General features: G+C 44.4%; 1 protein-coding gene across 1 annotated transcript; it reads right to left on the bottom strand.

The window, feature by feature from the left end:
- Positions 1-17,124: 17,124 nt before the first annotated feature.
- LOC144817911 (oxalate decarboxylase OxdC-like) lies at positions 17,125-53,869 on the bottom strand. The gene is made up of 9 exons (XM_078674820.1): positions 53,638-53,869; positions 49,953-50,183; positions 47,138-47,344; positions 44,985-45,218; positions 27,674-27,827; positions 22,241-22,350; positions 20,909-21,022; positions 20,097-20,243; positions 17,125-18,654 (listed from the first exon to the last, which is right to left on the bottom strand). The coding sequence occupies exons 1-9, from the start codon at positions 53,734-53,736 to the stop codon at positions 18,520-18,522; spliced, it is 1,431 nt and encodes a 476-aa protein (XP_078530946.1). The 5' UTR covers positions 53,737-53,869; the 3' UTR covers positions 17,125-18,519.
- Between the last annotated feature and the right edge of the window lie 18,220 nt (positions 53,870-72,089).

Here is a 72,089-nt window from a genome sequence, read left to right as displayed (position 1 = left end):
GCGCCATTGGTAAACTGGACTCGATTAAGGCTACAAATCATGCTTGGCATGCGCTGGTACGGGCACAGAACTGTGAACTTCTGTACTCCCCACTAATGCAGATAGACTGGGTGATATGGCTTGCCCCACTGAAGGAGAAGAGGGTCACGAAAGCGTTGCGGGAACTGGGTATTACAAAGATGGAGGACTTATTCAAGGATGGGGTGGTAAAGACCTGGGAGCAGGTCCTGCCATTGCAGGTAGACGCTTCGCTTCTGCAACGCTTTCAGTTCCATAGGGTCAGGAGTGCGTTGCTAAACCTCTTGGATCCGGATCTGGCAGAGCCCTCCGAAGTCCCGGAGCTCACATACGTGATCAAAACGGTGCCGTCCTGCAAACTAGTCACTAATCTCTATAAACTAGGAGCCCAACACAAGCAGTACCAATATTCTAAGGCTAGAGCTGAATGGCAGCGGGATCTGCAAGTGCAAATTGACGACGAGATGTGGAAATATTGCTGCACCAGCACTAGGTGACTGTCTTTAAATGGCAGGCACAGACTGATTCATTTCAAGTATATACAACGAGTTTACTATACCCCAGAGAGACTACATCGATACGGACTTAGGCAGTCAGCGGAGTGTGAACGCTGTCGTGCACAGATTGCAGACTTTATGCATGTGGCATGGTATTGTCCTGGTGTTGCTAAATTCTGGCTGGAGGTTTTCTCGGAACTGAGTCTGATCTTGGACTCGGAGATTCCAGCGAGCGCAGCACAGGCGCTGCTGGGGTATTCCAAATCACTCCCGCTGGCATTGCGACGCTTGGCAGATATGGCCTTGCTCATTGCCAGGCGAGTTGTGGCTGTTTGTTGGATGAGGGGACCGTTACCAACTAAGAAGAGATGGGCCAGGGACATGCTATACTGCTGTACACAATCTGAACTATACAGTGAACTTCTCCCACCCAAGAGCCACCCCAAAAATTTCTGGGCCCTATATAAGACGTACCGGAGTGCAGGGGATGGTGAGGAGGCAGAACAGAGGGAGGTCCTTGATACACTTGACACACTTGAGGAACACGCTGTCCTTGATTAACAGGGGGTCTCCACTGCAGGACCAGGAAGTGCTTAGCAGGGGGGGTCGGGAGGAGAACTGTGTGCCCCTAATGGGTTAATGGGAGCGGGGGGTGCCATCCATCATAGTACCACTAATGAAGGGGAGGTAAACGGGGGGAGTACTGTGAGGCAAAGTACTAAAAGTGTCAAAGGCTAGGCACCGGTCGCGGTGGGGATCCGCACGCGATAGGCGAGAGAAGCAGTCGACTGATGGACTATTTCCAGGTATTAAATCAGGGGGGCAACTGTTGACGTGTTGAGGGTGGGGGGGGTAGTTGGGGTAGGAACTCAGGAGCTGGGTTTTATAGGGAGTCTACTCTTGGATGACTATGCACGGGGCTTGGCGTGCTCACGATTTCACTGTAGAACAATACTTAGGTGCGGGGCACTGGTGATGAGTAGAATGCACTAGAACTGATGATATGTACGAAGACCATGGCATAACACTTCTATTGCACGCCGCCGGGCCCCCGGGATGTCGGCTGATTGGCTGTGTAAGCGATGACCATTTGCGCTAGCATCCTGCTTATGACTTGCTGCCGGCCCCAGGGTTGTAGGCTGCACGCTGTGTAAGCTGCTTTGCGAGTGAATAAAGGTTTTCAAAATCGAAAAAAAAAAGAAATGAATTTCTCTGCCTCACTGACCAATCCCTTCCACACTATAAAAAGGTCGTCAATGAACCTATGCCATGATACTATGTTGTTAGTCATTATTTCCGCATAGGCGATTCCTAGGACCTGCTCCTCCCACAGCCCCATGTGCAAGCACGGGTAGCTAGGGGAGAAGCAGGCCCCCATCGCAACTCCCCTTAACTGCTGGAACACTTGATTTTGAAATAAAAAGAAATTACTAGTGAGGCAAATCTCTATAATTTCACTGAGCATAATATTGTGTACAAACATGCAAATTGGTCTATTACGCAAGAAATGTCTTACAGCCCGCAGACCATTCCCGTGGTTGATACTGGTGTAGAGGGCTGTCACATCTAATGTGATCAGTAAATAATTTTCATGCCACATTATCGTTTTGATTTTCTCCAAAAACTCACCAGTATCTCTCAAATAGGACGGCAATGTCCTTACATGTTCCTGGAGGAAATGATCTATGTACCTGGAAGTGTTTTCAAATGTCCCCTGTCTGGCCGAAATAATTGGCCTCCCTGGTGGCTTGATCAGGTCTTTATGAACTTTAGGGATCATATAAAATACTGGAATGACAGGATAATTAGTTTTCAAAAACTTGAGTTCATCTCCACTCAAAAGCCCTTTACTCTTCCAGGTATATAGTTTAGAGTTGAAATCATTCCATGCTGTCTTAGCGGTCTGCCAATCACTCCTACAATAACATTGTCTGTCATTGAGCTGTTTTAAAGCTTCTTCCAAGTAAAGGTGCCTAGGCCAAAGGACAATATTCCCCCCCTTGTCCGATTGTTTAATGATTATTTTGTTGTCACTCTGTAATTTTTTCATCAGACTCCCATAAGCACTATTGCGTTTCCGGTTTTTGTTATCTTTGATCACTGATGCCTTATGTAGATCTTTAATTTCTGCAGTTACCAGTTCATTAAAAACATCAATGTTGTCATGAATTAATACCGGATTGAATGTTGACTTAGGTCTGAAGTGTGTCTGCCCCGGAGTATTAGTTCGTAATGGGCTAGCATCATCTGAATTGTCTTCTGTGGTACCCTCCCTGTGTAATTCTTATAGATCACAATGTAGCTCATAGTCTCCAGCTGAAATTGATATTGCATCTACTCCTCCTGTGCCACTGCTGGAAGGTGTTTTACGCAGTTTGTTATATATATATATAATTCACTTTACTAAAGCAAAGGTTAAAGTAACTTTATAGTTAGGTGAATCTGTAAGTTATAGTATTGAACTAAAAACACAGAAATTCACCAGTTATAGATTTGCGCTCCCGCCAAGCACTGCTTTTGACCTCACTTAATAAATCACTCATGGCATGTTCTTTGACATCATTTATGAAATCACTGATGACATTCAAATGACACCATTGATTACATCACTAATGACATAATCTACTGAGTGTGTTAGTTTGTTTTATAGTTTACACAGTCTTGGGCAACTACCTTATTACTTTTCTACCTGATTTTGTGCAGCATGTGCCCAGCTAATGGGTGTAAGTGTTTACAAAACACATGTGCTCCTAATGCGTCTTGGGTGTTTTGCGGTATTGAACACGTTATCAATCTTTGCGTTGAAGAATAACTTTGTGTACAGGTGACAGTTGGCGATGTGTGTTCAGCATGTTCCTCAGATGTTTCATACTACATACTAAGTATTGTAAGCTGCTTTAAGTTATTAGACAGAGTCATCACAGTATTACAATTTTTACATAACATAGAAGACTGTGTGCACCAGGTACTAACCTGTGTACATGTGCTTCTTGTGCTTCAGAAGATGGGCTATTTGCAAAGTTTCAACATAGTATGAAGACTGCAGGTAGTGTAATCTGTAGCATCTTCAGATCCTGGTTGGTTTAAGCGAATGGTGTCTTTTTTGACAAGTGTTGCATAGAGTGTAGTAGATACTTTTAAGTACTCTGGAGAGTTTCACTGCCTGCAAGCAGTGTGGTGCAGAGTTAACTACAGTAAACAGTGTTTACAGTACCCACTTTTCTACTCATATTAAATTCCTTTCTCAATGTAGGTTTGGTAACTGGGAAGGGTTTGATACAGATAAAAGCTGTCCATAGTACGGTATTCATTTTGGAACAGATGTTGAGTATCTTGAGTAACTTGGCTTTCTCTGAACAGTTGTTTACATACAGAACACCGTGTGTAATGAGGGTTTCCAATACATCTGTGGTTAATTGTTAATGTGATAGACCTGTTGTGTTTTTTCAGTGAATTGCTAGGGTTCTTTAAACGTAAAATAATATTTAATTATTGGCAACAGAGCCTGACTCCCCAGAAGCAGCTAACCTCACACTGTGCACAGCCTTTTGCCGCATGCCATTGGGGTTGGCCGCAGGCCCAAATTCAGAGGCAGCCATCTCCACAGTGCACAAAGCCTTTGCTACTGCTTGGCGTGGGGTTAGCCCCAGGGCCTGTGTTGTTGCCGCAAGGCCCCTCTCTCCAGCCCTCAAAGGCCCTGGGGACTCCATCTCCCCGGGCTATATATTTTTTTTAAAGGGGGGGATGACGGATCCCTCCCTGAGCCTCATCAGAACCTGGGAACCTCATACTCCAGGGCCTTATTTATTTTAAAGGGGAGAGGGGATGCATAGCCCCCATCTCCAAGCCTCATTAGGCCCTGGTTACCCTATTCCCCAGGGCTTAACGTATTTTAAAGTGGAGGTGGCTGTGTTCTCCCCTCCCCGAGCCTCATTAGGCAGTCGAGACCCTATCCCCCAAAGCCTTATGTATGTTAAAGGGGAAGTTGGTCGCAAGGCCACTGTCCCCGAGCTTCATTATGCCCTTGGGACACCACCCCAGGACTGTGTTTTTTAAAGGGGAGGGGACCCCTCCTCAAACCAATTATGGCCATGGTGACTCCATCCCTGGGGCCGTCATTATTATAAATATGTACCCTGGTGCCCACCCGTGGCACCCACAACCAGCAGAATGGGGGCTACAGGGGGAGCCCCAGGCCCCCCACAGCTCCAGCCTGGTCCCAGCATGCTGTAGGAGCCGGCATTGCACCCACCTACAGGGAGCAGGTATTTAGGCTGCTCCCTCTGGATGCTGCTCCCTTTGGGCGGCAGTAATCTGTTGATCTTTCACTGCCCACATCAGTGCGGACAGGGAAACAGATCTCAAGTCTGCTCCCAACTAGTGGGTGCATTTTTAAAGCTCCCACCTGCTGGGAGCAGACTTTGTATTTGCTCCCATTTGGCAGTAGTTTTCAAAATGCTCACGCCAGGCACACGTTTTCCTGCCTGCACTCGTGTGGGCAGGGAAACTATGCTGTCCCAGGGGTGAGCTCCCAGGGACACAGTATGGGAGCTTGCCCCAGGGGATGGGATCCACAGGCCATAGAAGGATGTATGATGATACATCGCCAACTGTTACATTGCAAGCAATTACCACGCTGTTTTAAAATCGTTAAAGGCATTACATCGCAGGCATTTACTACGCATGCTGTTGCCACGCGATTGTGGTGTCTCTGCTGCTTTGGGGCATTACAACGCAGTGTACTTAATCGCCTGCTGTTACATCGTTTTTTTCAAAGAGTAAATTCAGTTTCTGGGCCGTGTTGCTTTTCATTCCGGCGTTCCAATAAAATGTTTGAAACGTGCATATGCATTTCATTGTATTTAAGAAACAGTTCAGCGCATTACTTAAAAAGTATATTTCATAAAAGAAAGCAGATGTAAGTTTAGAATTCAATGTTCACACTGAAATCAGGTGCTGTAGCGTATACCAGTGTCTGTCATCTTGTGCAGGTTAGGTTGGGACCTGATTTCCATGTGCTATGAAACCGGTACAGTAGTCAGCAGGTTCACCATAATCCGTCATCTTTCACCTGTCATCTGTGCACGCATCTGTCATCTTGTGCACGCCCCTGTCATGCTATCATCTTTTTGCATCTGTCATAACCCGTCATCTTGTGTTTAAAAAAGTACCGTCATCTTGCACCGCATTTGTGTTTTAAAACGTGCACCGCATCGGCGGGACAGTAATAACTTGGCTTACCAATCGGACGCATTATTCAGAAGTCTATATGTTAGTAGAACTTAATGAGAAACATTCCAGAAGGAGGTTAAAGTACTAATTAACACCTCTAACAGAATGTGTCTCACAATCAGAATCAGGTGCATAAGCAAACAAAGTACAACTAAACATTTAAAAAAATATAGGAGTAGTAGTAAACTTATTGGAGATATTTACATAAAAAGCTGAAGGACCCACAATCGGTCTTCAAAGACCAGGAAATTCGAATGAAGTTCATATAACCTCTCTATATAGGGTAATCAGCAATTAAGAATAGAATGTTCCACCCTTGAAACCCATGGAGGAATTCATTCAGTCAGTCATGAGTCTCTTAACTTCAGTTTTCGCCAAAAAGCCTCAAAGGCCCGGTTTCAAATAGTCCCAGTAGAAACGCTGAAACATAATCCCAATAGAGTGGGCCACAGTATTAATACCATTAAACAGAAATATGTTTTACTCATGCTAGTTTACCTCCTCCTGGAAAGGCTCAATCACCCATCTGATCTTCAACGAGGAAATACACAGGATCCTGGTAATTACCCTAGCAGATTTACATCCAGCTGTTCCACGCTTAACAGCATATTCACGTTACCTTCAGTGCCCAGTAAAGTCTTGTTTATTTTCAAAAATAAAAACTTTGCATGCTTTATGGACTATTGCACAACATTCAATCCGGTCGATTGCGGGTGATGGTGGATTAAACTTTAGTACTGGGGCCTCAAAAGTGCTTTATTGGAAATGAGGATGAACCACCATGGGCGCGTGAATGTGATAAATCAAGGTAGCAGGCTTTTTCAGGTGGTTCCTCACCCCTCAGCTATCACGACCAATGAGGAGAGGGAGAAGTGACGGGATGAAGCGAAATTCCCCCCCCCCCTGAGGGCCCCACAGAACATTTGCACCGAGGCCATCAGGAGACTGGTTGCGGCCGCAGAGAGGCCTGTAAGGGAGGCTGGGACACAATGCGCTCCGTTACGAAGGGTCTGTGTCACACCATCTGGACTGCAGACGACAAGGGTAGCCTCATAAGAAGACTGCCCCAGATTAAAGGTTGACATCTCGCCATCAAGCAACAACACTACAATACCAGAACCCGCACTATCTGAAACTCTACACAAGCCCACTATGAGGCTTGACAGGCACGGGATGATTAGATGAGGCCCAAAGGGATCTCCCTGCCAGGTGAGCATCTAAAAGCAGAAAGGAGCAATTAACCAGCCAGGCCAGAGGTGAGTGCCGGTAATATCCCCATTGACTCAAGGACTTTACACAACCTGGGATCCATGTGGACCGGCACCCATCCAGTCACCCAGTCATCCATCCATCCACCCAACCACCCATCATGCACCCATCCACACTTTTGCGGGCCACCCATCCATCATGCATCCACCACCAATTGTCACCACCCACCCACCCATTCATCCATCCATCCACCCAAGCACCCATCATGCACCCATCCACACTTTGAGCCATCCACCCACCCATCATGCACCACCACTAATTGTCGCCACCCACCCATTCATCCATCCATCCACCCAAGCACCCATCATGCACCCATGCACACTTTGAGTCATCCATCCACCTACCCATCATGCATCCATCATGCAGCCACCTATCCACACTTTTTTGCGGTCCACCCACCCACCATGCATCCACCACCAATTGTCGCCACCCACTCACCCATTCATCCATCCACCCACCCAAGCACCCATCATGCACCCATCCACACTTCCCGCCATCCACCCACCCATCATGCATCCTCCACCAATTGTCGCCACCCACCCATTCATCCATCCATCCACCCAAGCACTGATCATGCACCCAGCCACACTTTGAGCAATCCATCCACCCACCCATCATGCATCCATCATGCAGCCACCCATCCACACTTTTCGCGTTTCATATTTGAGGTATATACAATCATCTTTATTTAACTTGGCCGTCTTGCTCAGAAGAATGATGAAAAGACCCCTCAAGGAGCAGTGCCTGCTCACCTGACAGTCACGGGCCAAAGTACTGTCTAACATGATCAAGCAGAAGCGGAAGGAAAAAGATGGCAAGAGTTTTAAGAGTTATCCGTACGGGACAGAGAAAGAAAAAGGCACGGGTTTGCGGTTCAAGAAGGGTCACATATCACACCCTGAACTTAAAGCTGCAACATAAATGCAGTTTTGCTTTTCTGAACATCACACAATAACTGCTTGTTGTCTAAGACTTACAAAGACTGCACATTCTTGGTGTGTTCTACTAGAATCGGAAGCATTTCTGACAAACCCACACTAAGAATTGAGGCTCTTGAGTCACCGCTGAAGTCGCAGAAAAGAAATCATCTTTATTTAACTTGGCCGTCTTGCTTTTTTCCCGCGTTGTCATCACTTGGCCGTCCTGCCTATAGGTGCTTTTTTCCCGCATTGTCATAGTTAGCGATGTATATGTGACTGCGCTGTTGTAGCATGCGTCCTGGAAGCATGCGTTGTAAAGCCGGGCATGATGTAAAAGTCGCTTTCGTTGTAACGGGTGTTTCCCCCATAGAAGGTTCAGGTGACAGCCCTGGGGCATGGGATCCCCAGAGCCTTTTAAAGGTTCTAAGAGGGTGGTGATGAAGCTCGCTCCCATTAAATGATGCATTGGGCCCCGGGGGGTGAAGTCCCCAGACCACAATTCAGCTTGCGGAGGGGAGTCACATGCCCCCTCACCATATTTACTAAATCAAACCAGGCCGATCGGTTTCCTAGGGCTGAATCCAGCTCAGGATCGGGGACTGCATGCCCCCCTCCCCATATTTATAAATTGGGCCTAGGGAATGGGGTGCCCAGGACAAAATTCACGAAAGAGGTCCGTACGCAACCCTCCTTATATTTATAAATCAGGTCCCAGGGGATGGAGTCCCTAGGGCCGAAAACAGCTCTTGGAGCAGGACCACATGCTCCCTCCCCTTAATAAACAATGCAGCCCCAGGTCACCATTTATTTTTCAGCAGCAGCAGTCTTGCAGGAGTGCCGTTATTTTTCTAATTTTGCCCATGGGGGGCCCATTGGCCCCCCCTTAATGGGGCCTAGAGGAGCAGGATATGCCCACCCGCCCCACTATATTAGTTTTTAATTTGAGTCCAGGACAGGGTACTAAGTCCCAGAGTCCTTTAATGGCTGCTGCAATATTTTTCTCATGTTGCTTGCAGACAATCAGAGTGCTCACTCCTGCAAGAGCCTGACACCTGGGGGAGTGAGATGGCACAAGGGAAAAAAAGCTCCCTGGGCCAATCGGAATGCTCTATTTATTTTATTGGATTCGAGGGACTCTCCAACCATCCAGATATACAAATGTTTTTGAACCTTAATTTCTCAAACACTACAGAACTGATTTATACCAAATAACAAAAAGCACAATCTGCAGACTGAGATCTAGCTTCCTGACATGACAAATTTGGTGTAAGTCCGTTCAGCAGTTTTTGCGGTAGCAGTCTGTGGAAAATGCTTGGGCACTGTTCGCTTTGGAACCCCGCCCCCCTTTTTGCCTGTCCCCTGCTTCACAGATCGCTCCGAAACGTACAAACTAGGCAAAAAGAGCACTTTTTCTGGAAGGTTTCGTGGAAATTCATCAAACAGTGACAATGTTATTAGCAACACAATAAATGCATTTCCTGTGGAAACTCTGACCTAACTATAACTGCCCAGTGTCAACTGGGTTTGGAGCTGGAGAGATGGGTTTACATTAATAAAACAAATATTTGAGTACATATGAACAGAGTGCACCATCCTTTCTATTTGAACTAAATTGTATATGAATATTCCAATTCTATTCTCTTCTGAAATGCTTTTGGCTTTTATAACATATGCATTTGATCAAAGTTATTAAAGATTTGAGGACTACAAAATGTCTTTTTGAATGGCCCCTATGCCCCCTTAGTGGCCAACCTCCTGGGTGATAGGGGTTTCCAATCTTGCATGCATTTTATGGACAATATCTCCTCTAATTATTATTACCTAGGTAAATTGACCTCCCACTGTTCCTTATTTCTCAAAACCCTTTAATACATCTTGCCCCTTCTCTCTGTATGCTGCAGATCTGTTACCCAGACAGTAGTCGGCTCCCATCTAGATTAAATGAATTTATTGTAGCTGGGGCTGCCTAAATACCACATAACTCAGTTCCTACAGATCATTCATAGGCTGGATGCAAAGCTCACATTGGCCTATCTCATATTGGCTCAGTTCATTGTCATCTTTCTAAGTGGTACTGGTTAATGTTCTAATGTTTATAAGAAGAATCCACTTCCAAGGTATTTGTATATGCTACCATGCCATCCAGGGTAAGTAAAATATCTTCTTGCAACCCCATTATGTCAGTTATAAGACACCTTCTTCACTCATCTTCTATTGCTGCACCCCAAATACCTTTTATTATCTTGCCTGTCCTTTTCTTGTCAAATGACCAACCATGCCACCTTTTGTAAACACATGGAGGAGAGGATATTTACTACATCTATGACACTCTTTGATCCCCTTTGCTATTGGATATCTTTCTAGGTCACTGGAGTCACTGTTGCGCCCTTCATGTCCTCATTTCATTCTTTCAGTTACCCAGCCTAGTTCCAGCCACCTCATTCCGTGTCATCACAAATATAGCTTCCATTCCAGTGTTTTAATTAGGCACCTAAATGCATTCTGGGTGTTGTATTCTCAGTTTACTTCCATTAAATTAATTAGACAAACAAACCTTATATGCATGATTACTTGGTTTAACTACCAGAACTAGAAAAAATGTCCATGATGACATAGAGTGAGGTAATCTCTTTTAGGCCTGACACACTTGGGTGGTATCCCCCAAACATATTTACTTTACCTCTTCCATTTATGCTGTATTTGTTTTTGGTGGCTTTGGGCCTGCTAACCAGTGGCAAAGTGCTCTCTCCCTAAAACTTGGTATAATTGTTATTTACCCAATTGGTACTTTTCATTTACTTGTTATTCGCCAGTAAATGGCACTACATGTACCCAGGGTCTGTATATTAAGTGCTACTAGTGAGCCTGCAGCACCATGGTGCCACCCTGGGGTCGCAGGCAGGCGTTCCTGGAGTTTTGCGTTGGGAGTCCCCGTGGTGGTCAATGCTATGTAGCGAAAAGTTGGTCAGATGGAGCTTCACTCAACCAGTGAAGTCTTGTGTGAACAGGCCCATTTGTCACTGTAAAGATCCCAAAAGCTTGTTTGCAGCTCATTGAGCCACATTAAGGGTCAAGGACCTGAGGGGCGGGCGCACCTTGGGGGTCAGAAACTCAATTTTGCTGAGTCCAGGGGTTTGTGCTGGATGTTTGGGAGTCTTTTATGTCCTTGAGGCTCAGATCAGGAGGCCAGTAAACTAGCCCTTGGAGTCACTCTGGTGTCCTACGTTCAATATGAGGTTGCATGCCCTGTTCTTCCTCCCAAGGCAAGAGTGCAGCAGGCAGTAGGTTAGCATAGCAGGGCATCAGTTCCTTCAGAGCAGCAGTCCAGCAGAGTGGCAGTCCTTTCAGCAGTACAGCAGTCTATCTTCCTAGCAGAGTATCCACAGGCCCATAAGTGTACTGAAGAGTTGGTATCTGAGGTCCTACCTTTATACCCTGGTGCCATGGTCCTGGAAGGTTGGAGAAGCTACTAGACAGCGGCTTTGTAGTGCATGAAACTCCCTACTTCCAGTGCTCTGGCTCCAAGCTGGCTGTAGTGACAGTGTGGGGTTGTTAGGGCCTTTGTGGAATTCACAAAGTCCAAGTGTCAGTTACACCTAGTCATGTGACCCACAGCAGGCTACAGGCACAAAAAGGCTAAGTGTAGAAAAAATACAACTTTCTAAAAGTGCCATTTTCAAAATTGCAAAGAATAATCTGGGCTGTCCACGGCCCACCCTAGTGGTGACTTACATGTATTAAAATAGAAAGGTTTAGGCGGGCCAAAAAGGTTTATTTTGCCATGTTGACTTGGCAGTTTAAAACTGCACACACGGGCTGTGCAATGGTAGGCCTAAAACATGTTTACCAGCCTACTTAAGTGGGTGGCACAACCATTGCTGCAGGCCCACTATTAGCATTCAATTTAATTTACAGACCCTGGGCCTAGGTAGGGCCACTTAACTAGGGGCTTACAAGTAAATTTGGTTTACACCAAATCTATCATGGTTCGAGGGAAGAGCACAAGCACTTTAGCATTGGTTAGCAGTGGTAAAGTGCACAGAGTCCTGAGGCCAACGAAAAGCAATTTAGCAAAAAGTGAAGGAGGAAGGCAAACAATTCTGGGGACGAACCTGCAAAAAGGGTCCAACCCAGCAAAATCCAAGTGATGCTTACTGATCTATGCAATTCCTAGCTGCATTCCAGCACTTCGTGAATAGAGTGTTTTAATAATTTATCAAAATATTAGTCAGCATTTATATAGACAGTATCCTGAGATTTCCCATCTAGCAAGACAGAAAATAGTATTCACATTCCGATGGTCCTACTAGCCCTGAGAAAAACTGTACTATACAGTAGACTAAAAAACATGAGATTTATGTTACTTCTATCCACTTCCTGAGTTTTGTCATACCAGCAGCAGGTTTGTCTATGAAAATGACAAAAGTAAAAACAGTCCTTCAATGGCAAACTCATCCCCTGTGAAGTAGTTGCATAGTTCCAGCTAGACAATGAATAAATCATTCAAACTGTTTTCTTTAAAGTGTTGAGATTGTGATAAAGTGACTCTTTTTGTGTGGTAACCTCCATTGTGTGTGGACAGATGGTGCTGGTTCTTTTGCATCTATACACTGGGACACTTCTAACCAGGCCTCAGTTAATGTGCTCTGACCCCTAAAACACATTGAAATTGACTAAATCCTAATTTGCATATTTAACTTTCCAATAAAGCCATAGCAGATAGTGTCCCAAAACACCCATGGCTTGGAAAGTTAAATTTCACCTATGGACTACAGTCCAATTGTAACATCCAATAGACAAGCATGACTCCAGCCCTGCCACTGTAGCCTGGCTGCAGCAGTTTAAAACTGCAGCCTGACCCGTTAAAATTACAATTTTTAACAGGGAAATATCTCCCTTTTAAATATTGCTAAGACACCTCTATGCCCAAAAGGCCGAGTGCATGGTATTTAAAAGTAGGACATGTATAAATATTAACATGACCTTACAGTAACTTATATCCAAACATTATTTTAACTGTAGGATGTCTGGCTGCCCCACAGAGGGACCCTTGGAAGTAGTACTACATATTAATTCTGCTATCTCAGGCTAGGGACCAGCTAGAAACTGTTTTAAAAACATATTTCATATTTATTAGAAGAGCAACCTAATGGCAAAGTCCTCTTGCTACTCTGTGTTTAAAAAGCTCTTAAAGATCTGGCTTTCAGGCAAGCAAAAGTGTAATGGTCAGTTGCAGTCTATGTTTCAGTCACCGTAGAATCATGAAAACGTTTGTTGAACGTGTGCTCTAGAAATGCATATAACATAACACAACAAGTCAGAGTTTTTATAAACTTTTAGACAGTTACTTTTTCTCTGCCTGATCCTCCTGGAGGCTATCCACATTAGTCCTTCAAATGTCACCCAGCAGGTGAATATACCCTGATGAAGTTGTAAAACTGTTCCCAGAGCAAAGACAGTGGCCTGGATGTGCGGGGTGTTTTTGTTCCCCTGAAAGGAAGACCTATTGGATTGTGCCCAGGAGCTCAGTTTACTTCAAGGATGCCTCCTCTTTAGCAAGCAGCTATCAGGTGACACCTGAACAAACCACTTCCTGTGGCTTCCGAGCCAAGCAAGCACTCATAACAGGGGTTAAAGCTGCCCTTAGAACTGGTTTGGAGTGACCACAAGAGAGGGACTGATCATTAACCTGCCCACACCTCTGGTTGGACACACATGCTCTGTACGGGCAAAGAAGTCTTTCTCGAATTTTGATTTTGTTTAGTATGGGTAAATGTGGGATTGTTTACAATAGGGAAGACAGGAACTGCTGCAGAAGTGGATCGGGTTACCCCTTAATGGTTAGGGAGGAATCAGGAGTTGCTCTAATTCACAAGGGAGTACCAAGCATAAAGGTGGTACCCCAAGACGCCTACATCAAACCACTCTGGACATGTGAAAGAACAATAGAATGATTGATTCTGCTGTTTGGGACCTGTGGGCCTAGACCTGCTCCTATTTGTACCTAGTACAAAGATGTAGACTCCAAAGGGCAGCTGTCAAGCTTCCTATGTAGTTACAATAACACAACATGCTACCAAAGGCTTTTTTTCTGAAGAACCCAGCTGACCAGTGCCAACAAGACCCAACATGAACAATACTGGTGGCCTCTGCTGGAAAGCGTCTTGACCCCCCAAGTGATGCACCTGAGGTTTTTTAACCGTTCGCTGTGTCTACCTAGACTGCTTATATCACTTCCGAAAACCTAGGAACTCAAATATATTTGAACTTCAAGTCTCTAGGAGGACTAGGACAAATATGCTAAGCCAATACACCAAAGGCATAACATCACTGGGCTGAAGAAGCAAATTTCCCATACTAGGAGCTTCTCTGCAACAGCAAATCTGTTTCAGCAGAACCTTGGACCCCTCGTCAAACACTGCCCTTAACCTTTCCCCACTGAGGATTTTGACCTCTGTAAAAGAGACTAAGGGGCTCATTAGGATGTTGGTTGAAAAGCCTCGGACCACAGGTCAGAGGCTTTCCAACCGACATCCATGGTTTAATGTCCGACCGCCTATTTAAAATGTAGGCGGTCAGAGTTTAAACCAGACAGTCCTTCCAGCAGGCTTTCATTGGGCTCAAGGAGCCCGTCAGCCTTTCAGAAATCACCACATAATCCCTTACGTACGGTGTTTACGCCATAGAGATTATGATATTGGTTGCCGACAAGCTTTCCATTTTGGACTTTTTCACATGGAAAGCCTGTCCGAAAGCGACTTAGGGTCCCCTACCGTAGCCACATCCATCCGCGGCCCATGGTTGCGGGCCTGGGGGCACCTATGGTGCCCCCTTGTAAATCCCTGCATCGTGTGTCGAGCACTGAGAGGTGCCTGCCATACGGTGCAGAGATCAAACAAACTTCCATTTTTCTATGGGAGCTTATGCTGCAGTCAAAAACCGCCCGCAGCACAAGATCCGATAGAGAAATGGGAGTTTGCAACCGCATCATGTATGGTCGCAGCATAATACGATGTTCGGAACCGCCAACCTACGGTTGGTCGGTTCCCACACCGAAACGGTGCCAGGCGGACTCAAGTCTGCCGGACATCATAATTTGTGCTTTAGTCTGAAGGTGAAAATCTTAATCTGATGCATGAGTTGAAACCTTCCCTGGGTTCAAAATTAAGTTTTTCTGTGCAGAGATTTTCCTGCCAAAAACAACAGCTTCACTGGAACCTTCTCCAAGGCCTATGTAATATCATAGAGACCATCGTGGATATAACCAGTACGTCTAACCACCATCGTATTGGGGATGGGCAGCCCGACAATCTGTTGGTGGTCCCGCCATGCTAATCACAAAGTGACTTCAGGCTGAAGCACACGCCGCAGTGCAAAAAATACACTTTTTGCATATCCCTGCACTATGTGGCAGGCATCATGCAGTGCCTGCCACATGGTGCAAAGATATGTAACCCAATACCCAAAGCTGAGGGCCAGGGGGGAAGAGGGGAAGGGGGGCCTGCTACGGGCCCCCAATGTCCCCTTTTGCCTGTCTTTTCATGGCGGGTTACCTGCCATGAAACGGCAGGCAGAAAGGTACATTGTATTCCCTATGGCAGTGCCTGGCATGCACCGCCACCATTGCAGGGACTACAACTCCTTCCGACGCACCGGCGGGCTCAAGGAGTCCATCCGATGCATCGCGGGCAGTCTTTCTGACCGCCAACCATCGGCCCACCATTGTAATATGGCCAGCTAAAAACATGGTTTTGATGGCGGTGGGACCACCACCGATGTGCTGTCGGTGACAGTCCCACTGTCATCATAATCAGGCCCTATGTCCCAAGCGGGTCAAACCTGGTTGGTGTATCTGACCTGTGGTACATTGTGGCTGGGCTGAAATGGCACCTAGGTCCCTGTCTACCGAGCTAGTTGACCGGCACAGTGCTTTTTGGTGCTACTTTTACTTAAATGTTCTAAAATTCATATGCTCACTACCCCTGATTAGATCTTACTGTTTTGCTGTTATTTTGTTCATTAAATGATTCTCTATTTTTTCAATTGGAGTGGGATTTTTATTGTGTTGTGTTTAACACTCTTTAACTGTTTTGGTGCTTCTAAATTCTTTACTTACTTTCTCTAAGTTAAGCCTGCCTACTCTGTGCCATAGCTACCAGGGGTTGAGCTAAAGTTTACATTACTAACATCTTCAACTGGACCTAACAAGACAGTGGCTATCATACTTGTGGTAGGCCTCAATACACTCCTACTAATAATCCACTTTCCCACTCAGGTGAAATTATAATTCCATTTACACTCCCAAATTAATTGATTGCATTACCTGAGTAACGAAGCAGAGAACAAAACATCATATTGACCAAGAGTAAATCCCTCTTAGGTTGGTATGGTGGCTGAGTGAGTTAAGTGTTTGCTGCAGACGTGTTTGTGGCCTGCTAGTTACAGTTCTAGTAGCTCCCTCTTCAGTTCTTTTGAGTTTAATACATTGGCCATGATTACGATGTCGGGCGTACGCCGTTGAGGGAAAGGAACCACCACACCATGGGTCAGTGGTTCCAAAATCCCAATTAGAATGCGACCCTACATAATTCAGTTGGAAATTATAATTTTTCAATAGGATCTTGTGTGGTGGGCTGAAAACGCCTGCAGCACAAGCTCCCATTGAAAAGTGGAAGTTTGTAAACACCCCTGAACTGTGTGGCAGGCACCATGAGGTGCCAGAAACACGGTGCAGGGATGTTGAGGGTGACACCAGGGCAGTATGTGGAGGGTCAGGAGGGTGCCCCTCCACTTTCCAACAGCTTTTCCATGTCAGAAAGGTCGACATGGAATGGCTGATGAAAACTGACATCATAATCCTGTCAGCGGAAACAACATCCTTAAGGGATTATGCTGTCTTTCCGACCAACCAACGGGATCCTTGGGCCCATTGGAACCACGTAGGACTCCCCTGCAAGTGTAAACTCCGACCTTCATCATCCTAAGACGGCGGTTGGACTTTAAACCAACCATGTCGGGCAGAAGGCCTCCGAACGCTGGTCTGAGGCTTTCCACCTGACATCATAATCAGGGCCTCAGCGTTTAATTTTATTGAGCAACAGCAGCATTGGATGTATTTCACATTGTCAAACAGTAAGTCTATTCCTGAAAGTGAAATTTCACACTAAATTCACATTAAATAAAAAATATTTTTTTTTCCAAAGGAAATTTCTTTTTTTATTCCAGAAGATATTGATTTTGACGTGAGGTATTTTTAAAGTAATATGGACACAAGAAGTACATTTCATGCATGGAGATACAGCAGTATACACAATAATCAGCCAATCTGAAACATTTTATGAAATTGATTATTAGAAAACATTACAATAGATGTTTAAACCTTATGTGTTTTTATGAACCAAATATAGAATTGAATCAAATATTATCAATTTTAGGAGTATACCTAGTTCTACTCTCTGAGGTCCAAGTTTCTCGTACATTTTAATACTAATAGGTTCTTTTTAAAACTAAACACAAGTTTTTTAAATGCATGTCATTGAGATAATTTTTTGACTTATGTTTAGCAAACTTTAAATATTGAAAAATGTGTTAGAAACTCACTGCTAGCTGTATTAGGGGAAATCGGGCATGCCCATCCATGTGAAAAGTTTCTTTGAAAGTGCATTATTTTTAGACTATTTGATGTTACCCAAAATTATCCAAATGTCTAAGTATTAAATACATACATATATTATATGCACCGGTTAGGGTTATGCAGTGAGATATGTACCCTCCCTGCTGAGTGAGTATAGTTCCATGATTATAAATAAAATAGCAGTAATGCAAGCTCTCCACTCACTCATTTAGGAGGATACATATCTTTCACCTACTTATATAGATACATATAATGTTATTATAACACTTTGTAAATTAACATCAGTTACTGCAATACTGTTATTCTCACCAATATGGCATACGAGTATACATACACAGAGCACCAGGCTGCGGCATGCACAAAGACTACATACAGCACATGGGTGTCTGTGAAACTTTAGTGGGGGTTTCCCCTTGTAGGCATGTGTTCTACAACAAACACACTTCTCCATAGGCCCAGATCACACATGTCAACTATACTGGACTTCTGCACCTTTGTTAGGGCCTCTCTTTCAACTCCTACGTTAGCATATCACTGACAGAAAAGAGACCATAAGAAATAGGATGAAACCCAACCCTTTGCTGTTCACTGGATGCATTACTGTGGGTTTTAAATCCTTACATTTGTCGACTTTGGAAAGACTAGTATGAAAAAAGTGCACTCCACCTTCTCTCCACACTGCTCAGCGCCGACCATAATGTCTGTAATAAAGTTCAAAGTGCCAAAATAGGTGCCAAGTATATTCACCATTGTTAAGAATGTCTTTCCGTTCTAGTCTTTTCTTGGTCGCTAATGTTGCAGGATTGTTCCAGTTTTCAAACAAAAGCTATTTGATTTTTCATGTTGCCACAACTGTGATAGGTGCCTTTGATTACATTTGACACCACTGAAACAACTTGTATGGCTAATTTTCATGATTTTAACATTCTTCGACTGCGAATGTTTGTTCCTACGGCAGGTTCACTGCTTGGTCATCTTGGAACTTGGGGATCTGCTTGAATTCCTCTTGTTTCTTCAGAAAGAGCTGGGCCAGAATGTGGTCTGCAGTGGCATGGAAGTAATCATCCATGTCAAGGGTCTGAAGCTGTTAAAAGCAACCAGAATGTTAATACAACCCAATGCTTCAAGCTCATTTATTGATCAGACAAAATGGTAATTAAAATCATTCTGTTTGGCTCCTTCAACAAAAATTCATTACACACTACAGGAGTTGTCATCACTTTCAAAACAAGACCTGAGACTTTCTTCATTACAGTAACTGCTTCCACTAATTGCCTTCCTTGTCTCCTTTATCCTTTGTAGCTTCTATGGGGTTTCTGGTTGGCTAGGGTATGCACCTATGTCAGGCAGAACCCACCACTCTAGTCAGGATAAGGGAGTCACACACCCAAGATAACCCCTGCTCACCCCTTTGGTAGTCTGGCAGAGAAGTCAGGCTTATCCAAGAGGCAATGTGTCAAATGTTTGCACAACACACACACACACCCAATGCTAACACTGACTAGCTATTTCTCAAGAGTTTCTAACTCGAAAGCACTAATACCCCATGCTGCTTTGTGCGCCCCTCTCTTTACTTTGCAACTAACCAGTTCCTATTTTGAATCTTAGTACCTTCACCGCTTTTTGCTGATACATCTGTCTTCTTACACTTTCCTCCATCTTACCATTGTTTGACTCCTACATCTCCATCCAGTGCGGACTTCTGCCCCAGACTCTTCCAGACAGTTCTTATTATTTGCTCCCCACTTCCTTTCATTGACTGCTTTACTGTCCCAATTTTCCAAAGGACTGTTCCCTGCTCCATTTCCTCTGGCTGGCTGATTTGCCCTCGCTATTCCCCAACTGACTGCTTTTTTCTCTAATTCCCCCCACTGGCTGGTTTCTTGTGTATAATCACCCATTGACCCCTTTCACTAACGCTACTGTCTCACATCCTGTCATTGGCTGCTTATACTAGCGTATCCTCCCACTGACTTCTTCAGAGTCCCACTAGATGCTTCCTTATTTATTTATTTGAAAGTTTTATATAGCGCAAACAAGACCCTCGCGGTTATAAGAGCGCTTTACAATGTTAAAAAAGAGACATATAAAATCAATATTATAATTGTCAAGAGGCAGAACAGGATATGGCGGATCACCAATGAGGGCGTGATCACCCAAAAGATCAAACCGATAGATTAAAAATAATAGCATCACAAGCGGGCAGTAATCATGAGTGAAGTTCTCTATACTGCCCGAATGATAACTTCCTCATCACTGCCGTCCCATGGTCTACACCCGCTTCCATATTCTTCTGCTGTCTCCTCACTATCATCCTACATAGTTTTGTATCATCACTAACGTAAGCTGGCTGCTTCCTCCTCAAAATCCTCCTGCTGACCGCTCCTCCACAATATACTGACCTGTATATAATTACACCCTCAAGATTGCATCTTGCGGTGATTCAATAAACATCTCCCTCTCCAGATACTCTTATATAGTATATTGAAGCATGATCATCTTTTAACATTCAGTTTGGGTATTTACCTGGTTGCCAGTGCTGAAGGCTAGAATCATGTACAAGTCTTCATCGCACGTGCTCTTGATGTAGTGTTGGGTGCCAATAGGAAAGAAAAACACGTCTCCAACGCCAACCTCAAAGTCAGTTGTGGGGTTTGTACCTGTAATCCCAATCTGTAGGGGCATAGATTATAGTATAGGTATTACCCAAAGATGCTAAATTTTAAACAACTAAATCAATCACCTGTCTATATTTTGTAATTATTTTATCTGGGACTCACATTCAGATTTTTTTTAATTATTTTATTATAATCGTTTGTCACATTAACCCTATGTGATGTTGTCATAGGTTGTCTAGGCGAGGGCACATGTGATGCCATCGGAGTGGCAGAGAAGTGCACATTACCAATGTTGGAAGACCCAAAACGATTGAGTCACTAACATCTGCAAAGCATCTCCCTTCGCTAAATCCAGTTATCATAAATTAATAAAAACATAAACTGGTGCATCTTCAAAAATTCTAGGATGCTTCAGTGGTTCTATAATAATGTAAAATTGAATAAAAACACCCATATATTGTGTGTGGAGAGCTTTCAGTTCGGCATGTACGTCAATTTTCTAAATTCCTAAAATAATTGATGTTACCCAAATAATAGGCACCTGCCTACAATGTCACATCTACATCCCTTGTATGCACCTCAGCTCTGGTAAGAGCCTGTGCCAGTTGAGCTCCCACTGAAGAGCTCTTTGTGTAACGTGATACCAATTTTGGAAATAAAATGCTAGTTATTCATTGCAACCTGAAGTAAAATTAAACACCGCCTTAAATGATGAATTACCTTCCCGCAGCCACTGATGACGTATCCCATTTCATGGGCATTGAAGTGGAAATGAGGCTGTCGGAGGCCATTGCTGTATATTCGGAGAGTCCCCAGAGTGAGAGAGTCTGCATGCTAGACAAAAAAAAGGTAAACCTGAGTATATGACTAGTAGCAGGATAATATGATTTAATAAGCCATTAAATGCAGCAGAGTCAGATTGCGTATGTGAGTCATCCCGAAATGTCAACAAACGAATCTAGCTGCGTTCAGAAACTATTAAAGGTCAGAGGATCTACACAGCAGACGCAAAGTTTGCATCACACCAGCTCAATAAAACGTCTACTCTGTAAATCCGCAATCTGAACTGCCTTGTCATTCTTCAGAATTTAGAGGAAACCTGGTTCCAATATATCCTTAAAGAGTCAAATAGAAATTTTAAATGATCAATTGTCATAAATAAGAAATTGAAGTGTGCACATGGGATGGGACGTGATGTCAACACCCCAGGCCCATTACAGGTGAGCACGTTTCTTTTAAATAGTCTGTTTTTTTTTACATACATTCATTATGAGGACCTTCATCTGCAGTGTAATCATTTGTTTGTACCATTCATTCTGGTTAATTTTGACATCATACACTGATCTATGAAAAGGAGGCTGTAATCAAGAATGAGCTCAGAGACACCCAGGTATTTTTGTAGCATTAGATTTTTTTTTTTTGTTATTTGGATATTTGATTCTTTATTTAGGTCGTTTTATATAGCACAAACATTACCTAACTTGGTGGCAGAGCGGTTTACAGATATAAAAATATCCAAAGAACAGATGATAATGTATTTGAAGGAAGGCTGGTAGAAAGCAGTCTCTTGTGTGGGGAAAGTTGCTTTACATGGCAAAGACTTCTATCTATATATTTTAAAGATTTGGTAAAAGTAGGTCTTGTGGACATCTGCACTATCATCTGCACTATCACGCCAGACCTAAGAACACCTGGGAATTGTTATCACTCCTTTGCTGAACGTTCCTTGAGTCGGATAATTAATTGAAACTGCTGAAAAACAGTACAGTGGGCACAAGTGTGAGGCGCACAGTTGCTGAAACCATATTGAGGAGGAAACCATGATAGCCTGGTAACCATAGATGTAATGGGGAAATGGAAGTCTGCCTAACAAAATGGAAGCGCGTGGTTGCGGGGTCACAGAAAGGAAAAAGAAAAAGTGAGTCAAGGACAAGACTAATCAGAGAATGTTTTTTATGGGGGAGATTGAACCATCAAGTGACCCCATCTTAATGCGGATCCATATTTATGCAGCCGATAAATTCAAACCTTATGACAATAAGAGATCCTTACCTGATTTAGGGAGTCGCTGAAGATCTTCTCATTATTATTCAGGCCAATCCCGTTTTTCCGGTAGCGAGCCCATTGTATTATTCCTCCAGAATACAGGAATTCCTTCGAACCTTAAACAATGGACAAAAAGCAGCAATTTACACCAATATTGCACCATATCATTCTAGGTCACAGCGCACAGCGTTCCTTCTTTCTTGTAAATAGCCATCTCAACTTATGCACATACCAGGAAGTGACAATACTAGGAAACTTCAAATAAATGATATGAAATTGCAGTACCCATGGAAAGCAGTTTCTATGCTACAACTAACGTTAATGCTAGTGTGATGGCTCAGTCAGTTCAGCGATTGCAAATCTGTTTGTAGCCTCCATATTGTACATTCAAATGTTATCAAGGACATCTCCTTCTCCCATCCTTATGAGATTGGTAAAATGGACATCATTTATTGGGTATTTGTAATATTTGTTGAGGGTGGTGGCATGGTATATGAAAAGCCAATCAAGAAGCAATTAAAGATGGATGCAATGAAGTCCACATAGGAGAACTCATTACTGGAACATAAAGGGTAGAAGTATACCAACTGTTTACGCATGGGATTAAACTTCGAATGCTTATGAAAGTGAAAGCAGATCGGACCCTCCAGCAGTTTTGGCTGCAGAGAGACCTGGTGCTTCAAAGACTGCACTGAGGAGCTAAGACTGCAGGACTGACCAGAAAGAACTTTTCCAGTACTCTGAAAATATTGGGATCTAGAGCCTGATTTAGATCTTGACGAATGGGTTACTCCGTCACAACGGTGATGGACATCTCATCCATCACAATATAAATCCCATTATATCCTATGAGATTTATTTTTCGTCGGACAGGATATCTGTCACAGTTGTGAAGAAGTAACCCGTTTGACAAGATCTACATCAGGCCCTTAGTCTTGTCTTACCCCCTCTGGAGTACCGCGACGAGGTTCTGAGGCTTGTTCGGGGAGGTCGCACCCAAAGTGCTCAATAACAACATGTTTGTCAGATTCAAAGCATTTTCCTGCAGTGAAAATGGGTTTAGCAGGATCTCCCAAAGAAAGCATCTGACCTCATGGAGCCCTGTCTGGCTCACTTCCATCAAGGCAACTAAGGCCGAAGGTGAAACCTTGGACTGGGCAGGTTGACAATTCTATCTGACTAGAGAAGCGACCTTCGCAACTACGAAATCCAGGTTTCTTCTGCTCGAAGCTTTTAGAGCCAAATGAACAGAATCACCAGACACTTGATAAGAATGCTTTGTGAGCCCCTGAACAGCAACAGTGCGACCTTGGCCCCAGATAAATATTGACTTCCATTTAAGACTTAAGTCAGAATGCAAAAACTTTGACTGGGGTGACCTGCTTGGTGCATCCAACCTTCACACCATTCTGGTAAGCCTAAAATTGTACCAAGGTCTCGGTCATCGGTGAACAGTAACATTGATTGGTGTTTTAATTTGTCTTTTGACATTTTTTGCCTTAAAACTTTACAAATCATATCTCCAGTTCCCCTTGCCCAGTTTTGATGTTCTTGGTATTTTTTTCTCTATACATTTTCTTCTATTCTTCTCAATTCGGTTGGGAATTTAAGGCTCCTATTTTCTAACTTTTACAATTGGTAACTTCCTTTTCTCATGGAGAACTGCCTGCTATTTGTGCCACAACTAATAGGGGCTGAGTAGATATTCTCTAGGGACTTTGTTTTCACCTAACTAGAGTGGATTTGTTATGTTGGTAGAGGTACCTCCTCCCAAATTAATACCCCATTCTGACACCAGCCTTGTATGAAGTGCCCTGGAAATACCTTTCGACGCCCTGTCTAATTCCCCACAAAATGTTAATTTGGCCCTTCTGAGTCTATACGTTGCCCTCAAGACGAGATGTAAGCAGTGAGTCCTATAATTACTGCTGCACCCCTTGATGTCCCTATGTCTGCCAGAACATCTGATGAAATGCTATTGGACTGAAAACTGCTTACTAGATGTGAGAGTCCCACCCTTTCCAGAACTGTCCATTTCTTTTATGACCACTTGGGGAGACGAGTGCGTTAATTGAACTGACTCGCCTAGTGTGCGGTGAGAATCTGGAACTTACTTTCGCCGCAGCTCCGGACCACCACCTCCTCCCAGGCCTTCAAAACGGACCTCAAAGTTCTCCTCCTTCAAAGACAATTTAATTCGCGCCCTCTCTATTATCTGAAGGAAGACCTGCCGATATAGAAATTATATTCTCCATGACTATGGAAGTGCCTTCCCAGTGTGTTCTTGTGGTTTGAGTGTCTGTCATTTATTGCAGTGTTATCCTTCTACCTGTGTTTGGTACTTTTTTGTAACATGCACACGTCACTTTTCTCTTGAAACACACTGTTTGCTACCTCTTACATTGTGTTTGCTTTAGATACTTGCACAAGTGACACCATTTCCTACGTAACGTTTGTTCTTGTGTTTGAGTGTCTGCCATTTATTGCAGTATTATACCTCTACTTGTACTTTGTACGCTTTTGTAACTTGCACACATGTCACTTTTTTTCTCCTGTAATGCACCGTTTGCCACCTCTTTTATTTTGTTTGCTCACAATTGTCACTTTGGCCTCATGTAATTTAACATTTGCTTTTCTAATTTGTTCACTTGTAATTTTCTCCTCATGTATCATTACTGTTCCTATTGTGAAGCGCTCTGACACCTTTGGGTAAAGTCTGCGCTATATAAAAAAGCATAACTAAATAAATAAATAAATGAACTCTGCAACAACAAAAAAATGCCCCTCCCACCGTATTTGATGCCATCCAATTCAACGATCCCAGAAGACTGGAAGGCAGAGTCAACCACGGTGGGACTCTAGCTTATAATATACAATTCGCCATCTATTATCCCAGCAGAAAGCGTTCCCCCCTGAGCCACCAGCCTGCTTCTCTAATACCCCCGCCAATGCTTCTAAAGAATTCAGTGGAGAATTCCCCAAAACACTGAGCCTAAAGGAGACCATTGCATTAATACATGACATGCTAGGTCCATTTTTAGTTAGTAAAATAATTTTTTGATGAACTGCAGACTTTGAATGGATACTGTCACCTAGTGAGCCAGATGTTCACTCTTTCAAGTTCGTCTGCTTTTTCATTTGCACTCATTCCTAACTGAAGTATTCAAGTCCTGTATTGTGAGCTGTACAATCCCTCACCCCTGCCCATTTCTTCTCTGCTACTCCACAGTCAGGGGTGAAACACTCAATGGTGCAGCAGGTGCAGTGGCACCAGGGCCATTGGGTTTAGGGGTCCACTGCACCCCAATCATAGTTGCCTTCTACTATCATGCCAGACTGCTAGGGGCAGCTTTCCATGTTTCCCCATGGCACCCTTGGCACGTCACTACCTTTAATGAGTCATTGTTGTTACTTCTAAGAATTGTATGCAATGTGATGAGCAGCCATCGATCAACTATTCCCTGTCAAATGGAATATCTGAGATTCAGGCACCTGTCATGGTACCTCTCTTCAAAATGTTGTCCCCAAAACAAAAATATGAGTTGCAGATCCTGGCTAAACAGGGATTCCATATGAGAAACCATCATATAAGGAGGGGGGGGGGCTGGCCTGCCTGGCTCATAAAAGGAAATGTATTTTGGCAGGTGATCGCCCTCCTTCCTACTACTAACAGTGAAACTTGAACCTAAGTCTTGATGTTACAAGCCAGTGGCGGGGCCTACTGGGCCCACACCCCCATGACCACTTGCTTTCCATTTAAAACTGGACACACATATTTACGCAAACGTAACTAGAGGTCATTTTCCCAAAATCACAATTTCTCCTACTCAGAAGGGCTGGTAACTAAGTCATCTCACAGGAATTCGAACTTGACTTGAAGGCCATCACATATTGATATCTCATTTGCAGCAGTTCAGCTCGCTGAGCGATGAGGATCTAAAATGCATCGTCTCATCCACCGAAGATGTGACCTAACGGTTAGAGCGGTCGCCCCCGAAGTTGAGGAACGGGTTCGAGTCTAACAGGGACGTTCAACATGCTGTGATTCTGGACCAATCACTTAATCTTCCCCTGCCTAACAAAAATGAATGTAATGCAACAGGTGCTCATGTAAAGCGTTCTAAAAACTTCGGGTCGAGTACACGCAATATTGAAAAAAGAATAATAATTTTTATCTTTTACGACAACGAGACGCTCTGTTGTGACTGTGAAGCAGAAATACTCACTTTATAACTCAATCGCTGTAACTTATTGGTGAGAAACAATCACATTTGCAGTCCTGGCAGCCAGGGGAAAGAGTAGTTCCCTGCCTTGGAGCCTCCTCAGAGTCTTGTCCACAGTTCCTGTGCGCCTCACCAGCACCAACACGCCTCTCTGCCAGTGACTGCCGTGCAATGCACGAGGAACATGGAATGGGAGAGTGGCGGTTTGCATCCTCGGTGGTGGGTGGAATGCAGGGCACAAGTCGGGGGTACCCGCAGATATACGGCATCCCCCACTCTTTTCACAGGGTCCCCCCCTGCCAGGAAGTTGGGCCCCACAAAAATATGCTGAACTTGTCTAGGTGTCATTTTCAGACACCTGGACATGTTCTAAGCGCCTGTACGTTGTCTGCTTTTCCATTTCCAGCAGCAATGTGCAGGCAGCGAGGGAGCTTTTTTTTCCACCTCCAGCTGGGCCGAAGTTAAGGGGCCTTCAGGCCTCCTTTTGTTTGAATATCCTGACTTGAGGCGGCCTGGAACCTCGCATTTAAATGTAAATGCCACACAGGGGAAACAAAGGTACACAGCTTGTTATCTCTACACAGGTACTTAAGAAAGGCAGCGTTTGCCTTTGTTCAGTCCCTGTATATTATAGATGCATGCACTGTAATCCCAACGCCAAATCTCATAATGTGCTGAAATGTACTCCTTATATACCTGATAAACATGTATGAGGTCTTAATATCTGATGTCTCTTCTTGTGATGTCACATCCAGTGTGGTGACTTCCTGTTATGTTACGTGCAAAGTCACGGGTCGTGTCTTCATGCACTGTGATGGCACATGTCATGATTTCACTTGCATACTGCCTAACCTCGTAGTCTCCCAACTTCTTTTTTTAACCCCTTCGACGCTCATGACGAGCTGGGCTCGTCATGAGGTAGCCTCCTGGCACGCTCATGACGAGCCCAGCTCGTCACGTAACATGCGAATCCGCAAAATCCAGCGTACGGGCGGAAATCATGCCGCACGCATGCGGTTAAGACTTGTGCCCTGGTGGCATGCGCATAGAAGTAGCCGAATTTTGCTATATCTATTCATTTTAATGACATCAAGTTTTTTATATATATATAATTATGCCCCTTTTTGTCCTATTCCCCAAATTGATTTCAAGTCTTACATTACCCTAATGACTTTAACTGAACATGTAAAGATTCAGCGTGCTTAGCTCCTCTTACCTTTCAGATCGTAGAAGTATTTCCAGACCTGCTCATCCGGGGACTGCAGGTAACTGGCATTCTGGACGAGTTCCACCAGGTTGGCAGGGAGGTTGACAGCTTGGTCCTCTCTGGGCCTTCTGAAGGTTCGGATAAAATCCACCCCTTTTTGTGGCTAGAACAGAGAATGCAAAGTCTGTGTTATTTGAAGAAATCTGGAAAAAACATGTAATCTATTCCAGTTATGGTTTGCTGGCTCAGGGACATGGGCATGACAGAGGTTTATTGCAACCACTATTAACTGGAGAGTGATTTATGGCTTGTAGCCATGATTATCAGATCTTTGTTGCACAAAAGGCGCGGTGAAACTGAGGCAATTACTTTTGCTATTAATTTAAACGTGGAATATCTCGATTGATTGGCAAATGAATCAATTTCAACATGTGTGAGTAATGCTGTTTGGCCTGAACTCAGTACTCCATTGGTGGTATCATGAAGATGTGTCTTCACCTGGGGCACAGCTGTGTGCTTGTTTTTATGCGGTTCACTTTCGAAAGTGCATCAGTTTCTGAGTTATTGTGTGCACTGCAGACAGTACTGCAAGGCACTGCTCATTAAATGTATGGGCCTGTGAAAGTGCAGGTGGGTAGAAACAGGTGCACCGTTGTGTCCTGTGTGAACTCACACTTTCATGACACGACCTAGTCACTCAAACTCAGGGTTCATACAGTGAGGTGTTGCAACGTGTGTCACAAACCCCTCCCCAGAGGAAACCTTCCTAAAAACCCTTGGCTAGGACCAGGTCCTTTTGATGTCAGCACAAATCAATACTGACGGAAAAGAATTTCCCAAGACTCGACGATATCTGTGACGTCACACGGAGAGCAGTCGGTCTGTAGGTCTGTGGAGTCTTCAGTTAATATTTTACCTAGAGTGTGCTTGAATGCAGAGAATCCTGTGACTTATGGAACAGGAAGTCATAAGAGTGAGTGTGTAAATTCGCACTATGGCCCTCACCCAACCCCACCTCTTGCCACCAAGCCACCACTACCTACCTGGGCCAGTAGAGGGTGTAGGCACCAGCTAACAAGTTACCAAAAGAAGTTTAGCGAACGCGCCGGTACAACAGACCGATATTATATTAGAGTGACTGGTGTCCGGGACAAGAGACTCCTCCTATAGCCTATGTGCCTCAGTTGGGCTCGTGGTGTTCTCCCTATAGACCTAGAGTGTGCTAGAATGCAGAGAATCCTGTGACTTATGGAACAGGAAGTCATAAGAGTGAGTGCATAAATCCGCACTATGGCCCTCACCCAACCCTATCTCTTGCCACCAAGCCACCACTACCTACCTGAGTCTGTAGAGGGAGTGGGCACCAGCTAACAAGTTACCAAAAGAAGTTTGGCGAACTCGCCTGTACAACAGACAGATATTATATTAGAGTGACTGGTTTCCGGGACAGGAGACTCCTCCTACAGCCAATGTGCCTCAGTTTGGCTGGTGGTGATCTCCCAATAGACATCAATGAAGAATCCTCAGGGCCAGAATTACCAGTATCTCCGCAGCCCAGTGCAGCAGCTGTAAATGCTGCGCTGCGTGAGAAGGAGAGAGCAGACGAGCGCCATATTTACTAAAATACAGAATCTCCTCCCCTCTCCCTAACGCTGACACAGAAATGTGCAGCCAAGCAGCAGCCCGTGGTGCATGTAGGGCACCCTCACCGTTAAATCCTTAGGTATTACCCTGGACAGAAACATGTCATTGAAAGCCCACATCAACAACTCATCCAGAGGAGCACTCCTCACACTAAAACACCTCAAGAAAACCCAACCTTTCTTTCCCGCTAAAGATTTTAAGATGGTAGTGCAATCACTTGTCCTCTCAAAACTGGATTATGGCAACGCCATCTTCACAGGAACTCCGAAAACCACCTGGCCTCATTAAACTCAATTCTGAACATGGCAGCCCGGCTAATAACAGGTTGCTATCGGTTTGAGCACATCACACCAGCCCTCAAGGGCCTCAATTGGCTCCCAATCGAAGGAAGATGTTTCTACAAGACCACTTACATCACCCACAAAGCCCTTCACAAACATAACCCCAACTATCTGGAGAACAAACTGTTGAAAGCTGGTATAGCCAGATCTCTAAGGAGGTCCAACGCACTTCTTCTAATACCTCTCAAACTGAAAAAGAAATCCACCCAGACACTATCTTTCTCTGGAAATGCTCCCACGATATGGAACTCACTCCTTAGTGACCCGTGCAGCAACTCCTCATTTTCCTCTTTCAAACAGGACCTTAATCAATCAATCAATCAATCAAGACATTTATAGAGCGCACTACTCACCCGTGGGGTCTCAAGGCGCTAGGGGGGGGGGTGCCGTTACTGCCCGAACAGCCAGGTCTTGAGCTTCTTCCTGAAGGAGAGGTGGTCTTGGGTCAGGCGCAGGTCGGTCGGGAGGGAGTTCCAGGTCTTGGCGGCCAGGTAGGAGAAGGACCTTCCTCCTGTTGTCGCTCTTCGGATGCGGGGGACGGCGGCGAGGGCGTGGTTGGTCGATCTGAGGTGGCGTTTGGGAGCGTAGAAGTTGATCCGGTTGTTGAGGTAGCTCGGGCCTTGGTCGTGTAGGGCTTTGTGTGCGTGGGTGAGGAGACGGAAGGTGATTCTTTTGTTGACGGGGAGCCAGTGCAGATTTCTCAGGTGTCCGGAGATGTGGCTGTTTCGTGGGATGTCGAGGATGAGTCTGGCTGAGGCGTTCTGGATCCGCTGGAGTCTCTTCTGGAGCTTGGCGGTGGTTCCGGCGTAGAGGGCGTTGCCGTAGTCCAGTCGGCTGGTGACGAGGGCCTGGGTGACAGTCTTCCTGGTCTCGGTGGGGATCCACCGGAAGATCTTCCGTAGCATGCGTAGGATGTAGAAGCACGACGAGGAGACGGCGTTGACTTGTCTGGTCATGGAGAGGGACCTTAAACACCTACTGCTCAATAAATACTTTAGCATGCACCCTAACTGAGCTATTTTTTTTTTTACACAGTTTTTAATATAGCGCGAACTTGACCCGAATCGGGTATCAGAGCTCTTTACATAGCACTAGTTGCATTACATGAGGAAACATTCATTTTTGTTAGGCCCGGGAAGATTACGTTATTTACCCAGAATCACAGGATGTTCAGGGTCATTGCCGAGACTCGAACCCAGTTCCCCAGATTCGAGGTTGGACGCCCTAGCCGTTAGGCCAACTCCTCTCCCACCAACTCTGCCTTGACCAGTTGTAGCAGTTAAATTAGTGTTTCAGCGGTTCACTATGTCTTGTACATCTTTTAGCTCAAACTGTTCCTATGTCTGCATACTGTAACTACCCCTGCAGCTGAACGATTTTCTTTATCTGTTTTTTGGATGTATTTCCATCTAATGATCTCGCACTACATGTAAAGCGCTCCGATACCTTCAGGTCAAGCTAGCGCTATAGAAAACTTATAAATAAATAAGTGGGCAGCCCATTAGTGCCATATTCGGCTAGCCCCCCTAACTCCACTCTGTTGGGACCCAGTGGGAGCACAGTCCTCTCGGCGCTCTCCCAAGCATTTTCGGTGCCTGGGGGCCACGTATGTATACCAGCCCAACATAGGCACCGGCCTCTTTGCCGCTGGCCGCGCGACGCAAAGGGGAGCTGAGCGAGACAGCGTCTTAGTACCACATGCCGCGCGAGAGGAACTGCAGCGCGCCAGCCCCAGAGCCGCCCTCGTCATTAGCGACCAATGGGAGGGCGTAATGGGAGGGCGTCCCCTGGCATTGTGGGCGGTCCCAAGGGGTTTATAGGTAGCACGGCAACACTGCTCGGTCTTTCCTGCCGCGTTTGTTCCCTGGGCTGCTCTGCGCTGTTGCTCTGCGCTGTTCGTCTGCCCCCCCCCGGCTACCCGGTCCTGCCTGCCTGCCTCGCTGCACTGGTCTTGCGTCGGGTTGCGTCGGGTTCTTTCCTCGACGGTTTTGGGGTAAGTGCTGGTTGAATGAGCTTGTCTGTGGGCGCTTTGGACAGGGATGCAGCCTTGGTGGGCACGAGTTGTAGGGACGTTTGCTGTCCCAGAGGTCGAGCGGCGGTTGGTGTGGCATGGGGCCCGGGAGATCAAAGGCAGGCGGTTTTCGGTCTCAAATGCGGCATGTTGGGATATGCCGGGGGCGATGGAGTGTTAGACGTGGCTCAGGGGGCACTGCTATAGTTAAGTGTGAATATGCCCCACTCCCGCCTGGATGGCGCCGCGACCCTACAGTGCCGAGCGGCTATGCGCTATTGTTTTGCTGCAGACTCGACACGGGTACAATGACGGAATTGGGGATGGTTGATTGATTGAACGAGTGGGGCTGCAGCCACCCAGCATTTCAAGCTTCTGTTGAATATCTAGTCGGGGGTCGCTTGGCGATGGAGGGTGCTGGTGCAATATCTGGAAGGTGATGGTTTTTGGAGGGTCGTTGCATTGGGCCCCGTTGACTTTGTCCCGGTTGTGTTTGTTTAAAGATGCCGAGCTTGTGCTGGCAGCCAGCGCCGGGCAGCCTCTCTTCAGTGCGAAGCCCGAGCAGTGTTGGGTCTGGCGGTGTCCGATCGTTGGAGAGATGGGAGCAGGCCGTGGCTTAGGTTGGCGGGCTGTCTGCGGGTAATGGTGAGTTGATTTGTAGTGGGAGGCGTTTTGCACATATTTACGGCACAATTGCATTTCCGGGTTCTATGCCCGCCGCGCAAAGGTGCGGAACCCGCAGGCTTCCACTTGGAGCTAGGTTGGGAGGGACAGCATCTGCAAATTGTAAATCAGGTCGCTTGCCAATTTTCGGCCAGACGTGTTGCAGTGGGATGAATGTTGCATGTAAGTTGTTTAGTCTTCGTAAGATGTTACAGGCATCTGCCGCGCGATAGATATAGTTTCAAGAGTTTACCCTAGGAACGGCATTGGAGTGGCGTGCTTGGCTCTCATTGTTTAGGAGGCACATGTTTGGCGACGCTGCATCGCACACGGGCACTTCATGAGCGCCGTTTAAGGGGGAGCCCAAGACAACAAACGTATTTGGCTGTTGGAGCTTGCTTAAAACATGCCTATATTAGCATCGGTTGAATATTTGTGCAATACATAAAATCAAGGCACGGCATGCTTTCTTGGACAGTAACTATCGGAGGCAGTTTGTGGCCCTCATGGTGCCGCCATATTGGCTGTGCCCAGATACCCCCCTCCCCCTCTTTCCCGAGCACCTAGCGTGCAGAATATATATGCGAGTATGGGAAGCGGCGTCAGGTCATTTATTTATTTTATTTACGCAATGCGATGTAGCGCGGACATTACCCGAAGGGTCAGAGCGCTTCACAATAGGAACAGCAATGATACATAACGAGAACATTACACGAGAACAGATCTGTAGCTTCATGGTTTGCACCGGGTGCCGGGCTTTCAGTCGGCGGGATTAGTTTTGCAGGTCGGCAAGTACATCCAAGGAGCTATAGCTCAAAGGTAAGTCGTGTACCTTTGGTGGGGACAGCCCTCACAGGTCAGGGTTCGAATCCTGCCAATGCTGTAAAAGTATCCCAAGGTGGGAAATTTTCAAACAGTGAATGTTGTTGCAGGTCGGCAAGTACATCCCCATTGTTGTCTAGGCATCGTCGCCCTTGGCTGCCTTTAGCAAGCTTCCAGGCACGCTTTCTTTAGGTGAACACATCGTTGATTTTAGTTTAGCTTTGTTCACCTACATCATTTCACATAGATTTATGACCACCTCTTTTCTACAAATTGTCATTTCAGGCGGCAGTCTCTCTATGTGATGTTTTGTGAATTTCCGCAGGTGCATCGTTTGCCGTGCCGTTTCATTTCACCCTCTTTCCTTTCTTATGATGAAAAATAATAGTTACATTTCCGGGCGGTTAACGTTGAATATTGTATTACGCGGGACGCGGGTTCCGAGAATAGGCCTTTCAAATGGTGTCGTAAACCACAAGATGCTTGGATCTTTAATTTAGGATCAGTGCATTCTGGGAATTGTAGTCTGGTTGTATTCTAGTTGAGCATGGTGGACCGGCGCACCCAATTTTCAAGTGGTTGCGATATTGAACCATAACTGTGTTAAAAATTAATTTACTAAAGGTTATTCTCGAGGAAGACACATGTCCTTAAATATTCTGCCATACAGCTGTCCATCTTTGAGCACACATCAGCAACTTTATTAGTTATTAGATTCTCTTCACTTGGCCATCTGAAGAACCTTGCTCATCGCAGGGAGGGCTGGAGGACCTCAAGGTGTCAATGTGGGTTACCTAATGAGCGCCGGGACGTAGTAACCAACCTAGAAATTGGTAATGAGGTCCAATTAAAAGACCAGTAAACACCAGTCCGTAACAAAGTAGAAATATAGGGTACGGTGCTAGAAGGTGATGGAGCAGGAAATGAGCCACAAGTGTGTCACGCTGGGAGCAGTTAGTGATTCTTACATACAGCGAGCAGGGTCTCGTTTCGTCATTCGCCGAATCTGTTCGGTTCATTTCGCACCAATACAAATCTATACGTTCGTAAAGCGCGCTTTCACTCAAATGGGGAGACAGAGGAGGAAGTTTAGCAGACTATGATACGATACGGGTTTGTATTTAATTTATTTAATGCGATTTTATCTAGTTGGAATCTTTTTGTTTAAAGGTCAGATGACCAAGCAAGTTATTTTGGGACAGCAGGTGTGCTGTTGAATGTGCTCCCAGGGGATGGTCAATTTTCTGCAGTTCATGGTGTACATGCGGCGGGCTTCTTTTTATTTGACCTCGGTAGCCGTCTCAGTAAGCCTTGGCTGGTGCACACTAATTTACGCGAGTCCCGCGGGAAATAAATGGTCAAGCACCATTTATACATCAATCCTAAGCGGGTATTTATTTTACATGCTGTGGTAGTTGGTGTACTTGCTGACTGGTACCTAGGGTCTTCTGTCAAGAACTACACAAAGCAAAGCTGTTTAAATGGGCTAACTGTGGAGTCTATCGTTTTCTACAACTGCCAAAAAACTGTAAACGTATAGTTGTACTGCACCCTGACATTGCACAGACAAAATCGTACCCTGAACTGAGCCCTCATCGTCCACACAATGATTGCGGCTTACCCTGCACCGTCCATGCCCAGCCAGCCTTCCGTCAGAGCCTGCCTTGCCTTTCACTAATGCCTGCTATGAGCAGCTGTTCCCTCGGAAAATTTACATACATTAGGCCTGATTGGTTGCATACCTGTATGCCCCCTACTACCTCTAGCCCACAAACACCTGATCCCAGACACTCCGCTGCTCCCGCCTACGCTCTCCGAGCTGCCCCCGTCAGTAGGGCAGCGATCACTATTGATGTCCATAAAAGATTCCTGAATACCTCCATACACGTGACCATCTGCAGCTTGGTCGTGCAGCGGCACGCAATGCAATGGATACGAGAAAGATTCCATATGGTACGGAGGTTCAGAGCTTTGAACTGGACTATGGAGCTTTAATGTACATTATGACGCGCTGATGCTCTTGCACGCTTTTCGACATGTCATATTATTCTTTGCGCCTATGCGATCTGGGCGTTGCCAAACACATACCCTGCTCCGTCGGGCCAGAGTCTGCTTACACTGTGTGTTACCGTATAATTAAAAGGATGAACGAATAGCACTGGAACACTTAAAATAGTCTTAGGTGATTAGGTGTGTGTGTGTCCTACCTCTAGTAAGGTGAGTTCCTACCTCTTCCTTTAACACTGTCTGCAATGGAACTCTTCGAGTGGTGGACCCCTCTGGACCATTCACATTGTCGCAGTTTCCTTTACCTTCAGAGAGATCTATGGATTCTGTGGTCAAAATGCCATTGCCTGGTGGAGTGAACTGCGCCGAAGGGGATTGCCTCCTATACAGGCCTTATCACATCAATTCTCTAGCTCACTGAGATTCCTTCCAGCGCACATCTACGTAATGATCATTCGCGCCCTCCCTCCACAAAGCAATCATCCAGCCCTGCGGTGGTGCCTTAATCTGCTCTACTTTCAGTAGATTCATTAATGGGCTGCAGTGGTGTGTCTGCGTCATCAAAGATTATGCATGGCTCTTCGAAGGTTCAGCGAGGCTGCACGTGACCTGCCAATACATGACCAATCCTCACCACGGTGGTGGTACGTAGAGGCTCACAGAGTGGGCATTGGGGAAGGCTACTGTAGGCATTTATCTGGCCACGGGGATCTCTTCACCTTCAGGGTAAACACTGCTCAGAGCTTCAATCTGCTAGGGTTTCACACCGGCCACTCATGTTAGATTTCAGAGCCGCGCCCTCGAACCCAAGAGTAGATAATTGTGTACAAAGGGCATTTCCACTCATATGGAAAGGCTCTTTTACTTTATTTTCAAGCTGTCACGTTTCATCTTTCAGAAGAGCGGCCTCTGCTCACACTCCACCTGTGCACGTAGCCCCAACAACAACGTTCATAACGTGCTCGTAAACCTACAGAGACAGAGGCGTGTTTAACATGCCAAGACCAGATGTTTGTAAAACATAAACCTCTCCTCGCGAAGTGGAAATCATAGTTGTAAAATGTTTGAAATTAGGAATGATAATATACAGGGCACAAGTCCTAAATAAAGAAGTGGGGGGACGCTCAGAGACAGGAAGTGGCGTCACGACAGGAAGTGACGTCACGGAAGGTAAAAACCTAGAAGTGGGGGGACGCTCAAATACGCGAAGTGACGTCACGACCGGAAGTGACGTCACGAAAGGTAAAAAAACAAACAAAAAAAAAAACACTCGATCTACACTTTGTGGTCCTCTGCTGTTGTTTTGCTTTTATGGTGTATGTGTTTTCAGAGGTTATTAAAGGGGTGTTCTTTCGCGTAAATAACGACCCTGTCTGGCCATTGCATCTTTGTTTTGACTGTTAAGACGGCGACAGAGCATCCGGTGGCCTAGTTTTCCGTCTCATACCAGATGCCAAGCATGGCTGTCTGTACCGACCTTGTTATGGGGGCTTGGCCGTCCCTGGTGCAGAGAGGCCCGGTATTTTCAACACCCTGTAAGAGTGTAGGAGCGTTGCACCCGAAGGCTACCTCACAGAGAATCCCCAGCGCCATTTGCTGCAGCACACAGGAGTTGACAGACCGGCGTGGCGCCTTCCCAAGCAGAACGTCACGAAGCACTTGCCACAGACACGCACAACTGGCGGCCGAGAGCCTCTCATCAGAGCAGTAAACCTCTGCAGGACTGACTTGGGAGATCGACGGGGAGGCGGCCGTGAGGGCGAATACCGCTATAATTTAAAGCCCAGCTTTTGCGCAGGGGGGACGGCGTCCATCCGATAAGACCCCTTAAAATAAGTGGGGGGATGCCGTCCACCCGCGTGGTACCCCGACTCGAGCCCTGATAATATATGCACGGAGAAAGAAAACACCAGATTGCTCTCAACTGCACAATCCACATTAATGGTAAAGTGTGATGCATCAGTCGGCACCGTTTGTTACGCGTTATACATTAATCTCAGCAGGCGCTCGCGCTGCCATTTGTCGCGTTATCAATGTGAGTTTTCATTCCGTAGGAGAGACATTGGAGCCAGTCTAAGCATGGGCCCATCTTGCATTGAGCACTAATTGTTTTGTTTAGTTCACCTGGGGTTTGTAATTCGATAATTACATCGTTTTGTATTCCAAATTTGCCAGATTCACCGGCTGCTAATTTCACCTCAGGAGAATCCTGATTCTGCATCTTTTCGGTTTTGTCACTGGCGCACTCAAAACCCATTCCGAGTTTCTCTTCTTGCAATGGGGGCTAAACTGCTGCACTGGAGTTTACACTCTGAATTATTGTATATTTTACCACTTCTGATCCGTTGTTTCCCGACATAAGGATGCCAGGTTTTTACTAGCAAAAGCTGCCCAGGGAATATTCTGGGATGTGAGCTAACTGCCCACCTTGCATTGCGGCTACCGGCATATGACCCCCCTAGTGCCCGAGTTCGCACTACCAGTAGAGTTCAAATGATACCCTAACAGGCAACGACAAGTTCTCACAGAGATCTAAATCGGATATATCACGAGACCCAATTGGAGTTGCCAGCTCAGCAAATGGGAAACTTGGTTTGAGGAGAAAATATACGTTTCAGGACAGGCCTAAACTTATCCTTTAGAAAATGGCCTTCTCTAAAGGGGCACACAGAATGTTTTGTTAGCCTGACTCTGAGCACCAGACCAACCACTTGGGAGGTGAGGGCTCTGGTGGTACATTCATGGCATTGGTGCGGTGGATTGAAGGTAATGCACAGCGACTGCAGACGTTATGTAACAGTATTAGGTAAGATGTATCGGGTCTACTAGCAGTGCACCTAATAGGCTTAGTAGAGGAGGAGGGACTAAATCACTCACCCAAAATGCAATGGTCACTATCAGGCTTAAGCATCTGAATGGGCTTAGATTAAGGGGTTACAACGGCAATTGTGGGTTCAAGGTGAATGGTGCCTCTGTAATAGATCCCAAATGTAAACAAATACATGAGGTAGCTAACAGTGCATTACAGAAGGGAAAAGTGACAAGGGGCAGGTTACCAGAGAAACAAAGTACAATTGGAGGCGAAATACCGTACAGGGACAATGCGGCAATAAATGGCAAATGTTCCACAGGGACTTAAGAGAGGCTTCCCTGTGACTTGTCCATGCTATATAAAGTCCAGGCACTGTAGGATTACCAGACGCCTTGTCGGTTCTTTACTTACCCAAATAACGATTTATTAGCACTATTTGGGACCTGCCACTCTATACATAAGCAGAGGCACTGTGAGTCCTACCCAATTAACGGGCATATCCAGCGGAACAAGGAAAGTGAACAAATATGTCAATTTTCAGTAACCTCCTTTCAAGTACAGAATGAGGAAGAATTAAGTAATCAGACTTCAGGAGAGCAAAGACATGACTTCGGAGAAGAACCAGAATACGAATTTCTGAGTGTTAAATTTCAAACGGGGGTAATCATAAATGCTTAGAACCCCTGGAGTTGACAGTACCCCTATTATTTTGGGCAGGCAAAGGGAGTGCAGGTTAAGAGCCACCCAAATATGCAATGGGGATAGGTGGAATGTTGCAATTTGTCTAACCACGGCTCGGAGTAGTAGTTGAAGCCATAGGCTTTTGACCACCATGCCACTTTTAGATTGGGTGGGGCAACGGATCCATGCAAAAGTTGTTGGAAAGGAGAAGCCTGGGGTCCTTAGACATGCTCTCCTACAAGAAGAACTGGAGGGTAGCGGGCAGGAGGACGTGGTAGCAATGGGCAACAGGTTAGGAGGGGTACCACTACAAGACAGGGTGAACATATCCCTCCTGGACGTACAAGTGGTACGAAACAGCGTTGTGAAGTACAAGAAATGACAGGTAATAATCGTACAGTGCATTGCAGAAGGGATAAGTGATAAGTGTGCAGGTTGCAAGAGAGACAAAGTACAATTGGAGGATAAAATACTGCAACATGTGCTAGACACCCAGGCCTAGAGCAAACGTAGGTAGGCGATGGTGGCACTTGTGCAAGCAGCAAAGGCAAACAACGGTTACAAGGGAAAATACAGTATAATTAGAGGTGGAATACTGCAATACAACAGAGAACTGGGAATGACGTTTGACGGTTAGGGCATATGCTAGTTTGTGCCCTAAACAATCTCAAATAACGATCTTGCAGTGATTTGCCAGGACATTCACTGTCATGATTAGTACAGCACTGTACATGACTTTCATAAGCCCACCATCTGCTTGTACAAATATCACTGGTTTGCCATTATCAGCAGATGCAATAATGCAAATAGTCACCTGCCGATCCCCCGTATAATATGTCTGGACAAACACAACTAACCGCCAAGGACTCTCTGTAAAAGGTGGGCTTTTTAACTAAGGGCGTGGCCTAAGAACTGATCCCCATTAGAGGTGCGGCTTATGTAACTAAGGGCGTGTCCTAAGAACAGTTCTAAGAAATCTCCATAGTGGTGTGGTGAAGGGGACTATGATAGAGGTGCACTAAACAGCGTCAGAAAGTAGCTAGGTGGGTGGGGGGCTCTGTCATCGACGGGGGCCTCCTCCAGAGCTGTGGCGGAGTACAGGGCGATCTGGAAGCAGATGGACAGTAGGGGTACCTCTGCGGCAGAAGGATACAGTCTAAATACCTCTGCCTGGCACAGTAAGGGTGCCTGAGCCAAGAACCTGGAGCCGAGGGGGTTCCAGGAAACAGCGTCGGCGCCCCTTTAGTCTTTCGGGCGGTCGGGGGGCCTGAACCGACCGGGGGTGTGCCTCATCGCTCCGCCCTGACAGGGGGGGCGGGAGTAGATCGAAATAAAGTGATAATGTCCTGCACCGTCAGAGCATCGACTCGCCGTGCAAGATGGCTGGTTAGGCATGCGGGTCAGCGAGGGGCTGCCGCATTGGATCGCCTGTAAGATGACCCACCTTATCTGCTTCTTGTTGTGCGAAATAAACCTGCACCACTGCTTTCCCACAAATCTGTCTCGTGAGTTTCCTTGGTATGTAAGTGTTATGGTGCACAATATGGAGCGAGCGCTGGTGGTGTGGGCACTATGCCGCTGGCCGCGCGACGCAAAGGGGAGCTGAGCGAGACAGCGTCTTAGTTCCACATGCCGCGCGAGAGGAACTGCAGCGAGCCAGCCCCAGAGCCGCCCTCGTCATTAGCGACCAATGGGAGGGCGTAATGGGAGGGCGTCCCCTGGCATTGTGGGCGGTCCCAAGGGGTTTATAGGTAGCACGGCAACACTGCTCGGTCTTTCCTGCCGCGTTTGTTCCCTGGGCTGCTCTGCGCTGTTCCCACCCTAGCCCTGACCCAGCGGCAGAGCGGCAGGCGAAGTTTTTGAACGGTTAATGGTCTTGTTTTGTGTTGCAGGCGGAGTCACAGGGCGATCTGGAAGCAGATGGACAGTAGGGGTACCTCTGCGGCAGAAGGATACAGTCTAAATACCTCTGCCTGGCACAGTAAGGGTGCCTGAGCCAAGAACCTGGAGCCGAGGGGGTTCCAGGAAACAGCGTCGGCGCCCCGTTAGTCCTTCGGGCGGTTGGGGGGCCTGAACCGACCGGGGGTGTGCCTCATCGCTCCGCCCTGACAGGGGGGGCGGGAGTAGATCGAAATAAAGTGATAATGTACTGCACCGTCAGAGCATCGACTCCCCGTGCAAGATGGCTGGTTAAGGCATGCGGGTCAGCGAGGGGCTGCCGCATTGGATCGCCTGTAAGATGACCCACCTTATCTGCTTCTTGTTGTGCGAAATAAACCTGCACCACTGCTTTCCCACAAATCTGTCTCGTGAGTTTCCTTGGTATGTAAGTGTTATGGTGCACAATGTGGAGCGAGCGCTGGTGGTGTGGGCACTATGTTGCATGGGTGTCTCCATGAGTCTAGCATAGGTTTTGTGCTGGGAGGATACCCTTCCAGTACAAAATACTATGCATAGACTAACTTTAAACATTGTCCCACTTTGTATGCGTGCTGTACAGTGCAGCGCACACGCAAATTCAGAAAAGAAAGGAAAAATAAAAGCATTTCTCCTTCATAGCACCTATATGGAATGGGTGCAATTTTCTGACGCAAAGCCTTGTCTACTTCTTAAAGTAAATAGGGCTTAGCACCAGAAACCTTGGGTGATTGCATGGGAAGGCCCATGCGCCACCCACGGTGCGCCACCCACGGAATGTCCCCTTGGCGCTAAGTAATATGTTATTTTCAAGTTATCTTCCAGCGAAAAACAGGATTTACATGGGAAAGTAAATAAGTGAAAAAATATTTAGGGTTGTTTGTTGTCACTTTTGTGACACAAACATGGTGTTAAATCTTAGTAAATAGACCAATAAGTGTGTATTCACAGGAACTGCAGAAATGTGCTAAAGCGTGAGTCAATGCAATGTTGCCAACTGTTGGTAAGATCAGGGCACCGGGGCTGAAGAAAGACTGCCCCTATAAGAACCTGATTAAGAATACCTGTTTATTTGCACTTCTTGGTATTAGTACAAGAAGCCCAGCCACTTCATCATCCATCATACAATTCTTTCACCTCTGCACAGTGCGGCAAAGCGTCCGAGACTGCTTCCTGCTCAGTGCACTTCACTTTCCAAAGCCCTCAATTCAACAATTTAAACACGCCCCTAAACCACTCAATGTTTGGGCACTTTATAAAGCCACTGAGGTTTAGGACTCGTTTGTCACAAAGTGCCATGAAGTGCATATGTCTACTAAGTGGATGCTAGTTGATTGACAAGCATGATGTCCTGAATTTGTAAATATCCTATTATGTAAAAAACCAATTCAAATCCGAATCTTTCAAACTAGTATATCAGAGAAACATAATTGTATTTAACCAGTTGTAATGTCTTGATGTGTGGTACGATAAAACTTTGTTAGGGGGTGTCACGAAGCCGGGCTCCCTGACCTGGACGAGCTCCCTGACGCAATCGGACGGGGTGTGCCTGCTAACGTCTCTTCCTTTACACCCCGTCCGCAGGATCCTTGTGACGTTTCATGGGCTTCCCCGGCCCTGCCTCCAGCACGTCCGTTTCCGTGTCCAGCCTCCATGACGCTGGGGGCGTTCCCACCGACTGCATCTGCACCCGACCAATCCGGCGCCTGGACGTCATCCACCACTGGCCAATCACGGGAGCTAGGGGCGTTTAAGGAAGCCCCGTTTCCCTACTGCAGCGCGGATCCTTTGGAAACGGAACGGGAAGACGAGGAAGACACCGCCAAGGAGGAAGAAGGAGGAACCGTCGTAGAACCGCTGTTGAGCCCCCTGGAGCCGAGAGTCGACACGCCAGGAGGCCAACGTTCCCATGAGCCGCCCGCCACACTTCCAAGGGAGAAGTGTGGCTACACAAGGTACGAGGGCGTTTTCAAGGGTTGTTTTTCTCACGGGGTGGGACCGGGTAGCCTGAGGGTGGACACTCTCGCCGTGCCTTGTTATCCTTCACAGATAGGCGGTTACAGACGGTGGTAGTACCCTGGTGTTCCCTCACTACCCCAACCCCCTCTCTACCTTTGTTTATATTGGTCTCGGCCCTAACGTGGCTCTTTTCTGTTTTTCTTTTCTCTCGAGTACAAATCCCTGGAACAAGCCGGCCTTCTCTCCTTGAGGCAAAGACTGGAAGTGATGACCTCGACAGTTCGCCGCTAAAGGGACTCCAGACCTATGTTCTTTGTACTTTAAACCTTGTTTTGCTTACAATCCAACCGGTGGTAAAGAAGTACTTAATAAAAACCCGGTTAAAGACACCTTCATACTTGTGAGGCTCTCCTTCCCCCGACCCCCCTTCCCACAGGGGGTTTTATCTGCACATGCTCACATAGGTTGGCGCTGTAGGGAAAGGACATGCCAGATATTGAAGAATCACTGGGCTTGGGTAGATGGAAACTGGTTCAGAGAATAAACCGCTTGGAAAAATACACTGAAATTCTGTGGACTGGTGAAGGCTTTTGGTCCCTAGAGTCATTTACCTCCCATTTTTCTTGTGTCCAGCCATATATTTGAGGTGCACTCACCAGTTGCACCCATGGATAGCCTGCTTGCTCTGAATATCCGTTGTTTCTTCAGATAGATAAAGACTCCCCTTCCTGTCTGTATTATCCTAAGGTATGGTTGGCCTAGCCTTTTGCTGTATTTTTTGGTGTCTAACGTGTGGTTTTATAGGCCTTCAGGTCCTGACTTTAAAGAAAGCGCTGATGATTATGCCTAAAATATTGTCAATAAAGGGTTCTAGCACCTAATCAGCAAAGCTAGGCCAATGGAATCATCAACACAACAACACAAATGCCAATACTGATGCTTATTCAACAATTGACTCTTCACAATCACATGTGCCACTCATAGTGGTTGAAAAACAAATACATTTATTTTTTCTTTTTGTTTTTTTTATATATACTTCATTTCCATTCATAATCAAACAAGTGTTCTTTAAACTTGAGTGTCAGGTTTATATGGTCAAAAGACCATCAGGCACCTGCATCAAAGCTTTTTGCGATCGCAAATGGTGCGATTCGCAAAAATCGTCTGTTTGCGATCACAAAAATAGCTTTTGGGATGCATGAAACAACTTGCCACTCGCAATTTAAGAAATTGCTAATCTTTGCGATTTCTTAAATTGCGATTGCATTTAAGAACTCACAAATTGCAATTTCTTAAATGCAATGCAAGATGCCTTTAAAAATAGCGATTTTGCTATTTGGGCCTGCTATTTACCGTGGAATCATACCACATGGTATAGCAAAAACTTTGAAAAATGCACTAAAGTGCATTTTTCAAAGTTGTAGGTTACACTTACACAAACACATGTACTTGGGACATGTGTGTGCGCAACATATGTGCACGTATCAATTTCAGGGGTGCAACAGGGTGTCTTTTTGACACCTTTGCACCCTTGAAATTGCATGCGCAATTTGCGAGTACCTATTGGTACTCGCAAATTTTGTTTGCAATTTCCCATTCATTCCTATGGGCCTAGAGGCCTATAGGCCTCTAGGCCCATAGGAATGAATGGGAAGCCATTCCTTATTTGCGACTCATAATTTGCGAGACGCAAATAAGGAATGTGTAGGAATCGCTATTATTACAGTGATTCCTACATGCATAGGATTTTGCGAGTCCTTAATTGCAAATCCTTAATATTCGCAATTAAGGACTCGCAAAATCCTAGCTTGATGCATGTGCCTGCATATAGTGAAAAATGAATTGATATGTGGATAACCTGAACACAGGACTGTTTGGATAAATATTTCTCCAGGGGCTGAGTTGTATTTTAAGAACCTTTTCAGAACAAAGGTGTTTTCACGCTTTCAACTTTTCCCTTGGTGTTCTGTTCTCCTTCTTTACTTTTTACTTATTTTTTCTTTATTACCTTTTGGAACTGGAGCTGTCTCATCTCTTTTAAATGTCTCTAAATGTGTTCTGGGATGTAATGTTATATTTGTGATCAACAAGTAATGTTATATATGTTTGTAGTTTTTTATGTATTCCTAAAATTGTGAGAATGTTCATTGAAATAATAACATGAACTGATTCATTTAGAAATGAAGTATATATATATAAAAAGAAAAAATTAATGTATTTGTTTTAAAATCACTCTGAGTGACACATGTGATTGTGAAGAGTCAATTGTTGAATAAGCATCAGTATTTGCATTTGTGTTTGTTGGTGTGGATAAAATATTGTCAAAGCATTAGTCAAGCATTACTGTAATCTCGACATTTTAGCCAGCAATTAAAGTGTGTTTTTTACATTCCCTAGTCCACATTTTTCTTTGAACCCAAGAGTAGAACAGTAAGGGCCTTTGAATCAGCGCAGACGACAAACCTTCAGTGATCTTGCGGCGATGTCTTCTGGGGTGGAGAAGAAAGCGTCATCGACATCTAGAGTCTGAAGCTCGTCGTGGGTGGTGAAGAAGAGAAAGAAGAGGCAGTCTTCGTCCCCCACGTTCTTCACCCAGTGTAGAGTGTTTTTCGGAAAGAAGATGACCTGTCCAGCTGTGACGTTGTATGTCGTCACTGTCTCGCCCCCTTCGTCAACAATGCCAATCCATGCAGTACCCTACAAAACAGGAAAGTGTGCTTTTCTTAACTCGTGGGGATTAACACAATGGCATTTTGACATGAATATGTAATTTTGATTTTATTTGTTCATTTTTACATTTAAGACGTAGCAGAATATATAATAGTCCTCTTTTCCATCAAACGAGCTTATATACACTTCTAAGGCACTGATTATAACCTAGGTGGAGCGAAATTAATACATGATGATTGTATGCGTTAATTTTAGATCACCGGATTATAAATTGTTTGGTTTGTACTGGCCCGGTTTTACCGGGTGTGGAAGAACCAAACACATTTTATCCGGCTGGAAAACACAACCTGAAAAATCACATAAAACTTTGGCCTCAGCATACCTGCCAAATTACAAAGCCACTTCACCTGTGAGGAGGGGGCGGGGCCTGGTGCTGAGAGCTATCTAAGAGCTACTCTTCGGCTCGCCAAGCCCACCACCCCCTCCCCCTATAAAACCCAAAACAAAGGGTCATCGAGGGTGTCCCAGATGTCTGGATTGTTTTCACACCATTTAATTGACATCGGCTGCTTACAGCCTCCGAAAACGAGCTAGAAACTCACTGTTTATAGTGGTTTTCACTTCGTTTTCTCTGCCACCGTGTGGTTTCGGCTCCTCTCAGGTGCAGCGTGGCACCGTGTGAGTTGGCAGGTATTCTGTACAGAGCAGCCAAGCCTCATTTTAGTGTGTTTTTATCTGATAGGCGATAGCATTAAGTGGCTCTTCATGTTAGAAAAAAAATCATCTTCCCTCCCCTGCTCCCAGCACTCTCCCTGACCTCCCATGCCGGGCACAAGCATAGATTTACCACCTGCTCAGAGCAGGTAGTAAATGTATGTGTGTGTGGGATGAAACCCCATGTAATGGCGAATTTCTTGTGTTTTTTCTGTCAGAAAAATTGCATCCCGGATAATTCCCCATTCCATGGGATTTTACTTATAAACTGCACAGTACTGGGGAAAATTTAATACACAATAATGGTGCATTTGTATGCAAATTTACTGTGCGGTAAAACCTCTCAACGTTAGAACTGGGGAACCAGGTTCAAATACAGGGATTGGATCAACATCCTATGAGTCTTGGCAAATCGCTGGATCGCCTTCTAAGACCTCCTGAGATCACCTAATCTCAGTACACCCAACTCATAATTAGGACCGCAGAAATCAAATTGAGCATAACTAAATTTTACTCCGAACTATAGCTCTGACCATAATATCTATGATAAACCCAGCACTCTGGAAAATTTCAATGCCAATCGTAGAAATAGATCGATACATAATGTATTCTGACCTTCTAAATGTCAGGGTTGATTAGGCAGATCGACCTGTCTAGTGCTACAGCGGAGACCGACAATCTCAGCAAAGGCAGGAATAATAATGTGTCTATTTTATGACTTTCCATGATGGTTTGTTGTAGCCTGGAGTTGTGTTGGTGAAAAACATTGTATGGTGGTCACTCCAGGCAAGAGTGCAAGGTTGTACAAGTTTGCCTGCTTGAGTGTGTAGGTCCTCAGTTGCATGGATTTGTCATGGCACCAGACTATCATAATCAAAATGCAGTCTGACAGAAATATCAATTCATAAATATTGGTTACAAAAATACCACCCCTCTAGAGTTAATAACAGAACATTTACGATCAATGGAGGGATGTTTATGGGCATGAGTTTTATGGCACAATGTGTCCGTTGGACAACATTTGTGCTAATATTCTAACACATGAGCACAGGCATGGTTGCAGATCGTCAAGAATGATGATCATTGATTACTGAAAATGATACTGAACTAAAGCCCCAGTGGAACTATCAGGAATCATTCGGTGCTCTTTCTATTATGCAGCAATGTGTCACCAGGCTGAAAATAAAACAATAGGTGTATAGAAAGGGTAAAGAAGGCCGGTTAAACTCTACCTGCAATAAGAAGCCATGTTCATTGGCATTAAAATGCCAGTGTGGTGCCCGCAAGCCTTTGCTTTTGATCCTCAGCGTTCCTGCTGTCATCCTGGACTGTTGTGAGTTGAGGCTTGCCCCAAACTTGATTTCTTCGTCACTGTCATAATTCCCTGGGTCTTTCCGGAACCGCGCCCACTGAATCGCTCCTCCCTGAAACTCGTGAACCTAGAGAAGAGACATGTGGTGTTGATCAGAAGTCCTACAAAGACTGTCACGTAAGGGTTAATTTTTTTTTATTTCAAATAACTTTCATTGAGTTTTCTATAGGAAATTCCATAAGAGTCATAAGGATAGCAAGTACCTTGGATGACTTAGAAGTAAGACATGTACATGGACAGTTTTAGTTAAACAGGTACAATTGACATATATCACATTCGTTGTCACTTGTGGTAGTATGGAGTGATTGAGACCTGAGTGAGGGGCAAAAAGAAGGGGAGGGAGGTGAGGAGTAGGAGGGAAGGAAGTAAGGATAGGGTAGTGATCCAGATAGTGGGTGCTACTGTAAGTAGGGTTGAGTAATCATGTCCTGATGGTGTGGAGGAATGAATAGTGTATGGGTAGTTGCTTTTATGTTTAGGAGGGGGGGGTAATCTTTTCTAAATACGTACCTAGATCACTCCATAGGGCTTTCGAAGGTTGTGTGGAGAAGTGCTGGTTTTGGGTGTTATTATCAGCACTTAAGAATGAAACATACCCAATCCCATCATGTGTGGAGAGAGATATTGCTTGCGTTGAAGTGGAGTTATTTTAAGTCTCAGACAGAAACAAAAACAAATCCATTGTGTAGATATTCCTGAGATCTCGCTTCTGTGGTTCAGGCCTGGTTGGCCACCGCAGCCACCTTCAGAAGTACAGATGTCACGGACAGCTGCTAAACTGGTCGCTCTGTAGAGATATCACCAGCAGGCGTCCTCTATACTTCCTCCTTCCACCTCACAAAGAAGAAACCCTATCTGCATCAACGCTTATCAATGAGGGGATGGCTGTCACCCCATCTTCTGTGACACAAATGTCTGCTTGTTGCTCAGCATCAGCGCAGTGTGTCTTCCTGGCTGCCTAACTCGCAGGGCACTGGACTCAACATGAGCCGCATGTGAAGGACTGCAACCCTGGCAGACACTGGATCCAAGCTGAGAAGTCCACGATCATAATTGAACTCATGTGTTTGGGAGGAGAGCATTTTATGGGTGGGCCCCCATCCATCAATCTAGGTAAACCTGCAATTGTATAAAAATGTTGCTCGCTTTGAAGCTTATCCACAGTCCTGCAAAACTTCTCTCCTGAAATGGGGTCAGTTTTGGTTCTACAGTGTCCCCCAATCCTTTTACATATGATGCTACAGGGCCTTAGGAATCACACCATAGTTTTTATTAGGACAATGCACACCTGAGACGAAAGGGTACTTGATATTGGGTAGCCAGGGGCAGCGAAGCTAGGACAATGGGGAACAGATGAGATGTGCTATAACGGCCAGAACTGTCGACTTTGGAACTGGGGAGCCAGGTTCAAGTACAGGCATCAGCTCAACATCCGGTGATTCTGGGCAAACCACTCACTCTCCCCTACCTAAACAATAATAATCTGACTTTGTGTGATGTAATCTGGGGTTCATGTAGAGTGCCCCAGTGTCCTTGGGCAGAGTTCTTGCCACATAAAAACTACAAAAAATGAAGGGAGCACATTTTCCTGTCCTAGGAAAGGTATTTAAAACAGCAGTTGGCTGCACTTCAACGAAATGGGTACTTATAGTAAGATTCCGAGCTGTCACCAGAAAAAATGACTTTGGTAAGAAAAAAAGGCGGCAACATCTTGAAGAATTTAGAACTAACAAAAAATAACAGAACAATGCATTGTACTGTACAATGTCATGTAGGTCTCAAAACTCTCCTAGTTCAGACAGAGGTATGGAAGAAAATAGCAGGGCACCTGGATTCCTCCCATGCTTGGCTCTCACTTCAACCATTTCATTTTAATTATTTTAATATTTTAATAAAAGCAAGAAAGAGTAGAACTTCAGTTTTTTCCTAAAGTAAAACAGATCTGATAAATCAATTTTTCTAAATACCTTCCACCTAAATAGGTAGTAAAGAGGACAGGCTAGGTGCACTGGTAGCATCCGTCTGGCCGCACAGTCCAAGCATCTTCACTAATGCATGACCGCTGTCCCTTCAAAAGTAAGGATGATGCATCCTATTTACAAAGATTTTGTATTGAGTTAGGGTGAATGTTTATAGTATTCCTGGCTTATTCCGGAATGACAATAATAAACCAGGAGGCCTGCTGGTTACGCCTGTCTTAATCCTGATAATCAGGAGTACTAACACAGTATGTCCCATTTTCGTGACACTGTTATGAGAATAAAACATGACAAACATCCAAACTGTGGAACATTATGCACATGCCACCAAACACACACTCCCATTTACCCTTCATCCCACAACCACCACTAATCTCCACATTAAAACTGATGTAAAATAAGGGGAAATGACAGCCTCTAGAACTGATGGTGGTGTGTCTGCCCTAAAGGACTTCCAAAGAGCATGCTCAAACCCACCATAGCTTCAAGCATTTCAGTACATAAAGTTGTTGAGATTCCTGAAGTAGGGAATTTGGGTAAGAGTCTATCTGTCTGAAGCCTCCTGTGATGTTTAGGAGACAATATAAGTGACAAAATGATTTGCAACTGCAGTGTGCTTTGTGAATGTATGAATTATTTAAGGTACTACCACCCGTAGATGGCAGTTCATCACTTAAACATATATCCATGGCATACCTTGGATTTGCCCAGATGGTTCAGAAACCCAAAGCGGGCATCAACCTTGTTGCCTGCAGGCGCGCTGGTGCTGGGTGCTGGGTCTCTGTCAGCGCTGTCTTGGCCCGGCTTGGGGCTAAAGTGGCCAACGTAGACCAACGACAGGATGAGGACTCCAATGGCCGTTGTAATGAGACAAGCCAAGAGGCAAACCAGGAACATCTTCAACAGGGACCAGGACGGCTTTCTTTCCTGCACGAAGAATGAATCAAAAAAGAAACTTTTTAAGAATTTCAAAGTGTCTGCCAGTCATTGAGCCTGTTTCTGGTTTTAGAAGCTACTGAAGGACATAACTCTACACAGGAAAAAGTTAACTTCCCTAAGCTTAGCTCATTCGAAGATTTCTGTTATATACGGGCAAACAGGATATTTTTATTGGTTTAGAGGAAATGTTTTTTTTATGATGGGATCGAAAATATATTGAGAATATCACTTGTGATCAACATGAACTATGACTCCTACGAGAAAATATGTTTACAAAACATTAGGACATTCCATCAAAATCTCTGTATCAGAAAAAGCAGTTTCCATGGCCATTAAAATAAAGTATTACTTACATCATTTGTATCTTTATCAACAACTTTATTAACACGTGGTTAACACCTTCAGAAGAAAAAAAAACGAATAGGGTCCTGCAAAACCCAAATATACATAAAAAATCCACTCCCTGGAGGGCATCAAAGCACTCAACACCACACTTCAAAAAACCCAAACTTGGCTGGCCGAAAACCATTTGAAACTTAACTCCCTCAAAACGGAATTCCATTTAATCGCTCCTCCTAACGAAACTCACTCCATCCTGGACTGGATGAAGCACCTAACAGCTCTCAATGGTCAACCACTCATAGTCGACTCAGCGAAATCTCTTGGGGTTACACTGGACAATCAACTCAAGATGCAGAAACCCATCAGCGCCTCTACAAAAGGAGCCAACTTCCACCTAAAGACCCTGTGAAAACTGAAACCTAGCTGCCCGCCCACGATTTCAAACAAGCTGTGCAAGCTCTAGTTATCCCTCGCGTGGAATATGGAGCTGTAACCTTATGCGGCCTCCCAAGACCTTCGACACTGTCTTCTCTGGATTTAGTACTATTATAACCTACTCACATTGCTCATGGTAGACTATATCCCACCTTCTACTTTGACTTGTAAAGCGCTCTGATACTCGCAAGAGTCTTGTTCGCGCTATATAAAACCTTCAAAATAAAATAAAATAAAAATAAAAATATGGACTGTTGCAGATGGAGAAAGAGGGCTCAAGCAGAGAGGGGGTTATCAGAAACAGGTTCAAGGGATTTGTGCACTCAGATTCAGGGCAGGCAGCCAGCCTTCTGAAGGGCTTTGTGTTAAGTGACTGATAGGGAATGTGGTGGAGAGTGAGACAGGATGTATGCTTCTCAGTTTCCGGGTCTGGTTGCTAGCAATGAGATGGCCCCACTTGTTTGCTACAATACAGGCGGGGAAGTGACTAATAACTGGGTCAGTCTATCGCTTATTACCTTTGTTCCATTATGAGGAGTACTGGTCCTGCCCAATGAAAGGTAAAGCATAGTTGCCCAGTGGTGCTGGTTCTTATCCAGTTAAGCAATAGGAGCGTTGATGGGCCAGACTGTTATTTAAAGTAATATCAGTACTTGTGACCAAAGTTGATATTATCCCAGTAAACCTATGACACACATACAATATGGTTTCCACTGTGTCAACATACTGGATGCCATAGAGTATTTCCCTTTAACTATATACTCGAATATACAAGCAGTCAAACACTGCGATGGTACGTGATCCAGTTTTCCCTGCTAGGCAATAGGTGACTCATGTATCCCTCGCGGTAAGTCAACAGGATATTTAAAATCACTAGAAAGTTTATTAAACTCTGGAGTGAATTGCACTGCCATATTATTAGAGGGTGACGGCGTTAAGTCCTTTATAATATGCAGTAGAACCCGTCAATCACTGCTAAACAAACTGCTGAATCCTTGGTCAATCTGATGAGCAATAGATTAAGTTGACAGATATGTTGAATACGTTTTAAATCAGTACTTAATAAATGAGCACACATTCTAAGACTGGTAAACTGTGCAGTCAAAACTGCTTTTAAGATTTAGAGTATGTGATAAATAGTGAATGTATCACTGCTTCACTGAAATGAAGTACAGAAGTCCAATGAAAAATAGGAATACTGCTATAGATGCCTCCTTATCAGATAAATACTGATTCTATAATGAAATAAAAAGTAAAGGGAGCAGAAAGTATACCCGTCCTCAAGTGACACGTGCTGTTCATGTTTTGCACAGTAAGTAGCTTTTCGGATTGTCTGGTGTTTGTTTCTGGTAAGGCCATGGTGACCCCACACCATACCATTTAGACTAAACTTATATTGGTTGTTTGAGGTTAACGGTTACTCGTTTTTGTACATAGAGTGTCATAGGAGGAGTTAGGGAGAACGAAGCATCGTACAACAAAAGGTAAATTTTGGTGATGTAGGTGTTAGAATAGCACCTTGATGGTAACATCACTATGTAGTTGTATATGTGGTTGTTTTTCAGACAGCAAGATTGGGTAACCGAGGAGATTTGTCGGCAACTTTGAATTAATCTATATTCGCTCGACGTGAGTGTCTTCGAGTTAGTTTCACAGTGGTATGTTTAAGGGATCACCATTTCGGGTGATTGGTTTACAGTCATTCGGTTTTTCGGGTTATTCACGGTGGTGGATTACACTGGAACTATGATTGATAACACACACAAGAATTACTGTTTATGGAATGTTTTCCCTCTTTGGAGTATCAAACAGTTTTTTAGCAAAATATAGTGTTGGTCAGCTCACTCATTATTCGATTTGTTTTTTCTTTATTTCAGTGACCCCTGACAAAGGGAGCTTGGGTCCCGAAATGCATAGGGCAAGCAACGACAGTCACCAAAGGAATTGATATTTGAATATGTGAATTATGTACACAATGTTAACAAATGATGTATCTGTAATTTGTGAATATGTCTTTACAGTGATGATAATGTAAAGCAAGGCGAAGAAATTAATTTGAAAAATAAGAATATGATGAGAGAATCATAAATGTATTGACAAATTGAATTGTATGTATTATTGATGATTATTTAAGAGTCCAGCAAAAACGGAAATAAATTCATAAATACTATTGTGTATCATTACACATACAAAAGCAGTGCACATTGGTTGTTTCAGGAAATTGGGACCCCACACCCCAACTGCAATATATTGTAACTGTTCAATGGTGAAGCAGTTTCTCATTACAAGTGAGTATTGATGACCCAAAAGGACTTTAACAATACGATGAGAAAAGTTGTAATAAAGGAACCATTTGCTCTCGTATACAGGACAAAAATACTGTGAAGGTAAGTTTCTATAGGTAAGCAAGGTTTTACTATACATAACTCCACCTATATGTACCTCGACGATATGTATATCTTTAGGTAGGTAGATGTGGAGTTAAGAATAGTAAATCTATACTTACCTATTTGCATTTACCTGCTCAATATTTTCGTACACGATATTTTGGACACATAGTTTGTCCAAAGAAAATTTGTGGATGAGATATGACAGTTGTGGTTCAGACTTTATACGGAATTTTTATTTCATTTCCATATAGCGCATGATTCTAAAACCCACTTACCACAATCTCAGGAGGATACAGGTGTGTCTGTTTCGGCTGTGCTTTGGATGAGGGGTTGTGCAGGTCATTTTCGTGCAGTTCTAAGGCCGGATTGTCCATTCTGGACAGGAGTAGATGAACCGCACTGGTGTGAAGGTCTAGTGCTGTGAAGGCTCGCTCTGTGGAACAACCTGCTGTGGAAGCCGGCCCTGCCCTCTTATTATAGTCCAAGGAGGAGGAAGTAATAATGCCTGCTCATAAACCAGGGATGCTACCACGCATACCTGAAATAAGGAAACACGCACCTGTGATAAGATGCAGGCAGAACGTGCATTTCCCAAAAGAGCTGGGTTCTTCACATTTCACAAGTATCAAGTGACGTGAATCAGCCTGATAAAGATACAATGAGGAAGAAAAATGCAGCCTGACCCACTGCTTGAAGATAACGGAGCACCGAGGATGTCCCTTGTGCTTCGTGGTTTTATCGATTCTACTGAACACCACAATTTCACATGTGAACTGGTATTTCACCTCCTGTCACAAGGCAGTCAAACTAAAATATTAGCTCAAAATGTGTTATGTATATGAATTCAGAAGAAAGATGGTAAAAAACAGTGTTGTGAGCATAGTTTCCATTGGAAGCCATTCCAGAGGAGGGGATGTTTACTTTCAGAGAGAGACTGTAAGCAAAGGCTTCTGCCATTGGTGGAATGAGCTGCTCTATAATTGAATGACTGTAGAGGCAGTCATACAATTCTGAAGCAGTTCAATACATAAATTGTAATTGTAACTGCATTTATATAGCGCTTACTACCCCTGAGGCGGTGTCGAAGCGCTTTTCAGATAGTAGCACGCTACTCCAGAACCTAAACAGGATTAGTGGCGAATTAGGGTAGAAAATATGAAATTAATTTGAGTGGTGGACATGTGAGTCTGTTGGATTGAAAGGATAGTGGAGGGATAGAAGAGGGAAGGGTCTAGAAAGCGTTTATTTGGAAATCAATGCACGTAGAGGGATTGTGTGCAAACACTAGCACACAGCTTAACTGATCCTTAGAAACGAATTGGTAAGCATGTTGTTCCCAAATCCCTACAAAAAAAGTCTTTAAGTTTTACGATCTGGCCCGTACTGGGGCAGAAATAACATGGTTCAAAGTTTTGCTACAATTCATGAAGCTAAACTGCAAATTCTAGGTTTCCAGAGTCATGTAACCCTGCCCTTACTTAGCCATGGACGTCATATAGGGGTCGCTAGGGTTCACAGGTGCAACCACTGGCTTGCCCCTTGCTACCCCTGGCACTGCCTTTGCGACTCCTGACCTCAGATGTGTCAAAACCAGTGCCTGAAACACATGAGCAGCTCACCCTAATGGATGTTGTTTGGAGCTCCATCTTCACGGTTTTCCATCAAATGTTTATTGCACAAATAGTGAATAATATTATTCACTATTAATTTATTAACAAATAGAATATAATTAGCTGGAATATGACCCTATCTGACAACTGAGGTAAGAAAAAAATGCTTCTAGATGTATGTTGTATGCATGCTTGTAGGTGAGTGTGTTTACTGTTTATCTGAGTGTGTATAAATATGTGTGTATGTTTAATAATGTGTGTGTGTGTGACTCAAAGTAAAGGTCAAATGGTGTGTGATGTCACTTCTGGTACCCCTGGTATTTTGGTAAATTGATGCCCATGTACTTAGCCCACTGCTTCCTGCCTGTTAGCAGTGACTCTCAAGGGAACAACAGATCCACTCCTTGCTCAATCACTCCTTGACCTCTTTAATGAAATTGACTCTAAGGATGGGCCGTTAGTGTCAACAGTAATGGTGATTTTTGTGTCACCCACAATTAGATGTTTACATCTACACTTAAAGTAAAACATTCACTCACAATTTACTCTAATTACCCTTATTACTGAGTCATTGGAAGCCTAGATGACCATCTATGCGAAAGGCCAAAGGTCAAAGAAGGGAGGGAAGAGGTTGATAACTGGGAAAAGCTTGACCTTGAAGAATTTGAGGAGTCCTGGCTGTAGAGTAAAAAAAGAGATGTAGCTTATTGTGAGAAGGTGGGTCTGTCCATCTAATCAGCATGGATTTTTCGCTTTTTGATCCCCTGTTTTTGACCATTTACTGTCGGAGATCCTCATAACCTGTGACTCACCCACCGTAAGCTCATTGTAAAATGGACTGCACATGTTTACTGCCCAGTGTCCTCCTGATAAGGTAAGGCAGATGCGACACAGCAAGGGTAAGAGGCACTTGGCTGGTTACACATGAACAAGTGTGCACACACATGTGCACACGTTTGGGGACTGCGTGTTGGAGACTCTTGTTGTGCGCAACCCAGGAACTGCGTATAGAGAGCCTGGTGCAGAAGGATTTCTGCAGGGTTGGGCATTGACCTGGGATAGGCCTTATAATGTTGATGTACACAGATAGGAAAATTCAGTGTGCTTTACTGTGTGGTCTGTAGTCACCTTCCATTATACACTAAGGAGAAGACTGTTTTAGCGTGCAGCTCCTCTCCCCTTGGGTCTACAGACATCAGGGTCATACCAATGTACTCTGTAACCTGTCTGAAAAGAACAATCTTGTAAAGTTCAAAGTCATAATGGTACAGGTTATGGCCCATCCAGGAAATTCTTGTTTCTCTGGCTCAGCTCAGGATCAGAGTCCACGCCTGTTGTCACTGACCTGGGTTTGGTTAATTTTCCCTTCAGCAGCAGGAACAAAAGCCTCCCCCACAAAGGGAGAAATTAATCTTGATTAGGTCAGTTCCTGATGCGAAAGAGGTGGGCGGGACTGTTGGTATCAATCAGCCAGCTGTCATCCTGTGCCAGGAAGAGGAGTGGCCCAAGCGCACTGGACAAAGAGAGGGAGCTTAGACTCTGGAGCCAAACTAGCACGAGGGCTCCTTTGAAGTTTTGCAGAGGTAGGCCCTGGCAGTGATGTCTGCGAGGGGTGGAGCTGAGACCCCAGAGCACATGTGGCAAGGGACTCCTGGCTAATGCCATCTTGAAGTATCCCAGAAGATTATGCAGGGAGGTTGGGACAGGGGCGGAGGGGTGATGTTGGCACATCACGATAGGCGAGAGGTGCATCCCTGCTGGAACCTCCGGCCCCTACTTAAAAGGTCCTTCACACGGGGGAGAGCACAGAATTTTCTTTTTTCTTTAGAATTTTTATATAACGCGAACATGACCACCGAGGGTATCAGAGCGCTTTACAGATTGTGCAGTAGGACGTGTACATGCAAACACAAATATTCAATATAGCGAAAAGTAAATAGACTTAAAATGCCCAACATTCTCGTGAGCCTAGCCTCTGGACACAAAACAGCGTCGATAGCCCGGGAGTCAAGTGTGGAAGGCAGGCTGAGGCAGATATTTCTTCATCAAGAGCCCTTTAACTTCTATTTTGAAGAGGACAGTGGAAGGGATCACCCTGACTTCGGGGGAAGAGAGTTCCAGATCCTTGGCGCCATACCTGAGAATGCTCGATTATAGGTCTTTTTTTTTCAAAATTTTTGTGGTTTTAGTAAGAGGATGCTGGCACTTCTGGAGGCTCTTGAACCACATGAGAGCTCCAATTTCTGAGCGAGGTACATCAGGGTCTTGAGGTGGATGGTTTTGTGTGTCATGCATGCAATTTTCAGCTGTATCTGAGCTTCATATGGGAGCCATTTCAGGGCTAGCAGTTCCAGAGAGATGTCGTTGAATTTGTTAGAGCCCGTTACGAGCCTAGCCGCAGCATTGAAGGCCACCCTAAGGGTAGCTGTTTTTACTTTGGGCAAGCCACAAAGCTTTGCACTGCCATAGTCCAGCTTTGCAATCACCATTGCTTACACTGTAACCTTTAAGTCATGAGGAAGGAGATAGGGTTTGAGCTTACTTAGGATGCTGAGTTGGAAGATCACTCCTTTGGTGAGGGAACTGATGTGCTTTTGCATGTTCCGACTATTGTCTAGTATAATACCAAGTGAGGATGTCGAGTCCACGAGGTGAGGTCTGCAATTAAGAGCAGTAAGCTGATTCAACCATTGTTCAATGACCGGTGATTAATTGGGGGTTGAGATTAGGAGGAATTCTGTTTTTGGAGCATTTAGTTTCAGGTGGTTTGTGTCAGCCAGCTTTGTGTTTCCAGCAGGACTGAGTTGAGGGACTGAATGTCCTCAGGGGAGGCGATCTTCAGGTATAGTTGAGTATTGTCCGCATATATGTGATAGTGAATGCTGGATGATTTCAGCATTTGTCTTAGAGGCTCCATGAACAAGTTAAAGAGCGTGAGAGAGAGTGCTGAACCTTGGGGAACCCCGAGCGTAACCGGTGCAGGATGGGACAGGGATTGGTTCACCTTGAAGCGTTCAGGAGGAAGAAAGAGAACCAATTAAGCACTGGCCCAGAAAACCTCATCCTGTGTTCCAGGAGGTCAATTAGCTTATCGTGTTTGACAGTGTCAAATGCTGACGAATGGTCAAGAAGGATCAGTAGGCATGACTCATTGTGGCCCAGCATTCTTAACAAATCATCGACAATGTGCGTTAGAGCCGATTCGGTGCTATATCCCGAGCGGAACCCAGATTGGCATTGGTCCTGGAGTTGGGAATGGTCGATATGGTTTCAGAGTTGGGCAGGCATACATTTCTCCAGGAGTTTTGCTAAGGTGGGGATGTTGGAGATTGGGAGGAAGATGTGAAGGTCTGTGGGATCAGCAGTAGGTTACTTTAAAATCGGGATGACTTGACCCGATTTCAGGCAATCTGGAATAGAACCTTGCCAAAGTGATGGATTGACGATTGTCACATCGATGACAGATGAATGTGCTCTTCTGCTGAACGCTGGGACTGGAGGCTGACGCCATGGACAATTGTAAGGAAGAACCCCCGACTCTCACAGGACCAGGAAAACTGGAGCCCTCCCCCCCCCCCCGAGGACTAGTTGAGTGCCTTGTTCACTCAATATCTACGAGGCCATGCAAAGCCATGCAGGGTGGCTTTGCATAGCCTCCTAGAATGGCCTGAAAGGCCTGCACCACCGGATCGTCATAAAAAGTGGCGCTCTGGTGACGCAGGCCTCTTGTAAATGAGGGCCTATGTTTAAAGTGCAGCCTGTTAATAAAGATGTATTCTGCAAAAAACATCTAGGGGTAAAAGTCTATAATTGTATAGCGTTTTAATTATAAATGAGACATTCTTTAAGGATTGTGGTTTAATTGTGTAATTAATGCTAACAGGTATGATGAGCACACAGCCCAGTCATGGATAGACATTTTCTCTTGAATGCTTTACATAAATAATGAGACTGACAGCCTCTTGTGATCAAAGCTTGCATGCTTTATTCCCAGTGATTTGTGCCCTCAGTCATGGTTAAATGTAATTATTGTATTTATTCCTATGATGAAATGATTGTTGAGGTAATGAGGTTGACAGCCACTCACTTTGGTGCCAGTATTGAGTGCTCTTACTCCAAGTTATTTTCTATCCTTGGATTTAGGAAGAAGATATGGTTTAGACGTGTGAGTTGTGGTACTACACGCTCCTTTGGGAGGTGTAAGAATGATTACGCAGTGTCATCAAGAAATATTTCCATCAGCTTATGTACATTTGTAAATTGCTGCTTAGTATTGAGCAGTGTGTATGTACCAAATGTAATTTTCCTTTTTCAAAAGAAAAAGTTGACTGGAAAATCATTTATTGAGTGTTATTATTGTGTATCTGTGAATGGTGATTACCAGCCCACATCACCTCTCTTGAGTGGGCCCTAGACTGCCCTGTTTTGCTACCGTACGGAAGTTATGCGCTACAATGAGGTGTTTGGTTCCCAGTGGAGGAAAAATATAGATCCATTACTTGTGCAGGCCAAACAATTATTGCCTCGTTTTGTGACACTAATGAAATGAGAGAAAAGGTGAAGGACTAAGAGGAAGAAGAGCTAGACTCACGGAGTGCGGGAGTAGACAGTGAAAGGGGAGGAGCTATAGATGGGGAGAAATATGGAACTTGGGTAAAAGAGGGCTAGTTCATGTGCTGCCCAGGTGGGGCTAAAGGAGCGAAAGAAGGCTCAGAAAAATAAGGGAAAGTGGTAGGAGATGAGAAATGTAAGAGAGGAGTCTCGGTCCAGGAAAAGACTGTTTACCTTCTGCTCTGTTGTATGTGGTAAGTAATTTAAGCAGGATGGCCTGTCCTTTTGGTACCTGTTGTCTTCAGAGATCCCATGTACATGTTGGAGTAACTCATCCAGTCCAAGTATTTGCATTGCATTTTGCAATGTATTCAAAAGTAAATAAAGAGGGGAGACGGCAAACACTCATGTACCAATGCTTCTCTCAGGCCTGTGGGCATTGTCAAGGTCACATGACATTATTAGAAGTCTGGTATACACTTAACACAGCTGTATTTGTTTCAGGTGCCAATCAATATGTGCTAATTAAAGAAAGGTGCAACCAGTGAAATGCATTGTGGGACAGTGAGTTCAAGTTTAAACATTAATCCATTATTGTAAATCAATACCACATAAAAGGAACCAATAGCTAAATGTAATCTTAGGTGAAAACTTGAAGGCATAGGCTGATGTTGTCAATATTATGCAAAATTATAGATACAAAAAGGAATTAATGTTTCAAAAAATAATCTAAACTCTGTGTCATTTTTAGATAAAAGATTAGTGTTCTCATAAGCATTCACAGTTTCTCAGAAGTGGCATTTGATTAATGGTCTGGTCTGGTCTCTTCTCACTGTCTCGGAAATAAACACGTTTGTTTCGTGCAGCAGGGACGCGAAAGCAGAAAACTGCCCCAATTTGGACCCAAACAATGACAATTGTGATCTCTGATCGGCTGCCGTGATTAAAGAAGGCAGTTTCCTCTTTCTGACCTTGAAGTGGGAGGGATGGGACATCTCCTTCCATTGGAAGTCGATACTGGAAAAAAAGAGCCGGTGCCTGCAGCAAACAATAACCCCTGCTTTTTACTACGAAGTCTCGCCTTGTTCTGGAACCACAGCCTGGTCAACATGCGATGCTGTGGTACCCGTGCCAGCCAGTGTTTTCGTTGATCTGTGGGTATAATTAATGAAGAGAAGAGACTTGCTGGGTCCGCTGAGTGAGGGGGCCCCTGGAACACGGACCCCCCTCAATGCAGGGGCTGCGGGGGCCTGGGTAACGCCCCTGTGTGAGCTGCAGAATACAGCACACATGGAAAGAGCAAAAAACAAGTATCACAGTATAAGACCAGGTATTTCCTGGTCTTAGTTTTTGGTGCTGCCAGTGCATTGTAAATATGGGGCAGCATCAAAAAGCAATGGGAGTTGCAGCAGAATGCCCACTCCAACATCCATTGCATGCCCCTTTCATGCTAAGTGAAGCGTGAAAAGAGGGCTTATTTACAAGGTGGCGTTAAGCCACGCTAAGATGCTTAACAGCGCTTTGTAAATAAGGAGATGGAGCTGTCGCGAAAAATGACGTTCTGGTGGCAATATCCCCTTGTAAATATGCCCCTTTATCTTCTTGGATGCTCTTTAAAACATTCAAATGTTTCTCCAAGTCAAATTTATCCTCATTCTCCACCTTCCCAAATTATCTAAGGCCAGGCATATACATATGGACTCCGAAGGGAACCTCGTATGGAGTGCGTCCTTTCAATACTCTTCTGGGTGAGTTTTTCAATGCCCTCTGAATTCCATACAGATTATGGTACCAACTATGACCTCAACTTAACACCCTAGCAGTCAAAGCTTGTTTAATCATGCCATTGGCCCTCTCAGCAATGTCGTTTGATTCAGCTTTGAACAAGTTGCTCAGCTGCAAACAAACTTCCACAGCAGACACTGAATCCCTGTAAGCCTTGGAAGCAAACACAGGACTCTAATCTGAATAAAATGAATGAACTATCTCACAACAATTTATGGCTGTAAAAATATTTGTGTTAATCTTCATTTGAGATCTGGTTAGGACTGCTACTTTGACAGTCTGAATTGCAGCTGTTGTTGCTTGGTCAGCTGCATGGTTCCCGTTAGTATGAATACCTCTAAGCTATAGCCTAAATTGTGCCTCACATGGACCCATAGAATCTTGTTTTTTTTTACAGAGTTTTATATAGCGCAAACTTGACCCAAAGGTAACGGGTACCAGATCACTTTATATAGCACCAGCTGCGTTACATGAGGACACATTCATTTTGTTGGCACGGGGAGATTAAGTGATTTGCCCAGAATCACAGGATGTTCAGCGTCATTGCTGAGACTCGAACCCGGCTCACCAGATTTGAGGTTGACCGCCCTAGCTGTTAGGCCAAACAGATAACTTCCCCAAAGTTGTTAATATTTTATAGGCATTTCCTTTGAATCCTTAAATCCATTGAACCCCCAATGTTGAAAATCTACATTGCAATCTTGCTCACAGAAAGCTTAGTCAGACGCTATGAGTGTGGGAACTAATGAGTCAGTTTTTTGTAATGCAAGCAGTAAGGCATATAATTCGGCATATTGTGCAGTACAGTCACCTAAGAGCTTGGTTTGGTTGCATTCTGCGATGAACTCACCATCTTTCACTACACCTTGCAGTGCTGCGCAGGCTGTGAGTACATATATTTGGTTCCTACAGCAGGTTGAGCAGGGCCATCTGCGGAACTCCGCATGACTGAGTTTTTTTGTCACTTTCAACAACGCCCACGCCTATTTCTGACATAAGTTCAGGATTGTCTGACATAGATTATGTGCATCAAGGTATGCGTTTCAGACATTTCCTTATGGACATATAAGGTAAAATGACATCAATTCGGACTACATTATTATGGTTATATGTCTATATGTGTTCTTATTTAACCTTGAGATGGTGAGGAGTAGGCATGTAACCCAGACAACTGTCACCTTGTATCTATTGTATCATGTTGTATCTATTGTCATTAATTGATGAACTTGGCAAAATCACACTACCTCTTTTTTTTCTTTTAAGTTTTATAGAGCGCGAACAAGATCCTTGCGGATATCAGAGCGCTTTACAGTAAATAAAGTTCTTTATATATCAATTAAAAGCAAGTCAGAGCATGTATACATAACATCATGTAAAAGCAGAGCAGTAAAGGTACAGCATAAAATTATCCCATTGCTTCAAGTAAAGGGAAGATAAAAAGTCTAGGTTGCCTAGATGGTCCCTTGTCATAATAATGGTTAGTAGTGAGGATACACTTGGTCTCAACATTTCTTTAGACCATACTCAGGTGAATTTGGCCATGAGAATCGATTTTACTTCCTTTTTTAAAGAAGCAGTATAGGAGGTAAGTCTGGTTTCAGGGGGTAAGGCATTCCAGATTCTGGGGGCCATCCCAGAGAAGATTCGGTTATAGGTTTTCCGCACTTCTTGAAGATCTGGTTCCACCCGAGATCGTCAGTTTCTGTGCCAGATAGCTGGGTGCTTTATGATACATGGCTTTATGCGTCATGCACGCTATTGTCAAATGAATTCTGGCTTCCAGAGGTAGCCAATTCAAGGATTTTAGGTCCGGGGAGATGTGGGCGCTCTTTTAGAACCAGTTATGAGTCTTGCTGCAGCATTGATTGAAGCTCTTAGCGGTGCAGTTATAGCTTTGGGTAGGCCACAAAGAAAGACATTCCTGTAGTCCACTCTAGGGATAACTAGAGCTTGTACTGCCTGCTTGAATTCATTGATTGGCAGGAAGGGTTTCATCTTCCTCAGTGTGTTTATCCAGAAGTTTGACCCTTTGTAGCGTTACTGATGTGTTTTTGAATATTGAGGTTACTGTCAAGAGTATTCTTAGCGATTTCGCGGAGTTCATGATGGACGTTTGAACGTTGAGTGCCGTAAGATGTTTGATCCACAGTCTTGCATTATGGGGACTTGGGCAGGTGGAGCTATTAGAAGGAATTCTGTTTTTAGGGTGTTCAATTTGAGATGGTTTTCTGCCAGCCATGTCTGGGTATTCCTAAGCGATGTGTTAAGAAAGATAAGGTCTGGAGACATCTGAATTGAAAGGCAGACATGACAATGATTCTGCATGAATCAGGGAATATGGTGTTGTTCATTGTCTACGCTATGGAAGATGGCGGCCTTCAGGAGCTAAGATAGAGTCCGGGCCTTCCTAAGATGGAGTCGGACCTCAGAGACTTTACATCAATATAGGACAAAGTCAGACAGGCTAATTTAATGTGCTCATAATGGGGTCTGGCTTTGGGACCTTTATGACATGTTGACCCATGGCTAAGATAAGGTATATCTCAGCAAAGAACTGTGGAAAAAATGCATAGCCACGCCAAACCACCTTTGCTCAGGTATTGAGCTGCCTGCTCACCCCCTACATGTTGTTCAGCTCTAGTAAGTACGGCTGAGCCCAGCAACTGCTCCTTATTGAATAAAGGAGTGTCAGTGTGATATGCAGGCAATAGGAATGATGGGATGCCTTCCATCATCAAGGGAACCAGATGGACCTGCATACATTATGGATGCTATTTTCCGTGAAATTGGAAAATACCAACAACAAGATGCAATTAGGCCTGATGAGATCTGCCAAAATGTAAAAAATAACTTTCATTCTGAGTGGCCAGTTGGTATGTCACTAGCTGACTGTTTCTTTGTGTAGGTCCACTAATGAACCATATATGAGAGGGTATACCTTTTGACTTCAAGATACTCTGTACAAGAACGTCAAGTAAAGGAATGAACCAGAGGCAGTAGGATTTGTCTGTCTCATCCAATGTAGTAGAGAGCATAGTCAAGGGCTAAGGGTATGAACTGCTGTTGCTGAGACCTGGAAAAGGCAGGACTATCTGGCTTGCTTAGCACATGCATTATCGAGCTCTGAGCTGTAGGATCAGCTGTTCCACATGCTGCTGTGAGGATGTTTTTGTTTTTACAATTTCTTGCCAAGATAGGAGACCTGTTGAATTTAATCTGCCCTTTAGTTAAGGGGTAGAGAGCAAAGGTGCAGTATACCACGCTCCATCACTCGCATAGACGTTATTCACAGATATAGGTGAGCAAAAGCTTGGTTCCTCATTTCATTGCCAGGAGGTGTTCAAAGACGTGCTCACACGACATACTAGTGGTAGTGGTGATGAGCACCTAACTGGAACATCAGGATATCATATCCGGTGGGCTGACTTCCTAACTGGTTCAGGTAAACCAAACAGAAAACATATTTATTCATTGAGGGATTACCGCAAAACAAAAGACGCGAATTATTTTGAATATAAGGTCTTTACCACTTAAGGAAAAAATACTAATTAAAAAAAGGGACCGTGGAGTTTATCCCACACATAAAACAAAAAAAACATGCACACGTATATAGAAAGAGATTTACAAAGTGTTATTAAAATGCATTTTAAAATGTATTCAACTGTATTTAAACATTAAATTAAAAGTTTAATTTGCATTTATTAATTTACAAATGCCAAAGAATGTGAAAGAGCAAACTGTTGGCACATATTCCTGAGGAAGTGAGTGCAAGTCAGTTGAAAACAGACTTAAAGCAAGCAAGGGTTAAACACATTCTCAGTCCATAGCTACATCGTTTTCAGCTGTCTCCAATTGATAATATTATTATTAATAATAATAATGATAATACGTGCCGAACACACAAGCTAGAAACCTCAGAATCCTTATAGACAGCAAACTGGACATATCCGCTCAAAATGAACACAAAGTAGCATCGTCCTGTTTTCACACCCTGAAGATGCCGCCTCCTCCCGTCTTGAATTTTGCAAGAAGCAGAAGACCTGGCTCTTTGAGTGAGCTCTCCCGAGGCCAGTCTCACACTCCTGCAGCAACGCTAGGATACCCTCACAGATGATAGCGGCTATAAAAATACTGGTAACTTAAATAACACAACAATAATAAGAATGTACATAGAATAATAAGGCCAACATTTGAGAGTAATCTAGACAATAGTAAAATTAGAAAAATAAGACACTGGAAATAGAGGTAGAAATAATGCGGCAAATGATTTATCTTCACAGGCGATATGGAATGAAATGTACATGGGCAGCATAGATAATTATTTACTTCTTGAGCATTAAATGTGAGCACGTGTTAGCAATTAAAAGGGCGTTGGATGAATGAGGGCTATGTGTAAGTCCCAAAGGACGAGAGGCGTGGGCATATGTCAATCTGTTAGCGTTCAGGAAGGATTTAAAATCATGGCTGTTTGTCCAGTAGCGCTCCTCTCCCATTCGCCTGTTCTCTGTTCCGTGTTAGGTCTGAAGCGCCGGGACACTCCCCAGAGTAGCTGAGCGCTATACAAAACCCCCCTAACATAACATAACATAACATAACATAACATAAAATACAAAATTACAGAAAAATCGAGAGAATCCACATTGGAAAACCCTACAGGAAAATCCACACCAGTCAAAATTCAAATACGAACCATTAAGATTTATTTAACTTAAGAATTGTTACGGAAGGCAAAAAAGTAAATGATTAATCAATTCAATTCAGCATCAATAAATAAATAGACAATAACGAGTGAGCCCTATTCTAGTAAATAGCCAGAAGCAAATACAGGTTCGAGTAAGGCTAATACTGAGACAAGGAGCAGATTGTCATAAGGACTGCTCCCTTTCAAAGGCATAAGAAAATCACAAAGTATCTCTAACTGTAAAGTCAAATAATAATCTGACATAGAGTCTGCTCAGTAAAAAAGAGATGCAAAATCTTGGATCATATCCTAATGAAGCATTTGTATATGTTTTCAGAAAGAGAAATCATACAGGCAGTGTGGTGTGAAACAAATGATGCATCCAATAGGAAAACAGAAAACACATCACTTGGAACACGACTCTTGCTCTACTAATATCGAATACTCCAGCTTTATGTACTACAAACAAGACAAAGGCACATTCAAATTACATGAACAACATCTTTTCAACCACTGGGAAATGGCCTTCGAATCATACACTTGAGCTCTTTATTTCCTTCAGGAACATTAAGAACACTAAAAAATAAATTTTGGAAACATTATAGCACGGGACCATAGATCAGAATGGATAAGTGACATTTTTAAATACTGTAGCACACCTTTGCTACTCTCTGTGTACAGAGAGAGAAACAAGAAAACGTGTCAATGTTAAAATGATGTGCAAAGGCATTCGAAGCACAGTTAGGTATGCTCATGTCAAATACAGTGTAACTACTTCATTTGTGACCCATTCATGTTAATTAAACACACATATTTTTAAGTCTCGCATAGCAGCGCTCACGCGCTGCCTAGGCAAAAGACCTTTAGCCGTCGAGTTGGTTTTGAGGCCAAAAACGTGCACGCGTTCCATTGCCTTCAATGTCAACGCGTGCACGTTTGGCGATTCCCTTGCGGGAGCGAACAGCAGCGCCATATGTTATCACGCCTTGCTGCTCCCTCCTGCAAGGGAATCCGGCGCAAGCCCCCTCCTTTCTCCCCTCCCCCTGCTGCCGCGCGTGCGCTTGTCTAATGTGTTTTTTTGCAGGAACACTAGCACTCATGTTTTCAGTCACTAGGCGTGTGTGCTTTGTTTAAAAAAAAAATGGGCTCTCTAGCCCTCTTTGTTGCATTGCACTATATTCACTATACGATAAGCTTGACCTAAAAATAAGTGCTGTCAAATAAAATATAACTATAAAAAAATATTCTCGGGCATTGCTTCTGAAACATCTTTTTAGAAAGCAAATCTAAATATGTTATCCATCTATTTTCCCATTTACTCCAATGTACTGAAATATGCATTAGCGTTTGAATGTCAGTTTACAACCGATGTTGTAAGGCCATTTCCTATATTTCTTTACATCAATGTTTTTCTTAACAAACAGCCGACTGTGCTGCTCCGTTACCTGCCGTGTGTTTTTTGCAGCCGGATTTTAAAACCGAGTGAAAAACCCTAAATCACAAACGTTTCCATTTAACGATTGCGCTTCCTATCGGCGGTCTTCACGCTCACATTTAAGTACTCCGCTCTTGTTTGCACTGAAGAGATCTTTCAGAGTTAAAATGCCATAATATTGTGGTATCATCACGTGAAATTTGCCAGCCAAGGCTTTACATCATTTGACTAATCCGTAGAAGCTCGCAGGAGCGCGCATTGCAAAACCAGGATAAAGTCAAAGTATAGTTCAGGTTTTTTTTTAATGAAAGCAGCGACCCCTAACCCTTCACAGTATCATTGAATTTGTAATTTTCTGAAAAAATCTGTTTAATTATAAGGCTACTCCCATACAAATTGACAACAATGGCAGGGGTAACAGCAGTGACATCACGCACTCCTTGACCTCACAGGCTTAGTATGGTGTCCCACAAGGGGTAGGTCAAAGGCATGGAGTGGGGGCTACACACTACAGAGCTCAGTCAGGGGCTAGACACTACAGCCTACACTTGGCTCTAAGAGGTCCGTCGGTTTTTCCTGCTGCTGCATTCCTCAGAGTTGAGCTCAGGAGCAGCAAGGGCAGTCCCAGGGGTAGCAGAGTACAAGCCAGGGATAACAGCTGCTATCACTGACTACTACTTTTTGGAGTCCATGGCTTCTTCTGTCAACCTCCCCCCACCTCACAGTACTGTCAATAGAATGTGCAAATGTTGAACATAAAGGGCCTGATTTAGAATCACTTGTACGAATGCATGTGCCAAACCCCGACCCAGGCATAACATGTTGGTATTCACTCATGATGGTAAGTTAACATTCCATGTCCGGAATTTGCCTCAACAGCCGGTCGCACCGTGGTTCTCATGGTTCGATTCACCCTGCCTATGAGATGAATAGAGAGAAAACCCCAATACTCCTCTGTAATTGTTACGAGCGTCGCTATTTAAAGATCTCCCTTTCTAGCACCGACTCCCAGATATATGTTGAAAACTGCGAGCCACTCTTCAGCGATTGTATTTGCGTCCCAGAGAAATATGGACACACACCTTTGTTGCTTTTTGGGAATCACCTAATTAAGATACCTCTGGTGCCTAGGGCATTCTCTGTCTAAGGCCCACACTCTTTTTTTAAAAGATTAAATGCTGCTTTTTCCTCTGGGTGTGGAGGCAGAGGGGGCTGGGGATTGTTGCTACTTCTACATAACCTGACCCTGCTATTTAAAATGTATTTTATTTTTTACATCGTTTTATTTAGCGTGAACTTGATCCGAGGGTACTGGGTATCAGAGCGCTTTACATGAGCACCAGTTGTGTTACATGAGGACACATTCATTTTTATTAGGCACAGGAAGATTAAGTGATTTGCCTAGAATCACAGCATGTTACGCGTCCTTGCCGAGACTCGATCCCAGTTACCCAGATTTAAGGTTAGATGCCCTAGCCGTTAGGCCAACTCCTCTCCCCAATTCAACATTGGTTGAAGTGTATTTAACTAAAGACAACCCCTTATTCTAGTAGATATTCATTAGCTTTCCATCAACGATTGCATTTCAAGGTCAAGGGATTCATTGTGTTGTGAGATGAGTGCTGATATCTAAAATACCTAAATACCATGAGGGAAGGCCTTTCTGGAACATCACTATATTCTCACCAATGTGCAAAGCCAAGAAGGATCACCTTGGCCCAAACCAAACTCAACCTAGTTCACTAGCTCCATAGCGAGGTAGGTTTAATTTTTTTTACTGACATAAGCAGGGAATTTGAAATTCCCTGTAACAAATTCTTTAAATATTTGCAGCCATGCTACTCTTTAAGAAGCAAGTCACCACTTTCTCATGTGATCCGTTCCTTGGGGGCAGCACTCATTAGTATTTTCTTTTTTCTTTTTCTATAATCAAGTTATACAGGCCTTGGGGTAGAGTTTAAATAGATTGGCTATTTACTGTCGCCATTAAATTAAAATACAACTCAACAGAGTTACGTTCACTACTTCAATTTTAGGTGACCTTAGCTAAAATATCTAATTAGATATTGTAGTGGAGTGTAGTGACAGTCCCACCTCAAAGTGCCTGCTTTGTTGAGATTAGGTCACCGATGAGGTCCTTATGTTTGTAGCATGCCCCATCATCCATACATTTTGGAATCATATCTTTCTAAGTTGTCGGCTACTGAGGAGTTCACAGATATGGTCCAGGGATGAATATGTTAGCAGTTGCCCCCACAATGCAACATGACTCTGCCTTTTTGCAATGTTAGTGGTGTACTTACTAACTCCAGACCAATGGAATGACCAGCACTCCTCAAGCTCTACTTGGAGGGGGATGAGGTGGGGGCGAAAACATGTTACAAATGTATTAAGTACAGTATATATCAAGATTGAATGGTGTTTGAGGTTAACCTAATCTTGCTTATAAACAGTCATATGTGGAATGTTGTGTGTATACTATGAGAATTCTTGAAAGTCCAAAGGGGCATCTATAGGGAGTAATTCTTGAATTCCTAACCTGGTTTATGCAATATAATTAACAGAAAGATTAACGCCAGCTGTGTGCTTGTCTGCCTCTCAACGTTTATTTCTCTTGATTGATATATGATTCTTGATTCTCCAAATGCATGTTTCGATTTAAGGTGTGGCCTCAATCAACTTTTTTGTGTGAAATCTGCATGTTATCAATTTGTTTAGAAAAACACAATAAGCATTAAACAGAGTGAATGGGCTTTGGGTAAGACCCCTCCAGCCATGGGTTTTAATGACCCTTTTCATAACTCTTATTTCAGGGTATTTCGTAACTCTGACAGTGCTGATGTTCGGTGTTGGGGCACTACTCCCAGCTTCCATATTATTGGAACCAAAGATGTTGCTTCATAGTGGAAATACTTTATAGGACAGTAAGTATGAATGGCTACAAAGCCGTACGATTATTACCGAACAAGCCCTTCTCCTATCAAAAACTCCTATCTGTTGGTTTGCCAATGCTTGTTTAGCTTTTTTTATGCATGCAGTATAAAAATAAATGAGAAATACTATATTTTTCCAGCAAATATTGATTTCTTCAGAAATTTGTTTTAATTTAACTAAGATGCTACCATGACGTCATTAACATTCCATTCATTCCAATGGTGTGATGATCTATCCACTTTTTTCACTGGTAAGATCCAAAAGATACAAGACAGCCTACGGACCACCCCTCTAGGGCAATACCCTCCTTCTATATTCGCCCCATGCACCACTGTACCCAACCAACTTTTTTTACGTTTTATCTTAGCAGAGGAGAGCGACATCTTAGCCATCCTTAAATCATTAAAATCTGGTTCGCCGGCAGACCCCTGCCCTGCTAGGGTCTTGAGTGGAGTAGCAGAGATAGTCACTTCGGAGGTCGCGGAGTTGGTCAATAACTCACTGCAATCTGGAAGAGTGCCCCAGCAATGGAAACACGCAAAACTCCTCCCTCTCCTTGAGAAACCTTCTGCAGATGCCACACTTCTCTCCAACTATCGCCCTATCTCCCTTCTTCCAGCCTTAGCTAAGGTATGTGAGAAGGTGGCTTTTAAACAACTGGAGAGATTTGTGGAATCCTCAGGAGCTCTTCACCTGGTGCAATCCAGATTTAGGACAGCATTTAGCACCAAGACTGCACTAGTGGAGATGGCGGAGGCTATTAGGGAGTGCCTGGATGCGGGCGGCAGGGCGGCTCTGATTTTGCTCGACCTCTCTGCCGCCTTCGATACGGTACCCCACCTCCAGCTCCTCTCCCGCCTGTCTGACATCGGCATTACTGGTACGGCTTGGGAATGGGTAAAATCCTTCTTGGACAACCGCTCCCAACAGGTGTGGATGCCCCCCTTCTCTTCATCGGATAGTATAGTGGCCACCGGTGTTCCTCAAAGGTCTACATTGAGCCCCCTTTTGTTCAATGTCTACCATACCCCCCTGATCTATTTGGCAGAGAAGCTGGGTGCCAAAATTATGGCTTACGCCGATGACACCCAGTTGCTCTTCACATGGAAGGGTGACGATCTTCAGACGGAGGTGGCCCATCGGTGTCTCTCATCGGTTTTTTCGTGGTTAGCCCAGGCTAGCCTGAAATGCAATGAAGAGAAATCGGAGGTGCTCCTCTATGGCCATTTCCCCCCTGCTTTTAGACAGTCTCTATGGCCTCCTGGATTTCCTTGTCCCTCTGGGGATTGCGGTGTGGCTAAGAATCTGGGAATTTGGTATGGGGGCGATTTAGGCTTCCATGAGCAGATCAAGCGACTGTCAGGGGTGTGCTTTGGCAAACATAAAGCCCTGAGGGGATTCTTTCCCCTGCTTCCCCGCTCTGCTAGGGAGACGGTTGCCAGGGCGCTTATATTGGCACGCCTGGATTATGCCGACGCCCTTTACCCCGGCATCCCAGGGTACCACCTGGGAAAGCTGCAGGTCATCCAGAATGCTGCAGTTAGGCTCTTATTTAACATCCCGAGATGCCTAAGCATTCGCAAGCAGCTGAGCAACCTGCATTGGCTGCCTGTTGCCCAGCATGTGCATTTTAAAGCACTGACCATGACACACAAGGCACTTCACGGTTCAGGCCCTGCCTATATCAGTTCCAGGTTCTCCCTTTACACTCCCAGCCGCCCCCTTCGGTCA

The sequence above is a fragment of the Lissotriton helveticus genome, chromosome 2_1, assembly GCF_964261635.1.
Source record: "Lissotriton helveticus chromosome 2_1, aLisHel1.1, whole genome shotgun sequence".
In the NCBI taxonomy this organism is placed as follows: domain Eukaryota; kingdom Metazoa; phylum Chordata; class Amphibia; order Caudata; family Salamandridae; genus Lissotriton; species Lissotriton helveticus.
Note: the sequence above shows the minus strand (reverse complement) of the source record. Positions and strands in the feature narration are given on the sequence as shown.

Bases quoted from the DNA above. Each gene is read 5' to 3' on its own strand.
- LOC144817911 (XM_078674820.1), bottom strand. From the start codon at position 53,736: ATGGACAATCCGGCCTTAGAACTGCACGAAAATGACCTGCACAACCCC. The intron at 45,219-47,137 runs GTAGAGTTTAAC...CCTGTTTTGTAG, and splicing joins AACATGGCTTCTTATTGCAG to GGTACTGCATGGATTGGCAT. The intron at 21,023-22,240 runs GTAAGGATCTCT...TTTTTTGTCTAG, and splicing joins TCAGCGACTCCCTAAATCAG to CATGCAGACTCTCTCACTCT.